Raw genomic sequence first — 72,089 nt, 5'->3', positions numbered from 1 at the left:
AAGTTAGACTACAAAAGAGAAAAAGATAAATTAATAGTAAAAGGACTGTTGGAGCTCAGAGATGTTACTCTAGGATTAAAGGAAAGTCTAAACTCAGTGAGCCTCACTTTGCTCATCTGTAAAATGATAATTAAAAATATATATTTTGCCTACCTTATAGGCTTGTTTTAAGGATGAAATAAACAGTATTTTGTAAGCTTGCTTAGTCATAAGAACTACCTGAACTGCTTATTTAAAAAAATAATAACAATTTACCCAGATTCCTATGTTTTCCAGAGAACTGAGAAATTCTTATCTCTAGATAGATTTGGAAAACAACAAGATAATAGGAAATGTAATTTGCCAGCTTGAGAAGCTTACAGAAATATAAGTTGCTTGCTTTACTGAACTGTACAAAAAATTCTTTTAAAATTTATTTTACATTTGTCCTTTATCTGCTCAGAGTAAAGATTGTTTTGCTATTGTTACTGTTGTCGCTTTTGTTGCTTAAGACCTAGGTTCTAGTCTCAACCCTGCTGCTAACTAGTTGGGTAATTTGGGTGATTTGTTTCATTGCTCTGGGTCTCACTTTCTTATCTACAAAGTGACTAGGTGGTATCTATGTCTGATATTCTATTTTCCCTTGATAAATTTCTTTCCAACTCCTAGATTCTAAGTGCCTAGTATTGTGAAGTATTTGATTATTCCAGAGTTTAACATACCATCATTATTAAGAAGTTGTCTTAATCCTTCAGACATGTACACACTTTTGCAAAGGAGAGTTCCAGATGGCTAACAGACACATGAGAAAATGCTCAATATCACTCATTATCAGGGAAATACAAATCAAAACCATGATGAGATACCACCTCACACCTGTCAGCATGGCTAAAATTAACAACACAAGAAACAACAGGTATTGGTGAGGATGTGGAGAAAGGGGGACCCTCTTACACTGTTGGTGAGAATGCAAACTAGTGCAGCCAATCTGGAGAACGGTATGGCGGTCCTTCAAAAAGTTAAAAATAGAACTACCCTACGATCCAGCAATTGCACTTCTAGGTATTTACCCAAAGGATACAAAAATACAGATTCAAAAGGCTGCATGAACCCCAATGTTTATGGCACATTATCAACAATAGCCAAACTATGGAGACAGCCCAAATGTCCATCGACTGATGAATGGATCAAGTTGATATCTATCTATCTATCTATATATATGTGTGTGTGTGTGTGTATGTATTTGTGTTTATACACACACATCTCTGTGTGTGTGTGTGTATAATTGAATATTATTCAGCCATCAAAAAGAATGAAATCTTGCCATTTGCACCAACGTGGATGGAGCTAGAGTATATTAGTTAAGTGAGATAAGTCAGTCAGAGAAAAACAAATACCAAATGATCTCACTCATATGTGAAACTTAGGAAAACAGATGAATATAAGAGAAGGGGGGAAGAAAGAGAGGTAAATAAACCTAAGTGACTCTTAACAATGGAGAACAAAATGAGAGTTGATGGAGGGAGAGTGGGTGGGGGGATGGGATAGATGGGTGATGGGTATTAAGGAGGGCATATTTCATGATGAGCACGGGGTGTTGAATGTAAGTGATGAATCTGATGAATTACTGAATTCTACTCCAGAAACCAATATTGCACTGTATGTTAACTAAGTAAAATAGAAAGAAGGAGGAGAAGGAGGAGGAGGAGAATGAGGGAGGAGGAGGAGGAGAAGGAGGAGAAGGAGGAGGAGGAGAAGGAGAAGAAGGAGGAGGAGGAAGAGGAGGGGAAAGAGAAGAAAAGAAGAAGGGGGAGAAAGAAAGAAAGAAAGAAAGAAAGAAAGAAAGAAAGAAAGAAAGAAAGAAAGAAAGAAAGAAAGAAAGAAATAAGGAAGGAAGGAAGGAAGGAAGGAAGGAAGGAAGGAAGGAAGGAAAGAAGGAAGGAAGGAAGGAAGGAAGGAGGTGCCCATTGGGGCTCCTGGGTTCCTTAGTTGGTTAAGCCTCTGACTCTTGATTTTGACTCAGTTCATGATTTTAGGGTCATGGATTGAGCCCCACATCTGGCTCTGTGTTCAGTGTGGAGTCTGCTTGGGATTCTCTCAATCACTCTTCCTCTGCCCCTCCTCCCACTCATTTGGCTCTCAAAATGAATGAATGAATGAATGAATGAATGAATAAATAAATAAATAAATAAAATCTTAAAAAAAAAAAGAAAGTGAGGATTTATTTTTTTCCAAATGGCTGGCTAGTTGTTGTCCCCAAACTATTTATTGAATAAATCATCAGTCCTCCAATGACTTGAAATACTTTTTAAATTATCTATTAAATTCTCTTCTGTTCAAAATTTTTCCAGGTATTCTCACTAGTTTATTTTCTGTATTAATATTTAAGAGAAGCTAGTCTAGAAGCTAAAAAACATTTATCTTGGTATTTTTACTGGGATCATACTAATCATATATAATTTTGAAGAGACCTGACCTCTTTACAATATTGAGGGTTTTTTAATCAAAAACAAATTATATCTTTCCACTTTTCAAATCTTCTTGGATAGTGGGAGCAGAGAGAAATGGAAATGCAAGGAAAAGACAGTAAGATTGAAAAGCTGTAAAAGAAACACTCTGGGAACCTGAGCAGATCTATTGTTTGGAGTTAAAAGGAGAGTAATAAGACTGGGTAGCATAGGAGTCAGGTTGTTGAAGAAACTTGAGTGCCAAGTTAAAGAATGTGGACTTCATTCAGGCTGTTAAAAGGCTTGCTTCAGGAAGATTCTTGTCAGTGGCTGTCAGTGGCTCTCAACCAGGGGTGATTTTGCACCCAGGGCACATTCGACAACTTCTGGAGACTTGTGTGTGTGAGTGGCACTGAGGTGCTACTGGCATCTAGAAATACTGGCCAGCAATGCTGCTAAGCACACTATAATGCAATGAACAGTCTGCCACAACAAGGAATGATCCAATGCAAAATGTCAATAGTGCCGAGGCTGAAAATCCCTTCACTAGAAGGATTAGAAGGCAAACAGATTCCAATCAGGGAAACAATTTAAGAGGCCAGTGCAGACACAGTGGGCTCTGACCTTGTCTTAATGTAGTTCCTATTGGCATCTGCCCTTCCAGCATCTACTATTTAAAAGCAGAATGGTACCAGTGAAGCCTAGACAGTCCTGGTGGACCCCACCCCTGCAAAGGAATTGTTATTAAGTGGTTTGCGTACTTCATACTTAGCTACATGAATTAAGACATTTTGAAACTCCACAGTTAAACGGCCATATGAAATGTGTACTCATAAGATTGAAACTCGTTATCACTTTAATGTGTAAAACACCAGCATCTTACATCTCTTGGTTGTGTGTTTTGAGGAAGTATCTTATTTGTCCCTATGCAGTGTGACAGCCAGGCCTGGCATTCATTGAGCAAGTGTTCAATAAATATTTGTTAATTGAAAAAAAAAAAGACATAGAAAAACCTCAATCCAGAAAATATTTTGAAAAATTCTTACTGTAAAACTTTCTTTCAAAATAAAAGCTTGTTTAGAGTTTAAATGCTCAGAATTACGGAAACCACACTAGGTTAATTTTAGAAATTTGAGTAATTATGGGTGGCTTTTCTGGTCTTGAGAGAAATGAACAGCATTTCCTGCTAAGGGACCACATCCCTGAAAATGTTATACCTCCCACTGTTCAAAGTGGGCTCAGTTTCTGGGCCTCTAGAACAACACTTAACGTAATACACGCAAATAGTAGGCACCAATAAATAAAAGTGAGTGAATACATAGTAAGGGGAAAGTAAACATATAACTATATTATTTTGCATTTAATATGTGCAAACACTCTGACTGACTTCTCCCAACAATGAAATGATGAGGTAAGTGTCATCATTACACATAAGAAAATATGGCCCAGAGGGTAAGTGGGTTGTCCATGGTCACCTCGTTAGTATGTAGAGAACAGGGATATAGGCAATCTGTCACTGGAATCCATCATGTTAAGCAGTAGGTTATAGTGCTACCTGGCCTCTGGCGTGCCGGGCAGAGCTGCACACAAGGAGGTGCCATGCCTCAGATCTCATTGCAGAGCTGCCCAAGGAGTTGCCAAAGAGAGGGACCCATCATTGGACCCTGCTACTCCTCTTACTACTGATACACAACTCCCACTCTTTATCTGATTTGACCTTAACAATGTCCTTGAGGGATAAGTATATAGGATTCCATTTTGTAATCATGGAATTTGAGGCTCAGAGTTGAACCTGCCTGAGGCCCTACATTCAGTGAGGCATAGTACCAGGTCTAGAGTAGCCTGATATTTCTTGTAATATGTCACAGTCTGTATCAGTTATCAATTTATTGCCTTTCAGCTCAAAATTCACCCTTCATCACTTTGTGTAAATGGAGCTGGATCTTGCAAATACATCGCCTTTGCCAGTCGGCACCAGTGTTAATTTTTGTTAGTAGAAAATGCTGGAGAGACGCTGCCAGAGGAAGGGGATTTTTTCTTCTTGGTTCCAGAGTGCTCCTTTCTTGAAGCTCTGGCAGTGCATGGTCTGTCAAATATCCAACTCCTGCAGTGAATGACCCCTTTAGCACCCAGCTCCTGCAGAGTCCAATGACTGGTCCCACTCCTTGGCAACTCCTTGGGAAGCTTTGCAATGAGATCTGAGGCATGGCATCTCCTTGTAAGCAGCTCTCCCTAGCACCCAGGGAGCAGGTTTCCAGCAAGTTCAACCAGCATGTTACCTGAGCAATGTCATGGCTGTGCCCTCTAGGAGGTCTCGATTTCAGCCTTAGGGAGAGTGACTGCTCTTGATATCTGCAATCCTGTATTCTTTAGGCCTCTTTTTCCTCCTCCTTAGTAACCAATTCCCCATAAATTCAATGTCCTGCTTTAGTTAATCACTCTTTATTTTAAACTTTCTCTATTCAAATGACTGTGTGGTCCATCTCCCGGTTGTTGCTTCCCTTCAGAACATCTTGTTAAGAGTAAGACCAGAAAATTACCTGGCACTCCATAACATTAGCGATAGAATCAAGAAGCCAGGAGCCAAGAGAAATTTGCTTTTATCTTCTTTTCTTGGTGTGATTTAAGTTTCAGGGAGTGCAGGAGAAAACGATAGACCATATTGTACTTTTTATAACTGATATCTATGAAATATACAAATATTAATTTTTAATATTCAAAAACAATTCAAAATCCTGTTTATTTCTAAACTTATGCTTCAAATATATTTCTAAGTACAATACCCAGCATCCAATTCTCCAACCATGGGCTATCAATGCTTTCCATTTTTTGTAATCTCAGTATGTCCCTTCTCCCAGGAACAAGTGCATTTGATCACCAGCTCTCATGAGAACAATGCCAACATGCACACAGCAACTTCACATATGTTAAGTCATTAAGTTATCAAAGAAGCTTCTGGGATGTCCACAGCAAGTTTCAAAGTCCCCTCTTTAGACAAGCAAAACCTGTCACTGGGAAAGTTAAACGACTCTCAAAAGGGCAAGTGATAATCATCCAAGCTGCAAGCTAGGACTAAAACCCAGAACTTGCAAGTTTATTGTTTTTTTCTATTCTCTCCCTGTTCCCCATCTCCCCGTTTCTTGGGCAGAAGCTTTATCTTCTATTAAGGAATTTAAAAGATAAGCATATGGGAGTGTGTGGAGGACTATTTGGGAGGCTGCAGGGTTCTTCTAGCACCCCTCATATCACTGTTGAGCAGAAGGCATCTCGTGTACTGGACCAGCTACACCCCCAGCCCAAAACAGGCAGAGACTGAGGGTATGCAAGGGCTGGTAGGAGTGGGGCCATGACAATGATATTGCAAAATCTGAATGGAACTTTAAGGTCCTTTCCCAGCAGAGTGCCAAGACTGCACAGAGAAAGAAGTGAGCGTGTGTGTAGGTTGGGGAGCGGGGGGTGGGGGCGGGATAAACAGCCATTTAGTCTGTTCTGCTTGGATGCCAGCAAGGCTTTGTGGAAGAAGTTGCCTGCCATCTGAAGGGGCATGCAGGCTGCCCCCACATGATGATTTAGGACTTGTACACTAGCAGAGAACTAGTATCACTTTTTAGTTAAGGTTTGGGTATATCATTTTTGCACCAGACTATCTTGGTTTACACCTACTCTAGACCAATTAATTTCTGCTAATTATTTTTGGTACCCTTTTCACTGTCAAAATTAAGTTACACAGTTACCCTGTTAGGTCCACCACAGACAGTGGATACTGGGATGCAGGACTAAGTGTTGTGTAATGATCCCACCACTTTGAATGTGAATGTTCATTCTCTCTAGAGAAACACTTTGGGTAGAATTGATGTTCTTTGAGGGTCCCTCATTTTTTGGAAAAATTCTCTCCTCTTTTCACTACTGATTTAGCTGTTTTTCTGCTTATCAGCTCCTCCCTCCAAGGTTTAGTAGAGTAAATTCAAATTCATTCTCTAATTCTGTATCTTGCAAAGTGGCTAAAGACACATAAATCAATTGATCAATCAATCAATCAATCAATCAGAGTCAAACTAAGAGAGAAATCTACATGATAAAAGGTATATGGAGGTGTGAAAATTTCCAAGTGAAATGTGTGTGTGTAACCAGAACACCTCTAGGTGTCACCAGCTTGTAACAACGATAGCAGCAATGAAGATGACATTAGCAGTGACTAGCATTTATTAAGCACTTACCATAGGCCATTGCTGTTCTATGCATTTTATATGCACTGTTCCTTTTACCCCCCAAATTGACATATAAACTATATATAAATTTGAAATGTTAGATTTAATACAATATCCAAAAGGTAATAGACACTTCTATCCTAGGACATCTTCACTCTCCCACACCCTACCAAAGACCTCCTAACCACACCCCCACCCCCCACCTCCGTTATTTCTGGAACTGTGGAAAGTTTCACAAGTACTTGTGTTTTTTCTTTTCTGTTTTACTTTTTCTAACTCCTCATTTTGAAATAATTTCAGACTTACATAGAAGTTGCAAAAATAGTACAAAGAATTCTAGTATATTTTCACTCATATTCCCCAAATGATAACATTTTATACAACCATAGTACAATGATCACAGTGAATAAATTAACATTGCATAAATAACACTATTATGTAGTCTATTAATAACTCACTAATGTAACTTTTTCTGCTCCACTATCTCATCCAGAATCACATATTGTGTTTTTATCGTCACTTCTTCTTAGTAACGTTGAATCTGGCACAGTTCTCCAGTCTTTCTTGACCCTGATACTTTCTCAAAGCACTGACTGTATACAGTATTGTTCAGTTTTGGGTTGTTTGATGAATCCTCATGATTTAAGTTTAAGTTATGCATTGGAAGCAAGATTATCATGGAGTGATATGTATCCTTTTCAGTGCGTATTAGGACACACATGATGTCATTTTCCCCTTTACAGATGATGTTGATTTTGACTGCTTATTCTTGTGCTGTCTGTTAAGTTTCTCCATAGTAAAGTTACTATTTTTTTTCCTTTTGTGATTAATAAGCATTTTGTGGGGAGATATTTTGAGAACACATAAACACCGTGTTTTCATCACACTGTCAATTAAGTTTAGTCTATATTGATGACTCTTGCCTGTAACAGTAATCACTGTTCTGTTCTGTTTGCCAAATGGTGATGTTTCATTTCTATCAGTCCCTTTGCATTTATTAGTTGGAATCCTACACTAAGAAAGAGCTTTCTCTTTTCCCCCATTTATTTAATGACTCTTTATTTATATGTCCATATATGAGTATGGACATCAGGATCCTTATTTTATTCCATGTGTTCTATAATCATTTCAGGTTTGACCACTGGGGATTCTTTCATGTTGGTGCCAATAGGACTCATGCTCTCTTGAGGCTATTTCCTTATGGAGGTCTTTGTCTGAGAAGCTACTTTTTGCAAAGGGTGCTGTGCCACCATCACTACCTGAAAAGAGTGCTTCCCTAACTCTGTATCCTGCTGGGTGCTCCTGCTGTTGATACTGTTCCTGCTTTGCTTCTCTTCTGAGGGCCCTGGCTGCACTGCGTTCCAGGGCAGGAAGGAGACATTGTTCAGCTCTATGTGCAGCCGTGTCACTGGGCCTCAAGCAGCACTGCCCATATCCCTCAGTCACACATCAAGTGTGTGTTTTCAGGAAGTGATTCAGCTTCTAAATTTTTATCTCATGCAGAGACTTTAAGGAGTCCTAACAGGAAAAAAAATGTGGTGAGTCTAAGCTTTGGAACAGCTGACTTCCACAGAAAAGAATCGAAAAGCGTCATGGAAAGTTGAACAATAAACTGTGAAGTGGAAAGATAGATAGTCTCCAAAACCAAATGTTGGGAACCCCCCTATTGGAGCAATAATCACTTTATCAATCACTTCCTATTAGAGTAATAGTGAGCATCCCTCATACCAAATGCAAATAGTTTTTGTTTTCCCCCTCAAATGGCTTCCATTATCTGTCTTGATCTTGATGCAAAACAAGGGTGTTGTTACTGTTTAAATCCATTCGGGGATGAAAAAACTGAGGTGCTTATAAGATCATACAGGCTAAAGTGAGTATCTGAACCTGATATAAGTGTCTGATTCTCTAGTTCAGCTCTCTCTTAGGTCACACTGCTGACTAAGTCACTTTCCTTTTCTTGGCCTGATTCCTCTGTTATACAAAGCTGTGGTTGAATTCAGATTATTTTTATTCTGAGAGGCAAATCAAAAATTGGTGGGGAAATGATATGAGATTTAAAAACAAAGCAGATTAATGGTGGGAATGCAAATTGGTGCAGCCACTCTGGAGAACAGTATGAAGTTTCCTCAAAAAGTTAAAAATAGAATTACCCTACAATCCAGCAGTTGCATTACTAGGTATTTACCGAAAGAATAAAAAAAATACTAATCCAAAGGGATGCATGCTTCCCAATATTTACAGCAGTATTATCAACAACAGCCAAATTATAGAAACAGCCCAAGTATACATCAACTAATGACTGAAAAAAGAAGGTGTGGTGTATGTTGGTGGGAATGAAAACTGGTGCAGCAGCTTTGGAAAACAGTATGGAGATTTTTCAAAAAGTTAAAAATAGAGCTACCCTGTGACCCAGCAATTGCACTACTAGGTATTTATCAAAAGAATACAAACATAGTGATTCGAAGGGTTATGTGCACCCCAATGTTTCTAGCAGCAATGTCCACAATAGTCAAACTATGAAAAGAGCCCAGATGTCCATGAACATATGAATGGATAAAGAAGATGTGATATATACATACATATATATATATATATATATATATATATATATATATATATCATATATAATGGAAGATTACCCAGCCATCAGAAAGGATGAAATCTTACCATTTACATCAACGTGGATGGAACTGGAGGTTACTATACTAAGCAAAATAAGTCAATCAGAGAATTGTCATATGGTTTCATAGAGAATCATAGGGGAAGGGAGGGAAAAATGGAATGGAAAGAAATCAGAGGGGAAGACAAACCATGAGAGACTCTTAACTCTGGGAAAGAAACTGAGGGTTGCTGGAGGGGAGGTGTGTGGGGGGGATGCGGTAACTGGGTGACAGGTATTAAGGAGGGCACATCATGTGATGCGCACTGGGTGTTGTATGAAACTGATGAATTACTGAACTCTACGTTGGAAACTAATGATGTTCTATGTGTTGGCTAATTGAATTTAAAAAAGTGTTGCTTTAAAAACAAATATAAATAAATAAATAAATGCAATAGGTCAAAACTCTGCTTTGTCTGTATTTTTGTTTGTTTTTATTTATTTTTATTTTTATGATAATATTTTTTATTATATTATATTAGTCACCATACAGTACATCCTTAGTTTTTGATGTAAAGTTCCATGATTCATTAGTTGCGTATAACACCCAGTGCACCATGTAATACGTGCCCTCCTTAATACTCATTGTTTGTTTTTAAAGGGTAGCTCTATTTTTAACTTCTTGAGGAACCTACATGCTGTTTTTCAGAGTGGCTGTACCAGCCTGGCATTCCCACCAATCGTGTAATTAATGGCAACACTTTTTAAATTTTGACTGACCTAGAAAGAGGCTATGAGATCTTTATATTTGCCAAAGGTCTGGACAGAAAACACTGCACAACACTGGGCTAAATGGTCTGCAAGCTCTTATCCAGTGCTTCTGATCACTGATTCTAATTCCATTTTACTTAGTGTCACCTAGAATTTCATTTGCATATTTTTTACTCTTTTTTTAATAATAATTTTTTATTATATTATGTTAGTGTACCATACAGTACATCCCTGGTTTTCGATGTAAAGTTCCATGATTCATTACTTGCATATAACACCCAGTGCACCATGCAATACATGCCCTCCTTAATACCCATCATCTGCCTATCCCATTCCCCCACCCCCGTCCCCTCTGAAGCCCTCAGTTTGTTTCCCATGAGAGACTATGGACTGTGGGAAACGTTTGCATATTTTGACACCAAACTCTCAGAAATATTTGTTAGGTTTGCTTTTTTTAAAATGTTATTTATGCATGTATGTACATATGTATACATTTATGCTAACATAACTCAAAAAGGAAGGTTACATGATTTAAGATAGAATCTAGACCAGAGGAAGGAGAATAATTTGAAGATTTTACAAGGATCTTCCAGTTGCAGATTCTAAAAAGAAATAGATACTACCCAAATAATATGTTATTGTGACAACCCAGAATGTCTATGATTTGTTTTGGAAGTTCGTTCTTAAGAATGTGTTGCTAGAACCATTTCCAGGCTAGAAATTAAGCAGAGCTTCTCTTCATAGAACTGGTAAAAGAAACAAATTCTGTGAACTCAGTAAGAGAAATGAAATGTATGGCTACATATTCTGCCTCCCCACCCCTTCTTTCTCCAAACTCTTGGATCTGGTGGGGGGCGGGGGGGGGGGTTGAGGGGTTGGCATGCGAATCAGCTTTCATTTATGTAAATGATCTAGAAATGGCTAGAGGTATGTTTTTGAACGTTTGTGGTAGAGAGGTAGGAGTGGAAAGATAATTTTTGTTAGAAAGTAGAACAGTAAATTTAGCTCAGAGCTTCTCTCCTTTCCTTCTTCTGCCAGGATTGGAAGGAACAGAAAATCAGGTGTTTTGTTACTTTAATCATAAATGATGATTATCAGCTGGTTAAAAATCAGGTCAAACATGTATTATAAATGACTATTGTAACCACCATTTTTACAGATCATTTACTCAGAAAAGGAAATAGGTTCACATTTTACAGAATCTTCTTTTAGTGTTCAGAAAGTACTGAGGTAAGGAGACCTGGATCTGCATTCTGACTCTGCCATCTACTAGTTAAGGGACCTGGGCATGACACTGAACCTCATGGAATGTCTGTGTCTTCATTTATGTGGTGGAGTAAATAATGCCTGCCCCATTCAATCTGGATCAAGTGAGAGGGTTTCTATATGTTGTAAAGTACCACAAAATTTAAGGTGGCATTATTATTATTTACCATCAGGGGCTTTCATCTGCATATCCTATACTAAATTTCCATCTCTCTCAGGACCAAAGGAGACCCTGTCTGTGGTTTTGTTTGTCCCAGACCCACAAGGAGATAGGAGGTTGCCAGAAGTGTTATTGTTCCCCTCCTCAGAACTGAATGCACTGTGTGGCTCAGAAACAGAACGCTCTGTCTTGATCTGAACACAATTTGACATATGATAAGACATGATACAATGTTACTGCTTCAACAGACCAAGTTTCAGGCCAGGCAGTTTTTCAGCCAACTTCCTGTCCTGGGGCTCCGCAGGGCAAGGGTGATTTGATCATGGACCACACTCCAGAAACCATTGGCTTTAGTGTCAGAAAGGACTACTTCTTGACCACATCTAGGGCACTGAAGTAGCAGACTTGTAGGAAAAATCAAGGCAGATACTGCTTGCCATTGGTTTGGATTTTTTTCTTGATTTGGGCTTACAGAACTGTGTGGAGAATTTGATCAGGTCCTCTTTCACCTAAAAGGACGTGTCTTTAGCTTTCTTTGCCAAACATAATGAAATGTCTTTACCACAGCTCTCAGGGGAAAAATGGTCATATATTTTAGGAAGATTTGGCTCAGCACTGTGAATTATGAAATGATTTTGAGAGAACTATCCAGTGATATCTTGTTTGGATAGAAAGAGAATGGGGGTTTTGTTGTTGTTTTGCTTTGTTTTTTAGTGGAAAAGTGAATCTTACAAAATCAGGCCAATTCCCTCTTCTTTCTCTAGCTCCCTTCCCCTGTATGTAGGAGAGGCAACATAGAAGTTGTCTTCTGTCAGTGTCTTCATGCTTCCTACCAAACAGAGAAAACAGATTTCAACCACTGACCACTTCAATCCCATAGTGATCTCTCAAATGCAGTGTATCTCCTCAAAATTGTATGCTTGAGATACACACATGCCAGCACCTTGAGATATCTGCTTAACGGTCTCTCTGGGCTGCCAGATGCTTCTTGGCTCTCCTCATGCTGTTCTCTCATTTCCTTGGTCCAAACAAGATAAAGATTTTGAAAGAGCCCCTTGGACTTCTGCACCCTACACCAGATTGTGCCATCTCCTCAATTCTAAGAGAAAACACAGTCAGGAATTAACAGCTATAATATGGCAACTGCAATGCAAGTCCTGAAGCCCTGGCTCAGGCTCTGCTTCTCCCAGGAGGGAGCACTGCTGCAGCCTCCTCCCCAGTCGGCCTGTCTCCCACTGCTCCCTCTCTGTCTTGCATAGCCCTGCCAACATCATCTTCCTGGACTATCATTGTCATGGAGCTCCTTTCCTACCATCAGTACGATAAAGGCCAACTTTCCCCAACCTTGGTTTCTTATGACCCAGAGTCAGCACACTGCTCCTTTTTTGGCTCCCATTTTGCTCAACACAAGACTTATTTCCTATCCCATTCCCTCCCTCTTACCACTGTCACTGGTGCTTTGTTCAAAGTATCTGTTTGCTTTCCTAAGATATATTTCCGAGCTTTTTTGGCCCAGCTGAAAATCAGCTTCTTTTTTCTTTTTTGGTGTCAAGTTTTTATTTAAATTCCAGTTAGTTATATATACAGTAATATTGGTTTCAGGAGTGGAACTTAGTGATTCATCACTTATGTAGGACATCTAATGCTCATCATAACAAGTGCCCACACATCCCCCATTTAGCCCATCCCCCACCCACCTCCCTCCATCAACCCTCAGCTTGATCTCTACCGTTAAGAGTTAAGAGTCTCTTATGGTTTGCTTCCCTCTCTTTTTATTTTTCCCTTCCCTTATTTTTATCTGTTTGTTTCTTAAATTCCATGTGAGTGAAATCATATGGTATTTGTCTTTCTCTGACTGGCTTATTTTGCACACCATAAAATCAGCTTCTTCTTGAGAGTGCAGTTCAAATCTTATAGCTTCAATAGTACCTTCCTTCACATGAAGTGATCTCTCCATCCTTTGAACTGTCTCAGAAATATTCTGTATATTTCATTTCAGTCAACCAGTCAACCTCCCACAATTGTACTCTTCAGTACTGCTATGGACTGAATGTCTGCTTTTCTCTAAAATTCATTTGTTGAAGTCCTACTCCTCAATGTGATGGTATTTAAAGAGGGGTCTTGGGGAAATAATTAAAGTTAGAAGAAGTCATGAAAGCAGGTGCCCTGGTCTGATGAAATCAGTGCTCTTATAAGATTATGAGTTCTCTCTATTCTCTCCCTCACTTTCCCTCCTTCCCTCCCTCCCTCTCTTTCCTCCCTGTAGGCAGGCACTAAGGAAAGGGCAAATGAGAACAAGGCAATGGTAGCCATCAGCAAGATAAAGGCCAACTTTCCCCAACCTTGGTTTCTTATGACCCAGAGTCAGCACACTGCTCCTTTTTTGGCTCCCATTTTGCTCAACACAAGACTTATTTCCTATCCCATTCCCTCCCTCTTTACCAGAGGGCCATTACCAGAACCTAACCATGCTGGCCCTTAATCTCCAGGTGAGAGGGCCATTACCAGAACCTAACCATGCTGGCCCTTAATCTCCAGGAGGACCTCCAGCCTCCAAAACTGGAAGAAAACAAATCTTTGTTGTTTAAGCTAGCTAGTTTATGGTATTTTGTTATGGCGGCCTGAGCTGACTCAGACAAATATTTTAAGTCTTTTGCTGGGTAACATTTTCTCTTGTTTTACTTCCCACCTTCCCAACAGTATAACTCACCCTCCTGGAGAGCAAGGCCTTAAACACCCTAGCATCCCCCACAGGACTTGATAATCAAGATATTAATTTGTCTCATTTGAATTCAACTTAGTCTTTCAGGCCAATTGAAGAAAGATATATCTATATTTATGGAAGTATGCTTTTTGAAAATAATTCAAGAGGTCCAGCTCTATATCCTCAAGATCATATCCTAAGTAGAATAATGTTTCTTAAAAAGATTATTCAAGAAAACTCCTTTTTGAGTCTTTAATGTATAAATAGAAATTATTTGCCAATTCCCTTAGTAATTGGATAATCATGTGTAGTCCTTTTCCTTTTTTTTTTTTTTTAAGATTTCATTCATTTATTTGAAAGAGAGATAACCAGCGAGAGAGGGAACACAAGCGGGGGTAGGGGGAGAGGCAGAAGCAGGCTTCCCAGTGGAGCAGGGAGCCCGATGCGGGGCTCGATCCTAGGACTCTGGGATCACGCCCTTGGCCTAAGGCACATGCTTAATGACTGAGCCACCCAGGCGCCCCATGTGTAGTCCTTATTCTTGACAAAATTTAAATTAGTTTTTCACCCTTCCAAAAGTTTGAAACTCCAACCTTCCATCCCGTTTACACAAGTTCTTCACAAAAGCCCTTTCTTCATAATCAGAAAGGTTAATGTCAGTTTATCCTCCATCCTGAACCACTGTGAATTTTCAGGAAGCTGAGTCAGAATTGGGAGGTTTAACAATATAAGCATTTTACAAACTAAGTTTTCTTTCTTAATCAGTCCACATTTTGCAAAAGCTTTATTTTTTCTTAGCATGTCTACTATTATGTGGGAAAGAAAAAAAAAAGCCCTCCAAAATGGTTGAGGGCTTGTTTCCCACTCCCTCTACATCTAAAGTGGGGTTCTAACTCTTTGAAATGTGTCCTGAAACAATTCCAAGAATAGCGGGAAGGAAGGGATTGACTTCTGGGAACTCATTGCACTTCTACCTAGAATTTGAGGAAGGCCAGGTGGCCCAGAGATGTCAGCAGCTGAGGAAAATAAGCGTGTGAGTATTAGACAAGTGACCTAATTCAGTGGGGCTACTGTTTCTGCATGGGGAAAGTCCACAATGCATTTTCTGTCCTCAAGTGAATGTTGGTTTGTTAGATGTTATCCATAGAAAGCATAGGATTAACAGCTCAGTCTATTAATCCTGAGGACCTAGGCTTGATATAGAGTGCACGCCCATTCAGCAGTGGCTGCTCTCTGGGATTCTGTTTCCTGCCTCTCTGACCACTGCTTTCTACTGCCCCTGCACTTACTGGCCCCAAGTGACTGTGCTCAGCATCCTTATTCAGAAACATTCTATGGTCTTTAAGAGTTTACAGCATTAACTCCAAACATCTTCAGAACACTTTTGAAAGCCCTCCACAATGTCTCTTCGTTAACCTGTTCAAGCTTCTCTCCTTACATCTCATACATGTTATCCATAACCCCAGTGGGCCTAGTCCTTCCTACCTTTGCTCAAGCTGTTCTCCTTCTATGTGTCTTTTCCCTCTTTACCAGCCTGGCCAGTGTTGTGCCAAGCTACATTGGAGGAAAAATATACACCCTCATAGACACTTATCAAAGTATGCTCTCATATTTGGAATCAAATGCAAAAGTTAATAAAAGCCCTATAATTAAAAAAATATGACTATGTATAAAGCTCTGTGTTTTCCTCTTTGTTTGCAGGTCATTGTCAATCCCCATTATTTATATGGTAAGGAACTAGGAACCCAGGAACTGATTGAAACTGACTGTTCCCATTATATAGGAATACAGTGCCTGGGTGGCTATTTGGTGCCTGGTGGCTCAGGAAATTAAGTGTCTGCCTTTGGCTCAGGTCATGATCCCAGGGTCCTGGGATTGAGTTCCGCATCAGGCTCCCTGCTCAGTGGGGAGCCTGCTTCTCCCTCTCCCTCTGCCCCCTGCTCATGATCTCTCTCTCTCTCTCTCATACTCTCTCTCAAATAAATAAAAAAAATCTTTTAAAAAAAGAATGAAGCACTATAAAACAAACAAACATCCTTTTTTGAAATTTTGATGCTCTGTTCATCGTGGGCTTTTTTGTGTTCAATTTTTTAAAAATATTTCATTAAAATACTATTTACCTTGATAACTGAGTTTTTTCTCCTGTTTTTTCATTTCTTTTTCTTGGAGTATAGTTGACACACATTACATTAGTTTCAAGTCTGCAACTTAGAGATTTGACTTTTTTTTTTAAGATTTTATTCATTTATTTGACAGAGATAGAGACAGCCAGCGAGAGAGGGAACACAAGCAGGGGGAGTGGAAGAGGAAGAAGCAGGCTCATAGCGGAGGAGCCCGATGTGGGGCTGGATCCTATAACGCCGGGATCACGCCCTGAGCCAAAGGCAGACGCTTAACCGCTGTGCCACCCAGGTGCCCCAGAGATTTGACAAGTTTATGCATTATGCTATGTTCACCACAAGTATAGCTACCATCTGTCACCATACAATGCTATTACGTTAACATTGACAGTATTCCTCACACTGTGCCTTTTATTCCCACTGTGCCATTTACTCATCCATAACTGGAGGCCTTTATCTCCCTCTTGCCTTCACCCATTTTGTCCAACTACCCACCTCCCTCCCCTCTGGCAACCATGAGTTTGTTCTCTGTATTTATAGGTCTGATTCTGCTTTTTGTTTATTCATTTGTTTTTGTTTTTGTTTTTAAATTCCACTAGTGAGTGGAATCATTTGGTATTTGTCTTAGTCTGACTTAATTCACTTGGTATAAAACCCTCTAGGCCAGCCATGTTGTGTCAAATGGCACAGTCTCATCTTTTTTTATGGATACTTAATGTTTCATTATATAGATACATACAATACGTTTTCCTTATTCTTTCATCTGATAACTGAGTTTTTTAGTAGCACTCTTTTATATCTTGCACCCTAGTCAAAGTGCCTTACTTGCCTTGCCCAAATCCCTGCCCTGAATCTGGCAAAACAGGGTTCTCACAGCCCTGTTTAGATGCTATTTCCTCTAAGTCTTAGTAGATCACATTTATTGGAATCAACCTCTCCAACATCATACTTCCACAGCATGCTGCTTGGGCCTGTATCTTGGTCTTAACTATGTTATTTTCCGGATTATTGGCATATGGATCTTGCTCACTTAGCAGCCGAGGGCTCCTGGAGAAGTAGGTTCACACCTTTTTCATCTCTGTATTCCTTGCTGTGATTAGCACAGCACTCTGCATGTGTAACTAACTATTCAATAAGTTTTGGTTTGATTAAATAAATTCTAATCCCCGACCGGAAATCCCACTCAGATGTTATTTGTTGTCAAATATGACTTAGTATAAGTTCTTTTATTGGGGCCCCTGGGTGGCTCAGTCGTTAAGCGTCTGCCTTCGGCTCAGGGCGTGATCCCGGTGTTCTGGGATCGAGCCCCACATCAGTCTCCTCCGCTGGGAGCCTGCTTCTTCCTCTCCCACTCCCCCTGCTTGTGTTCCCTCTCTCACTGGCTGTCTCTCTCTCTCTCTGTCAAATAAATAAATAAAATATTTTTTAAAAAAGTTCTTTTATTGCAACTGTAAGGAATTTGGTTCCCAAAGTTCTGAGGATACTAGTTAAAAAGTAGTCCCATTATATCCGGGCTGGAGTGTAAACATACAACACAGAAATACCTCAACATGGCTTCCTGCTCTTCTTGGCTGGTGTCTCTTTCCAATGAGCCTCTTCCCATTTCTCCCCATTATATCAGTGAGGGATTCCCCACAATGCAGGCTGCCCACATTCTTTATTCTCTTTGCTAAGAACTAGACCTGGGGGTCAATGCTTCCAGTGCTTCTCATATTTGTGCTTGTTCCTGATGCTCTCCACTGATCTCTCTCTTTCCAGGTAATATCTCTCACGTGGGACAGACCACTGTTTCCTTCAGATTACTGGGGAAGGAAGGAGCTCCTGCTCTTTCCTAGTGAGGCCCAAGGTGCAACTGTCCTTGATTTGAAAGCCCTTGGGTCTCCTGGTAATTCCCTAGGGAATTTGAAGACGTTTCTCCATACATTTAATGGCATGCCTTTGCATGCTTAAATTAAGATGCTATGTATAAGAATTAAAGTAACTCATAATAGTAGAAACAAATTTTTTAACCAAGAGAATAAATTAACAGCTGAACACCTATCTAAGTAAAGTGGTCTCAGCAACCTCTCTACCACACTTAAGGTGAAATATTCTTAGACTCTGGGGAAGAAGGAAGGAAAAATGGGCCCTTTTATTTATGGCAGGGTACAAGGTTTTATAGGCTACTTCTGAAAAATTTCAGTTAGGGCCACAGAGGAATAAAACTGAGGATAAATTCCCCAAAATCAAGGACTTTGACTGACCTGATGCTTCTAGGCCCAAGAAGCATTGAGGCACCTTTTAAACTCTGTTACAGTGTTGCTGCCTGCTGTGGACACCTACCACAGACTCTCTTGGCTGTGTGACATAGCTTCCTGGTGGCCGCTGCTGATATAGCCAAAGCATTCAGCCCAACTCACTGAGCTAAGCCTGGAAATTCCTCAAGAGAAACAAACCACAATGCCATAAATGAATTACAATAGCCTTTAATTTAGGCTTACCCTGTACTTGCTCTATTCAACCTTTGCATCAGTCAATCCACAGATTCCCAGAGCACATCACCAGGATACTCTTATTCTCAATCTTAAGTTTGACAAGCTGCATTTACATGTCCCAAGTGAAAATGTATGGTGGGTGGTTTTGTGACAATAACTCCCTACATGGTCTCTCCAAGCCAGAGATAAGCCCTGAGAAGTCTCTTTAGGAAAGATTTTCTCTATATTCTAAATTCCACTTTCCCTACATCACATCAGTGGCTGTGAAATGCAAGTGACACAGGCATTTGGAACTCTGTGAGACTGAGCACACCAAATTCCAAGGCTGATGGGCTTTAGGCACACACTGAAACATACATGGTAGCCCACATAGTCACCCTGCTCTGTCCCCAGTACTATGATCTATCAGTGTATCTCCTTCCAAGTCCATTTTCATTGCTATTCCATGTTGGTCTTTGTCTCTTGAGTAAATGAGTCAAATTCAAATTTATTAATTCATGCCCTCATGTATTCATTCCCTCATCAACATGTCTTGAATAACTTCTATATCCAAAGCACTGTCCAGGTGCTTGAAGGGGCTCAGAGATGACTCCCAGAGCTCCTGAGAGCCCTGCCAGCTGCCACTCTCTTCTCCCTGTCATCCCCTCTCTCTGTCAGCACCCTTTAGTTCAAATCTCCTATTAGCCTTACCTCTATCCATAATTCCCTGTCTTAAGGTTAAGTCTTCAATAGGAAAAGTTTTGGAGACCTACCCTTACAGGAAAGGGAAAAACAAGATTCCTAAAACTAGCAGACAGGTTTTTCAATTTGCAGAATAGAAGTTTAGGTTTGCTAAATACTGCTGGACACCAAGAACTGTGTGCAAGCAGAGAAATTGTCTGCAGGGCCTGTGCCAGGAGAATCTGCTGCTTAGCTCCTGTGGGAGTTCAATACAGTCCAATGTACTGACTCACCAGAGAGGGCTTTCTAAGAAAGATGGCAGGACCAGTATTTTTCTAATGGTAAACATACTGTTTTTCTTGTGGCTGGTCCACTCAACTCCCTCCCTAAGCCTACCAAATAAGACAGTTCATTAGCTGGGTTTTCGAGCACTCAACCTGCCTAGCTCTCTACTAAGTATCAAGCACACTGATGTAACCAGGAGTTCCATGTCCTGGCTAGTAAGAGCCCAAACATTGATGTATGTAGAGAAGATCTGCAGATACATATAAACACAGAAATGAGCAGACACCATCAGGACTGCATGCAACACTTGAGAAGGAAGAAATCTTATTGTCAGGAACACCTTGTTAAGAATAAGTATGAAAATAAGAAACTTAGAATTTCCTTGCCACATCTGAGGGCAACGTTTCAGGTGCAATGCTGCTAAGCCTCACCACAGCCCCTGAAAAAGAAATGTTAATCTCATTTTCCCATAGGAGAAAACTGAGGCACAGAGGTGACCTAGCTTGCCTAGTGTGACTGTAGACAGGGACAGTGACCCAAGACTGTCTGGCTCCACTTCTCTCTCAAATCTTTCCCAGAAATCAAAAACTTCATACAATCCCTTCCCCTGGGACATGGAAGAGCCAGGCTGCCCATTCAGGCAAGGAGGAGACCATGGCCCTGTTGGTAGGGTTTGAGGGGTGCTATGACTGAAAACTTTCCTTCAACAGCTTGCCAGCAAGGACTGCTGGTAATCATATCATAATTGTTTCTTTGGTTGTTTACATTGTATTGACTACATTCACTCTCTTCCTATTTGTTGGCTTCTTGCCCTCAGCCCCCACAAAGTATTCAACTCTCTCCATTCTAAAAACAATAAAAATTTTTAAAAAGCCAACTTTCTGCACCTCGCCTATCCCCCTATTTATAGCCTCCTTTTTGGTGTTCCAACTCTGGAAAAGTAGTATCACAGTGTTGCTGAATTTCTTTATCCTCCCATGTCCAGTTCTTACGTCCTTTAACCCAAGTCCTCCTAGGGGACTCTTAGTTGTCATCTATAATGGTATCTTTTCAGCCTCTTTCCTTCTTGGCCTTTCCTTGGCATTCAATGCTACTGATCACCACGTCGTTACACTGTCTTCTCTCTCAACTTAGGCAAACTCATTTTTTTCCCAGATTTGTTGGTGCTGCTCTATTTCTTCCCATTCTTTTCCTGTGTGTCTCACTGGCTCTAATATAAAGCCTATCCCCTTGCTGTTTCTTCATCTTTATTCAAGCTCTTGGCCAAAGGCATCACCATAGAAATCATACCATAAACTGGAGTCAGGAAGCCATATTTTTTGACACCTCCTTCTATTCCTCAGTCTCCACATTCACTCACAGAAAGTTTTATAAATTCTACTTTCTTTTATTTATCCTGTGTCCTCTGTTATCTCAGCTGCTGCCCCTTTTGAGTTCTTCTCTTTTCTCACTTGTAATAAAGAGACACCCAGTGGATGTTCGTGCTCATAATATATCCCCACCTCAGTGGGAACTCTACATGACTGACAAAGAGATCCCTTGACAGTACAAACAGGGCCATATCAGGATATGACTGAAAATCTTAAATAACCCTGATTCACTATAATTTAAGGTCAGAATTCCATGGATTGGCTTTTAAGCCTCTTTACAGAGTTCTTTACTGGATGGCCTACAACCACTTCCACCATTCACATAGCTCTCCAAGCCCTCAAAAGGACCCATCACTCCTGAAAAGCCATGCCTCCTCATCTGTGCTGCTCACTTCCCCTTGTGAGAAGCACACCCTTATTCATCCCTCAAGGTCCAACCCAAATATCACCTCCTCTGGCCAAGTCCCTCTCCTCTCTTCCAACTCCTTCCCCAAAAAATGGTTGAACTGAGGTGCCCTTTGTGCATCTGTAGCACTTTCATCTTTCTGTGAATAAAGCCTCAGCCCCAAGACCTTCTTTAATGAGTTGCTGGGCTCTTAAGAGCTAGGTTTTGTCTAACTTTGTTTTTCTAGTACAGTAACTGATACATATTGGAGCCAAATAAATGATAATGATGGTCGTGAAAATACATGACTGAATGAATGAACCAATACATTTAAATTCTTCTTTTAAGGGCTTTCAGGAAGGAGGGGAAAAGAGAGATGGAGATAGATAAAAGGGGAAGCAGCAGCAATGAACAGGGTAGCATAACCTAGCTTTCCAGATCACCAGCTGTACTGAAATGATAGGGCTAATTAAGTTTTATTTCACAGAAAGCCAGTTGGCAGTTTAATACTGGGGAGCTGCCTCAGGAACCCCAGGCCAGGTAAGAATCAACATTTGCTGCAGCATGCACGGGACTGGAGGAGATAATGCTAAGCGAAATTAGTCAAGTAGAGAAAGACAATTATCATATGGTTTCACTCATTTATGGAACATAAGAAGTAGGAAGATCGGTAGGGGAAGAAAGGGAAGAAGAAAGGGGGGTAAACAGAAGGGGGAATGAAGTATGAGAGACTATGGACTCTGAGAAACAAACTGAGGGCTTCAGAGGGGAGGCGGGTGGGGGAATGGGATAGGCCGGCGATGGGTAGTAAGAAGGGCACGTACTGCATGGTGCACTGGGTGTTATATGCAAGTAATGAATCATGGAACTTTACATCAAAAACTAGGGATGTACTGTATGGTGACTAACATAATATAATAAAAAATATTATTAAAAAAAAAAAAGAATCAGCAGAGAGCTGATCCCAGTCCTAAAATTGGGAGAGGCTATACGCAGTCTCTGGATGCCTGTGCATTCTGAATTGAAAGAAGATTTAAAAAATGATGAAAACAAACATTTCACAATTTTCCCTTGAGCCTTTTTGTGGAGTAACAGTTTTTAATGCCTGAAGAAAACTCCCTAAAACTGAAAGAGCTGGATGCTTCCAAGGAAGGTTTCTAGTGTGGTTGGGGCTCCTCCTGGTGGATCTCTATAAAATGAATCTTTCCTAATCCCATCCTCTTACCCATTTATTCAACATTCTCTTTCTTCATCAACTATTATATATATACATATATATATATTAGTTTTATATTGCTACTGTAACAATCACAAATGTAGTGACTTAAAACAATATAAATCTATTATCTTACAGTTTTATAGTGGCCAAAGGCCCAAAGATGGGCCACTTTACAGGAAAATTATTTTGAGCTGAAAACAATTGAGACTCTGCAGGTTGTTGGGAAGGAGGAATACCTGTCTTCTCAAAGGTCCTTCTAGCTGAACTAAGAATCAAGTTGACATGATACAGATTAACAGGAAAAAATCAAATTTAACAGGCATATGTTTTGGGAATCCACATAGACATGGAAATACCAAAGACAATCAGGCAAAATAAGGTATATATATATATATCATTCTGAACTAAAGAGAAGGGGATAGGGTCTGGGATTTCAGGGGAAAAGAATGCACATGACAGGATGAAAAGAAGTGCAGATATTTGGTAATTAGGTGTCTGCCCTAACATACAGCTGGGCCACTCAAAAAATTTATCTCTGTGAATAACACTTATTCTGGGAAAGACCCCCAATTTATTAATTTTTTAATTTAAACTCAATTAGCCAACACATAGTACACCATTGGTTTCAGATGTAGTGTTCAACAGTTCATCAGTATAACAAGAAACACTGCGTATAACACCCAGTGCTCATCACGTCATGGGCCCTCCTTCATGCCCATCACCCAGTTACCGCATCCCCCCACCCACCTCCCCGTCAGCCACCCTCAGCTTGTTTCCCGTAGTTAAGAGTCTCTCATGGTTTGGAAAGAGGGACAGAAGTTTTTTTTGAGTCCACAGGTGTCAGGTGACTTCAGCTCAAAATAATCCACATGCCAAAGTGGCACATTCGTGGTTGCGGAGGGGGTAGCTGTCCTGATCCCCTTCAGTCCCCCATCTGAAACTTCCATGGGAGTATCACATATTAAAAGTTGAGCTGGTAGGTTGTTTCATCTCATTGATCCAGTTGCTTTGTTCTGACAATAAGTCAGTTTAGTTAAAGTCATTTCAGAAAAGAGTGATGCAGGTGTATTCTCAAAGCTAGGCCTATGGCTCAAGTAATCAGGTATTAAATGAAAGGCATTTCTATGGAAATAAAGGAAAAACAATAGTCGATAATTGGATTAAATGTTAAGCCAGTGTCTGGGTTCTAACGGTAGCCAGTTGAGAAGATTTCTAGATGTCAGACTTTAAGAATCTTCATATAGAGTGAGGGCAGGTAGAGGCAATCTGACAGATGTTCCCGATTTGTAGTTCAAATGCTTCTGGTGATCTTGTCAGTAGCCCATAAAGCAGCAAGCACAAAGATTGTCTATGAATGAGTTATTATGGTGATTTCTTTACTTCAAGTTATTGATATTTAGTTTGCAGGTCTTCAGAAAAAAAAGGCAGTTTTAGTTCCCAAATGATTCCAAGTTAGAAAGTTGGGAGAACTGGAGGACACTAGAGGAAATCAGGATCTAGTTAAGTTTATAATAGATAGTATTAAAATCTAATACCTACAAAGATGTGTTAGTGAGATATGCTTTCTCTCTGTAACCACCCTCATTCTTACCAAAGATAGTCAAATTGACACTAATGTCAATAAATCTGGTCTCAAAAAAACTTGGTTTGATTATTTACATAAGTGCAGTAAGAATAGCGATTGACCATATACACTTTAAAACATGTTTGCTGAGGGAAACAAAAGCAAAAATAAACTATTGGGACTTCATCAAGATAAAAAACTTCCAGGACACTAACTGAGGGTTGCAGAAAAGGAGGTTGGTGGGGGGCTGGGGTAACTGGGTGATAGGCATTAAGGAGGGCACGTGATGTGATGAGCACTGGGTGTTTTACACAACTAATGAATCATTGAACATTATATCAAAAACTAATGATGTACTATACATTGGCTCATTGAATTTAAATTTAAAAAAAAGAAAAAGAAAAGGTGAAAAGCTTCTACACAGTGAAGGGAACAACCAACAAAATAAAAGGCAACCTTGGAAATGGAAGAAGATATTTATAAATGACATATCTGATAAAGGGTTAATATCCAAAATCCATAAAGAGTTTATCAAATGCAACACCAAAAAAACCCCCAAACAATCCAGTTAAAAAATGGCCAGAAGACATGAATAAACATTTTTCCAAAGAAGACATTCAGATGGCTAACAGACACATGAAAATATGCTCAACATGTACTCAACAACACGGAAATACCAATCAAAACCACAATGAGATATTACCTCACATGGATCAGAATGGTTAAAATTAACAACTCAGGAAACAACAGATGTTGGCAAGGATTTGGAGAAAAGGGAACCCTCTTACACTGTTCATGGGAATGAAAACTGGTGCAGCCACTCTGGAAAACAGTATAGAGGTTCCTCAAAAAGTTAAAAATAGAACTACTCTATGACTCAGCAATCATATTACTAAGTGTTTACCCAAAGGATACAAAAATTTGAATTCAAAAGGATACATGAACTCCAATGTTTACAGCAGCATTATCAACAATAGCCAAATTATAGAAATAGTCCAAGTGTGTCCATTAACTGATGAATGGATAAAAAAGAGTGGTACACACACACACACACACACACACATATTACTCAGCAAAAAAAAAAATGAAATCTTGCCATTTGCAAAAACAACATGGAATAATCTTGAGAGTATAATGCTAATAGAAATGAGCCAATCAGAGAAAGACAAATACCATATGATTTCACTTATATTTAGAATTAAAGAAAAAAAAATGAAGATAGTGGGGGAAAAAAGACAGTAAAATCAAGAAACAGACTCAACTACAGAGAACAAACTGAGTGTTGCTGGAGGGGAGGTGGGCAAGGGGATGGGTTAAATAGGTGATGGGTATTAAGGAGTGCACTTGTGGTGAGCCCTGGATGTTGTATGTAGGTAATGAATCACTAAATTCTATACCTGAAACTAATGTTACACTGTTTATTAAGTGACTGGAATTGAAGAAAAACTTTGAAAGAAAATAAATAAATAAATAAATAAATAAATAAATAAATAAAACTTGTTTGCTGGAACTTTTCATAAGGAATCTCTAGATTGAACTTTAATAGCCTCTGGAGGTCAGAAACCAAGCCAAATACTTGCCATAAGACTTTGCCTGTAATACCTATCGATTTGGGTGAATTACTCTCTTCTCAAGGTCCCCAAATATATCATGAGATTTCTACACCTATCAAGAAATGACCTTCTTTACTCACCTGGTAAGTATGTTGGGAACTCTGTAAGCAAGGCATCAGGCTAATATTTCCAAGGGGGCTTTATTGGCTCCATAAAGTCAACCTTAGATCCTTAGAACTGTCTGATCATATCTGAGTCTATGCAGGTCTTTCTGAAATATGACATTCTGGACAAAGCCTTGGTAATATAACCAATGTTTCCAATTGTGTCTTGTCAGAAAGAGAACAAATTCTAATTGAACTTATGCAAATAAATATATTGCCATAAGAAATAAGAATATTTGCTGAGAGTTTCTGAATTCTGGAGATTCATGTAGGAAGAAAAAAATAAATGTTGCAATTTGTTCACAAAGGTGTATTGTCAAATTGCTGTCAGTTCATTTAAGGGAAAATGTTTTCTATTCCCCACAAAAACCAAGCAAGAACTTTGTAGAGGAAGGACCAGTGGGAAAGAGCAGCCAAAACACAACAGCAGAGTGTACACGGCATACACCAGAAAGACCTCTTGAAGTTTTTGTTGTTGTTGTTGTTGTTGTTGTGTGTTTTTTTCTTTTCCTTTCCTCCTTTCTTTTCTGGACACAGTGACGAGACAGGGAAATTCACCCTAAAAGAAAGAACAGTAGGTAGTCCTCAGTGCCAAGGACTTAATCAATATGGGTATAAGTAAGATGTTGGAAATAAAATTTAAAACAATGATTACATGGAAACTAGCTGGGTTTGAAAAAGCATAGAAGACACTAGAGAATCCCTTACTATAAATCCAGCAGGAAAAGAGAAATAATAAAGATTAGAGCAGAAATCAATGATATAGAAATAAAAAAAAAAAAGCCCAGTAGAACAGACCAACAAAACTAGGAGCTGGTTCTTTGAAAGAATCAATAAGATTGATAAACCCCTGGCCAGTCTTATTAAAAATAAAAGAGAAAGGACCCAAATTAATAAAATCACGAAGGAAAGAGGAGAGATCACAGCCAACTCCACAGAAATACAAATAATTCTAAGAGAATATTATGAGAATTATACACCAACAAATTAAGCAATCTGGAAGAAATGGATGCATTCCTAGAAACATATCAACTACCAAAACTGAAACAGGAAGAAATAGAAAACCTGAACAGACTCATAACCATCAAAAAACTGAAACATTAATAAAAAAAAACTCCTAACAAAAAGAGTCCAGAGCCAGATGGCCTCCTGGAAGTATTCTACCAAACATTAAAGAAGAATTAATACCTATTCTTCTGAAACTGTTACAAAAAATAGAAATGGAAGGCAAACTTCTAAACTCGTTCTATGAGACCAGCATTACCTTGATCCCAAAACCGGGCAATGACCAAATTCACCAAAAAGGAGAATCCAATATCCCTGATGAACGTGGATGCAAAAATTCTCACCAAGGTACTAGCCAATAGGATCTAAAAGTACATTAAAAGGATTATTCACCATGACCAAGCAGGACTTTTTTCCCTGTGCTGCAAGGGTGTTCAACATCCACAAATCAGTCAATATGATACACCACATTAATGAAAGAAAGGACAAGAAGAACCATATGATCCTCTTAAAGAGATGAAGAAAAATAATTTGACAAAACACATTGTCCTTTCTTGATAAAAACTCTCTGCTGAACCATGAGAGACTATGGACTCTGGGAAACAAACAGGGCTTCAGAGGGGAGGGGGTGGGGGAATGGGATAGGCTGGTGATGGGTAGTAAGGAGGGCACATATTGCATGGGTGCACTGGGTGTTATATGCAAGTAATGAATCATGGAACTTTACATCAAAAACTAGGGATGTACTGTATGGTGACTAACATAATAATAAAATATAATTATTAAAAAAACTCTCTGCAGTGCAGGGATAGAAGGAACATACCTCAATATCATAAAACCATATATGAAAAACCAACGGTGGATATCATGCTAAACAGGGAAAAACTGAGAACTTTTCCCTTAAGGTCAGGAACTCGATTAGGGATGTCTACTCATCACTGTTCAACATGGTACTGGAAGTCCTAGCCTCAGCAATCAGACAACAAAAAGAAATAAAAGACATTCAAATTGGCAAAGAAGAAGTCAAACTCTCGTTCTTCACAAATGACATGATACTCTATGTATAAAACCCAAAAGACTCCAGCAAAAAATTTTAGATCTGATACAGGAATTTAGCAAAGTGGCAGGACATAAAACCAATGCACAGAGGTTCAGTTGCATTTCAGTTACACTAACAATGAAACAGAAAAAAGAGAAATCAAGGAATCGAGCCCATTTACAATTGCACCCAAAACATAAGATACCTGGCAATAAAGCTAATCAAAAAGGTAAAGGATCTGTACTCTGAAAACTAGAGAACACTTATGAAAGAAATTGAGGAGGACACAAAGACCTGGAAAAACATTCCATACTCATGGATTGGAAGAACAAATATTGTTAAAATGTGTATGCTACCCAAAGGAATCTACACATTCAAAGCAATCCCTATCAAAATACCATCAGCATTTTCATAGAGCTGGAACAAACAATCCTAAAATTTGAATGGAACAAGAAAAGACCCTGAATAACCAAAGGAATGTTGAAAAAGATGACCAAAGCTGGATGCATCACAATTCTGGACTTCAAGCTGTATTGCAAAGCTGCAAGCATTAAGACACATGGTACTGGCACTAGAATAGACACATAGATCAATGGAACAGAATAGAGAACCCAGAAATGGACCCTTAACTCTATGGTCAACTAATCTTTGACAAAGCAGGAAAGAATAGCCAATGGAACAAAGACAGTCTCTTCAACAAATGCTGTTGGAAAAATTGGACAGCCACATGCAGAACAATGAAACTGGACCACTTTCTTACTCCATACCCAAAAATAAACTCAAAATGGATGAATGACCTAAATGTGAGACAAGAATCCATCAAAATCCTAGAGGACAACACAGGCAGCAATCTCTTTGACCTTGGGCACAGCGACTTTTTGCGAGACAACTCTCCTGAGGCAAGGGTAACAAAAGCAAAATGAACTATTGGGACTCCATCAATATAAAAAGCTTTAGCACAGCAAAGGAAACAGTCAACAAAATTAAAAGGTAACCTACAGAATGGGAGAAGATATTTGCAAATGACATATCAGATAAAGGGCTAGTACCCCCAATCCATAAAGAACTTATCACCCAAACCCCAACACCCAAAAAAACAAAAAATCCAGTCAAGGAATGGGCAGAAGACATGAACAGACATTTCTCCAAAGAAGACATACAAATGGCCAACAGACACACGAAAAAATGCTCACCATCATTTGGCATCAGAGAAATCCGAATCAAAACCACAGTTAGATCCCACCTCACACTGGTCAGGATGGCTAAAATTAACAACTCAGAAAACAACAGATGTTGGTGAGGCCCTCTTACATTGTTGGTGGGAATGCACACTGGTGCAGCTGCTCTGGAAAACAGTATGGAGTTTCCTCAAAAAGTTAAAAATAGAACTACCCTATGAACCAACAATTGCACTGCTAAGTATTTACCCAAAGGATACAAACATAGTGTTTTGAAAGGGCACATGCACCGCAGTGTTTATGCAGCAATGTCCATATAGTCAAACTATGGAAAGAGCCCAGATGTCCATTGACAGATGAATGGATAAAGAAGATGTGGTACACACACACACACACACACACACACACACACACACACAATGGAATATTACTCAGCCATCAGAAAGGATGAAATATTACCATTTATATGGACTTGGATGGAACTGGAGGGTATTATGCTGACAGAAATAAGCCAGAGAACGACAAATATCAGATGATTTCACTCATATGTGGAATTTAAGAAACAAAACAGATGAACATAGGGGAAGAGAAGGAAAAATAAAATAAGACAAAATCAGAGAGGGAGACAAACCATAAGAGAGTCTTAACTCTAGGAAACAAACTGATGGTTGCTGGAGATGAGGTGGGTGGGGGAATGAGGTAATTTGCTGTTGAGCATTAAGGAGGGCACTTGAGGGGCGCCTGGGTGGCTCAGTAGTTAAGCATCTGTCTTCGGCTCAGGGCATGATCCCAGGGTCCTGGGATCGAGCCCCATGTCAGGCTCCTCCGCTGGGAGCCCACTTCTTCCTCTCCCACTCCCCCTGCTTGTGTTCCCTCTCTCACTGGCTGTCTCTCTCTCTCTGTCAAATAAATAAATAAAATCTTAAAAAAAAAAAGAAGGGCACTTGATGTAATGAGCACTGTGTGTATACGCAATTGATGAATCACTCCCTCTGAAGCTAATAATACATTATATGTTAATTAATTGATTTTAAATAAAAAATATGTGGTATACACACACACAGAGACACTCAGACAGACACACACAGTGGAATATTATTCAGCCTTAAAAAGTAATGAAATCTCGCCATTTGCAACAACAGGGATGGAGCTAAAAAGTATAATGGTAAGCAAAATAACTCAGAGAAAGACAAATACCATATGATTTCTCCCCTATTTGGAATTTAAGAAACAAAACAAATGAGTAAAGGAATAAAAAGAGAGAGAGAAAGAAAGAAAAACCAAAGAACAGACTCTTAATTATAGAGAACAAACTGATGGTTACCAGAGGGGTGGACCATGGGTGAAGTAGGTGATGGGGATTAAAGTGTACACTTATCATCAAGAGCACTGAATAATGTATAGAATTTTATCACCATATTGTACACACAAAACTAATATAACACTGTATGTTAACTACACTGGAATTAAAATTTAAAAACAATTAAAAATAATTTTAGAAAGATATTAAATCAAGAAAGAGCTGGATAAGTAAGTTTCTTAGATATAAAGAAAAAAAGACAAAAGAAGAAAGCCAACTAACTAAATATATAAATAAATTACCTAAAATTTGAAACTGGAGTATAGGATTCAAGGGTGAGGAAGCAGGAAGCAAAAGACTTCTGTTTTTATTGTTATTATTATTATTATTATTATGCACTTGAATTACTTATTTTTTCATTTTAACTATCTGATTTATCAAGACAGGATACATTAATCAAGACAGAGAGATGCTGGCATAGAGATTACATTACATTAATCGAGTTATTTTAATCAAGACAGGGAGATACTGGCTTATGGAATGGAATAGAATTGTATCTCAGAAATAAATCCTGACATGTGAAGTCAATTGACTTTCAAAAAGTGTTCTGAGACAATTCAATGGTAGAAAAAATAGTATTTTCAACAGATCCTGCTAGGACAACTGGATATCCACATATAAAAGAATGAAGTGAGATCCCGCCATCAGACCATATACAAAAACGAATGCAAAATGGATTGTATCTAAATGTAAGAGCTAAACTTAAAAACTGTTAAGAGAAAATACGGATATGAGTCTTTTTTTTCTTTTCTTTTCTTTTCTGTTTTTTTGGGGTTTTTTTTTGGTTGTTTTTTAAATTTTTTGTTTAAATTTAATTAGCCAACTTATAGTACACCATTCGTTTCAGATGTAGTGTTCAATAATTTATCAGTTGCGTATAACAGCCAGTGCTTATCATCATGTGCCCTACAGATATAAGTCGTCATGACCGTAAAATAGGCAATGATTTGCTAGCTTTGATTGCAAAGCACAAGCAACAAAGAAAAAAACTGATACATGGAATTCATCAAAATTACAACCATTTGTGCTCCAAAGGACACTATCAAGAGAATGAAAAGACAACCCACAGAATGGGAGAAAATATTTGCCAATCATGTATCTGTAAGGGATTTGGATAAGCCTCGTTCTAGTTGGGTGATCTTAGGCAGCTCGTTCTCCCTTATTGGACCTCAATTTCCTCTACTGTGAAATAAGAGTTGGAATAACTGGTAATAGAAAGTAGCACTTAAATAGGACTTCACTGTTTATAAAGCATGTTTTTATTAATTTATTATCTTATTTAATCGTCATTACAACTCTGTTATGAAGGCATTACTATTATTCTCACCTTACAAATAAGGAAGTTTCTATTGTGACATTGCTTTTATGTAGTGGAGTTGTACCACTGCTTTGCTTTGTAAGACTGCTTTCCTCTCCCCAGGTCCCTGACATGCCATGTCATGATTCCATGGTAGATCCCGGTTGAGCACCATACCACCTGCACACTTTCATGCAGTATACCTTACTTTCCTTTTTTTCTTGTGAAGATTTGCTAAGCTACCTACTGTGTCATCTACCCTGTCTGCTGACCCACTGCATACTTAGGACCTTGCAACCCCTTCCTTTAGGTTGCCAGTTACTGAACTGGGCCAAGAGTCTGAGGAACCAAAACAAGCAAGATTCGATCCAACTTTACTCTTCTCCCTTGTGATTTCAGGAGACTGCATGAGGACTCACTATGCAGGATAAATGCAAATAGTCCTTGCTCATTCCTCCTGCCTCTCCTAACACTGTGCTCTTCACTCTCCAGAGGAAGAACAAAGACAAAAATGGGAAGGAGAAGGAGAAAGAAGAAGCACATTTTATTTCCGGTAATTTCCTGAAAGCAGAAATTAAAACTTCGAGTAACATTTGTATTTCTGAGGTGATGTGGAACACTGAACTGACCTCTCAGCTTTGACTCAGGCTCCTCCCAAGGCCCTGCCCCTGGCCCTCACTGAATATGCCCCCAAATGAGCCAGTGGTGGGAAGGAAACACAGAAAGATCTGCAAATGGTGATGCGAAAGCCCAGAGATATGAAATGATCTATACCAGGCCACACAGCTAGAACATGGGAGAGCTAGGCAAAAACATGAGGATTAGGCCTGTCTGCTCCTGACTTGAAACTCTTTCTATCACCTTACACCCATGATCATTCCTCTCTTAAGACCCTTAAGACTGTGGAGAGTGCTGTGTTCCAAAGCTACTTTGTTCCAGTCCTCCCTTGTTCCAAAAAAAGTTTTTCTCCCACAGACAAGACGGCAGGGATGAGCTGTGCAACAGTGGCTCTGGAGTACTGCCCAGGAAGCTCAGCCTGTGGGGGGGACAGACAGCTGTTAGAGACAACACAGTACTTGGCCACGTCCCATCCAGGGGCACCCAGAAATGCTAGGTGGAAGGACTGCATTGTCCTCTCTTCGTGTCAGCCTCAGAGGACAGACGTTTTTGTTTTAAAGATTTTATTTATTTATTTGACAGAGAGAGAGAGAGAGACAGCCAGCAAGAGAGAGAACACAAGCAGGGGGAGTGGGAGAGGAAGAAGTGGGCTTCCTGCGGAGCAGGGAATCCGAGGTGGGGCTCGATCCCAGGACCCTGGGATCACGCCCTGAGCTGAAGGCAGACGCTTAATGACTGAGCCACCCAGGCACCCCTCAGAGGACAGACTTAAGCATTTTAGAGTTGCCTCCAGGATTGGAGTTAAGTCAGTCTGGGCTATATCTTGGAATAATGAATTCCATAAGTAAGATAATACAATGGGAGATAGTATTCCCTAATATTAACTCTCATCCTAGCTCTCTAGTGCTTTTGGAGTGGCCCTTTGTGGAAGTGTTCTAAGACTCTGGTCACCAAGACTGGAACTTTCTTAAATATTTTAGCTACTTTAATCATATCCCCTCAGATTTGGGTCCCTCCCTGTAAGAATTTTCCTGTCTCTCTAGATTACTCTCCCGGCCACTGATTCATCACCTCCTGTGCCTCCTCTGCATTTCCTCCATCTCCACAGTCATTGCCTTAATTTGTGGTGCTGTGGCTTCCACCCAGGTTTTGTACTTTGGAAACAAAATGTCTTCTGGTTTGTTTCCAATACTCCCTCTGAGAATGCCCAGTATTTCTCTGGCCTATTGAACACAATGTCTCATTAGTCCCACTATCTTCTCCGTTACATCATAATTGATAATTCAGAGCCTATCATCCTATAAACATGTTTATGGTCTCTTCAATTTCTCTCTTTCCAAAGGGGAAAATGCATTTCTTTATCCTTTCCACATGGGAGGTCATCTGATGTCTTATGCTACTTCAAAACAAAACAAAACAAAACACTGTGGCTCATTTTTGCTGGACTGATATTTTCATGTTTAGAAGAATTTAGTTGCACCTGTGAATGTGAGTAGTTTATAATACATTCTTTTCTTCATATCATTTATAAAGCCACTAATAAAGACCAATCCAATTTTCTATTTTTATGGGATCCTCCTTTTTATACTCTTCCACACATAGATTGTGTTTATGATCTATTTGTGATCTAAAATTTTAAAAAAAGTTCCTTGACTTACTTTGTAGTATGTGGTCTTGACTTTTCTACAATAAATTATGATTTTAATTATAATTTATAACCATTGTTTTCCCCAAATATATGTTTTATGTTGCTTAAGCAATGTTAACTGGCAAGTCAGGGATGATTTGCTCTTTTAAAAATTCTTCCTATTTTGTAAATGTGTTAACAGTTTTGTGGTGAGTCCATTCTTTATTACAAATCCTCCTCCCCATGTGAGAGTAAGCAGTGCACCATTGTCAGTGCCCTGGCTCCTCTGCATCCTAATTCCCACTTTGTAGAGGGGTCCAGTGGCCATTCACTCAGTCTACAATTAGTTACAGCTTACATATTTTGACAAAGGATTTTCTAATTTTACCTCTGGATTCTTCAAATTCTGAGATAAATAATATCTTGACTAAATGACAACATAAACACACCCGGTTTTGAAAATCAGGTAAGCCTAGTTAATACTAACACTCTAAAAACATAATCATAAATCAGATATCCATTGTCCAAGTGATAAGGATTCATTGAGGTTCAGCTTGAAAGGGTTCTGGTGATTTGAGGCTTGCGCTGAGCCCACCAAACTCCCGCGTAAGAGTACGATGATCAGACCCAGATATCATTTCAGAGTAAAGTTTGAACATCTCAATCTGATATCCAGGTATCCCCACAGCCTATACTTGTGGGTCTTTCCATTCCTAGCTCTGCCTCCACCTCCACCATTATTCCCACCCAGACTATGAGTATCCCTGCCTCTTTGTGCTTGAACAGACAGCATATATTAACAGAGTGTATTGACCAATTTTATACTGTGTATATCTTGTTTGCTCAAATAGATGGGAAGCTACTTATAAGTGGGTGCCATATCTCTCATCTCTTTGAAACCCCACATTTAATAAATGTTTCAAAAAGTAACAAAATGTCAAAATATTTATAGTATCTATGTATTTGCCTATACATTCTCTTTTGCTATAAAAGAGCATTTAGTCTACCATGTCTGAATTAGGTAGTAACTTATTCATTAACAAGTGAGAACAATTCCTCATTATAATCCTTAGAGTAGGAAATCCACTGTGGGAAGGGATTTCAGGGCAGTTGCTTTTCACTTCCTCCAATAAAATCTTGGAGTTAATAATTTTTTTTTCTGTCCTCCTGCTTTTAATTCTGAGTCAAAGAGGTTTAGGAAAGGTGTAACCCCAGCCCTCCATTTGCTGAGGGCAGAATCACTTCAGCAGCTATAGGTTTAGCCACAGAAAAACCACTCAGCTTCTAAAAACCAGGCAAACGATTTCCCAAATTGGCAATCTGGCAGCAGTATAACATTGAGGACACTTTCTCAACTCCGCTGAGAAAACTCAGGAAAGACCACATGGAAGAACAGAGGACAACAGTTTTATGGTCTGTTGGGAATGAGCCAAAGAAAATCAGATAACAGTTGAAATGAGGTTTGTCAATCATCCCACTGATTTCAGGGGCACACTGTGCTCACTGCTGTTCCCGTGGAATAAGTGACTCTTGCAGAACCCACCAGCTCAAGTTTAATCAGCCTCACAACAGCTTAGGAGAAAGCATCACTATGCCCTCCCATGAAAGATGGGCACCTGAGGCAAGAAAGCTTAGAGGAAGAGCTATGGGTTACACCGGTAAGGAATGGCACTTGTGGAGGGGAGGACAGGAGATACAAAGGGAAAAGGGACGTGAAGCTTATTGAGCTGCCCGTGGTGATCTGGTGATCAGGGAAAGAGGTGGTCACTTTGGTCACTAAAGTCCAAGGCTGATGGATCCACATGTGACAAGGTTCAGAGACCACCTCTTCCTACTACTCTTCACTGCCGGGCTCCTCATCGCTGTCCTCCCCCAGAGGAAATTCCCTTGTGGGTTTCTGAGTTGCACACATTCGAGTCTCCATGGCGCAGTCCTGGCTCAGAATTGCCTGAAGCGAGACACAGGATATTTTTTTACCATTCTCCCTGTTCCCTTCCCTCACTAGCTCATCCAAGTCTAGTATTGCTCAGAAAAGATTCAAGAAACAAGCATAGGATTCTTTTCCTGCTTCATTTACAGGCACAGGCCTCCCAAGGCACCTAGGTGTAACAACCCCGGTCAAGACAAATATCTGGTATGTTTTTGATTGAATTCTAACAGTGGTAGTATAAGCTACAGCTGGGAGCCAGCTGAAACTGGTACTTTCCCTATGAGACCTCCCTGTCTTCTTTCCATCCCTATGATCAGCCCCTACATCCATCATTAAGCCACCTAGACCCTTAGGGTCCTCATGTTGCAATAAAAGTAAAGTATGTTATTAACTAAAATCACAATTATGGTTCTCTTCCCTAGGCTTTTGTACTTTAAATGATGACCTGGTAAGGATAATGGCAGACATGAATGAATGAATGAATGAATGAATGAATGAATGAATCAGTGGAATTTTGCCCACCTTGGGGAGATAATTTGTTGACTCACATGTTGCCGGTAACTAAAGTATAGGATGCCTTTGATGGCCCCTGCCCCCAACTCTTTATAAGCTTCTCATTTTTATTCTTTACTTAGGGCTCTTCTTAACCATCTAGTATAAGAGGAGAAGTGGTTAGTAAAGAAGGGAAAATAAGAAGAACAAAGGAAAAATAAAGGTGAAAATGGGATCAGAAAATATGGTGAAGCAAAAAAGACTTCCAAAGAGGGAGGAAATAGCATACGATGAAAAGCAATGAGAGAGAGATGAAAAACAAAAACAAACAGAAGATTATTGTTCTTTTAGCAACAGTCAGAGCCTCTTACAAGATTTTCCTCCTTGGCTGGGGGGCTTCTCAGGTAGTAGCAGAGAGGAGCATAGATGATGTTGATGACCCCAATGATGACCATAAGCCAGGGGAAGCCAATGGCATGCACAATGGCGCCCCCAGTGGATGGACCTGTGAGGAGTAAACCAAATTTGCAAGTGTTTATTGACCCTTAATCACACAGAAAATACTGTGCAAGGGGCAATGGGTGGCCCAGAGGATGTCCCAAAGTCAAATATCTCCAGAACCCAAGGAGAATCAACCTCCTGGCTTTACTCCCAGCTGGTAAACAGATAAGAGAAAATGGGACACCAAGTCCTGGGTGCTCCCCTCTCCCCTGCCATCATACCTATAGCAAAGCCCATACAAAAAGCCACATCAGCTATGGCATAGACACTCCCATACACTGAGGTGTGACGCAGGTCCACCAAGTGTCCCATGATGGGCATCATAGAGGAATCAACCATGCCTGTGGCCAAAGGAAACAGGACACTGTCAGCTCTACCCACAGTCCCTTCCCTTTTTTGTGGTACCCTTCCTTCTTCTCCTTCCTTTGTCTCTTTTTGTCTGCTATCCTCCCAAGCAGCACTAACACCTATTCCTGGTAGGAGCTAGGAGTGCACACCATTGCCAGCCACCCTCCTGCTCATTCTGCCTTTCCATACACCTCCTCTGATCTGACCCAAAACCAAAATTCAGGGGCTTTTTGTCTCCTTTAAAAGTATTCTTACCTATGGAAAAGCCAAGACCTGCATTGGGGCCAATAAGACCAAAGATATTGTGAGCCAGAGGAACCTGCAGCAGGGAAGGAGGAAGAGTTTATCAGGAGTCCCATTAGTCACCGCAAAAGCGAAGGATTTTCACATGATATGCATTTATTAACCACATGCTAACCACATGTGTTATCTATCTGGATTATCACTTCCCCTTATGAAGAAGAATCTTTACCTTTATTTTAAGGATATGAAAGCTAGATTGGTGCCATTTGGGTTAAATGCCTTGTCCAAAGTTAAAAAGCTAGTAAGTGGCAAGATTAAGTCTAAATCTCATATTTGATTCCATTATACATAATAATGGGCCTCCTCTATTGCATGACTTCTTCCTCCACTTCCTTTAACCCCCCTCCCAGACACACACTTCTGTCCTCACTCTTCACTGAATGGAGTTTCCTCTCTTCTCTATAGCGACACTCAAAGATTTTAATTAAATCCTACTTTGGTAGCTACTTGGGCAAGAAGACAAAGACAGCAACAACTAATTACCCATAGTCTAGAGGGACAGGTGGCATGTTTTGAGGTGCTGCATCAGCAAGCTTGTGAAACTCATTCTTTTGCCTTCCCAGTCATCCACTGAAAGACTTCCTTTCCTCTTTCACTGCTTCCTTAGGTCCCTCATTGACCACCTGTTACCTAAACCTGCCACCCCAGTACATTTAACCCTCAGAGGTCTAACATACCATCTAGATGTTAGTGGCTAATAACAATGTTAGGGATTATTCCTAAGAGATAATTATAGTTTAAGGTTTAATTATAGGTTAAGATTTACTGTAGGCCCACTGTGGGCTGTAGTTTATATGGACAGTCCTATGAGAGGCTATCAGAAAGAGGCTAAACAAAAAGAGGTGACATATCTAGCTCAAAATTGCACAAGCAGCAAGCAGCAAAGCTGGGAATGAAGTGGAACTCATGCTCCTGATCAAGACCTCCAGCCTTTCTTGAACACTGTACTCAGTCCTTTCGGCTCTAGTCTCATCTCCTTCAAGCCTAGGAGGCAAGTGTGCTTATGATCCCCATTATGGGGAGGAGAAAATGAAGGCTTGGAGAGTTTGAACGGGGCTCTTGAAAATAGAAAAGCTCTTCATTTTTTTCTTTTTCTACCAAACATTATGGCACCAGAGACTGCAACTCATATGATGGTTCCCCTGTTGGCTTATGAGGTCCTGTTAGGGTGGGACAAGTAAATTAAGTCATAAAATGAACCACTTCAATAGCCCCAGAAATAGATACCAACATGAATTGTTTCATGTGCCCATACATAGGGCCTCAGACCTCTGGCTACAGCTGCTTCATTGCCCTTCTTCCCTCCTTCCCCACCTCCTTTAATGGGATGCCTGGTGGCATCTCTCCCAGAGCTAAATTCTTACCCATGCAGAAACAGTCTTTCCAACAGTCATTGCCAAGTCAATCCTCTGATCATTTTAGAAGAAAACGGTCTTTAAATGTCTGGGGTTCTCTCTTTCTCTCTCTCCCTCTCTCCTAGACCTTATTGTACTTACACAAAGCAAGCTGGTGCCTACTACAATCATCCCAATCAGGGAGCACAGCCACCTGGAAGAAAAGAGCCATCAGCAAACTGTGCTAAAGGGAGAAATCCTTTTCACCTGCCACCCTATCTCCACTACACCAGCCAGTCCTACACCCCTAATTCCAGGAACCCCTTAGGATGTAAGAAGATGAAGACATCTCTACATGATCAGTTTGTAACAAGGTGAGTCCTTTCCCTGCCCTCCTCCTTGCCTGGCTCTATATCTCTTTCCATAGTAGAAGCAGAGGAGGTGCAATGGGACATATTCTTTCTTCCTCTAGCAGAGGAATTAGCTTACTCAGAAGGTACTTGCCCCTTGGGAGTAACCCTCAAACTTAATTCATGCTGTTTCCCAATTCATACTACCTCTTTCCTATTCATATTTTATCTGGTCTTCAAGGTACATCTCAAAACCCACAAAAAATACCAAACTTCTTTCCTTTTCTGATTTCCTACAGCAGGGGTTTTTAAGCTTATTTTAAAAATCTGTATGCTGAGCTTCAAAGATAAAATTAAAGCTGTTCTCACTGTAGTGGAATAAGATTCAGACTCATACTTTTTAGCCCTCAAACCCTTTCCACTTGGTGGTCTCTGAGGTACCTCTTTAGAACTCTCTGGGGCTCCAGGGAACACAGTTTCACAACCGCTACCCCCAAAGTACTGAACTTTTTCATAGCTGTTCTCTGTGGGGTTATTTTAGCTTGTCAACTAGACAACAAACATCTGGAAAGTAAAGGTTATCTCTCATATATTCACAACCAACTCAGGGCCATCCTTTATCCATATACCCCTCACCACCTACCCACTCATATCCTCCCTGTAGGCAGCTTTTATGCATGTATACTTGTCCTACACTTTCAACCTCAGAGAAGCTGTTCATTATCCTAGGTGCAGGGACAACTTCAAAAGGCTCTCCCATCTTAAATTCCTGTTACTCTCCACAGATTCCCAGGCTACATACCGACCCATCTTGTTGGCCAAAACACCAAAGAGGTTGGTACCAATGAGGTAGGACACACTGGCAGGCAAGAAAGCAAGACCTGAAGAAAGACACAGTTCTAAGATGAGGACATGCCCAGTTTACTATAAAATACTTTATTTACTGAAAGACAGTGAAGTCTCTCTGTTACCTTCAAGGATTCCAAACCACTTTGTTTTGTGTGTTGGGGATCCTTGTGCAAACCCAGAAGAGTTGACGTGAGGCTCTACATTTCCATTTTCCTCAGGAGCAGGGCTTTGTTTAGCTTTAATACAATGTACTCCCAGCTCTCCACTTAGATTTCCTAAAGAATGGCCCTAATGAGCCGTTCTCATGTATAAAATCCTTCTAATTATCAGCATAAAAACATCATCAGCCTTAGGGAAAGAAATAATATTTCCTGGGAAGTGTAAATCCTGCCTTGCTATTCACCTTTCTTTCCATTGCTCTGGTAGTGATCCTGGACACGTCACTAAACCTTTCTGAGCTTTAACATCCACATCTGGCAAAAACAAAGCTCTGATTCTGTCATACCAATTTACACTGAGGAGCAAACTGGCAGATTTACAAGTATTCTGTCAACTGAAGCAGTGGTCACACTGTGTTCTCTGACAGTAGAGTCAAGTGCTCTAGAGCATGGGCTTTGAAGCCACAGTTCTGGGTTGAAACTGTGCCTTGGCTACTCTTTAACTCTGTGACTTTGGGCACCTTACCTTCCCTGAGTCTCATTCATCATTCATTCATTCATTCATTCATTCATTCATTCCTTTTAATGAGCTTTTACTATGTGTCAGGTGTTCTAAGATTAGATTAGACAAAATATTAGCTTTTAGGGAGTTTATATTCCAAGGGAGGGAACCAGACAATAAACAAGTGAACAAATGAAAGAAAAAGGTAATTTTGAAAAATAATAAGTTGTGTGAAAAACATTTAATGTTGTGGCATGGAACTATGACCAGGAATGGAGCTAACTTCAATTTGGGGCTGGTAAGGATTTTTTGAGGAGACATGACATTTATTTATTTGGGGGGGTAGAATAACCATTTATTATTTCCTATTATTCTTTGGATCAGAGAGATGATTCTTCTGGGCTGAGCCAGCCAGATAGTTGCGGATAGCTTCATGCTTGACGTTGGCCAGGGGTATGGAGATGTTGCCACACATCGCTCCTCAGCCAGCGGGCTGGCCCACTCAGTCACAGGGCCCCCAAGAGAAGCAAGGACTGGCAAATCCTGCCTCATGAGCCCATTTCAAGCCTCTGCTTCTGTCACATTTGTTAAAGTCACATTGGACAGAGCAAGTCACATGGCTGGGCCTGGACTCAAGGGGAGGAGAGACTCTACCACTTAATAGAAAAAATATTGTCAGTTCTACAATCTAACCACATCTAACTTCTAGTTCATATAAACAGTCTGGAGAGGAACAAGTTAAATTATATCATAAGGAAATAATTAGTCAAATCTAAAATGTGAAACATTCTATAGACAACCTGCCAGTGTTTTCAAAAAGTTAGTGCTACCGGGGGAAAAAAAAGATGTGATGCGTGGCAAGGCAAAGTAGACTATTCTAGATTTTTTTTCAAGATTCTATCCATTTGAGAGAGAGAGAAAGCACAAGCAGGAAGGAAGGGCAGAGGGAGAGGGAGAAGCAGGCTCCCCACCGAGTGGGATGCTGGGATCATGACCTGAGCCAAAGGCAGACACCCACCCAACTGAGCCACCCAGGCGCCCCAAGACTATTCAAGATCTTAAAAGACTAAAGGACATAAAAACCAAATTCAAGTATGAATCTTATTGGATCATTATCCAGGAAAATAAAAAACAGTCATAAAAAATTCTCTGGATAATTGGGGGAAATTGAATATGAATTAAATACACAGAATATTTTAAATTTTCTCAAATGTGATAATGGTATTAAGGTTACATAAGAGAACATTCGTATTCTCAAGAGATGCAATGTGATGTATTTAAGGGGTGCCTGGTGGGCGCAGCCAGTGGAACGTCCAACTCTTGGTTTCAACTCCAGTTGTGATCTCAGGGTCATGAGATCGAGCCCCTTGTCTGGCTCCAAGTTCCTCAGCACAGAGTCTGCTTAGTATCCTCGCTCCCTCTGCCCCTCTCCCCCCCACTCAAGTAAATAAATCTTTTTTTAAAAAGTGATGTATTTAGGACTGAGATGTCATAATGTCTGTTACAGATTTCAAGTGGATCATCAAATCAATACATCTATAGAGAAAAAAAATACATCTATAGAGAGATGACATTTAAACTAAGATCTGAATAACCAAAACAGAGCATTCCAAGCAGAAACAAACAAATAAATAAAAACATCTAATGCAAATACAAAGATGTTAAAGAAGAAACTAGTTGTCTGTTACAGGAATAGAAAGGAGGTGTGTGTGGCTAAAGCACAACAAGACAAGTGAAGAGTCATAGAAAACGTAGGCCTAGAATTTGGAATTTATTGCAAGTGGAATGGGAAACCTTGGAGGGGAATGACATATTATAATTTACATTTTTTTCAAGTCCTCTGGTTGTGGTTAGAAGAATGGGTTCACAGGACAAGAGTAAAAGCCAGAAGACTATCTGCAGAACCAGGAAGAAAGAGATGATGCACCGTCTTAGCTGTCGTGATGGAAAGAAGGGAATAAAACAAGAGGTATTATTATGGCGGTAGAGTCTGTGGAATTTTTGGTTGGATTGGGTGGGAGTGAGAGAAAGAGAGAAATCAAGGATCACTCATTTTGTCTTAATTACTGGAGATGGAGGAAGAGCTTGAGGGAAACATTAAAGGTTTGAAATGCATATTAGATATCCAACTGGAGATGTCAGGCAGTGGGTGTACAAGTCTAGACTTCCAAGGACAGATCATAAGCACAGATATAAATGTTTGACTCACTGATTTATACATGCTTCTTAAAAGCCATAGGAAGGGCTGGGATCACCTCTGAAACATCAGATAGAGAAAAACAGAAATCCAAGGTCTGAGCCTTCAAGGACTCCTACCTTTAAAAGTTAGCAAGGAAGAGGAGATAACAAAGGTGATAAGAAATAGCCAATAAAATAGTTGATAGGGGATGGAATGAAGGAGGAGGAGAAGGAGGAGGAAAAGAAGAAAAGAAGAAGAAGAACAACAACAATAATAACAGCAATAACAACAACAACAAGAGGAAGACGTGGTGGAGGAAGAAGGGGAGGAGAAGGAGGGAGAGGAGGAGAAGGAGAAGAAGTAATGGTGGTGGTGGTGGTGGTGGTGGTAGTAGTAGTTTGGCCTCTGAAGGAGTTGGAATGTTTCAACCATAAAAAGAAGGCAGTGAATGTTGGTACAAGTGCAGGAAAAGGAGTATACTTAGTGATGGGAACATGTGAGTTCCCATCTCATTGCTTCTAACTTCTCAATGACTAGGAGTTGAGAATGATGAAGGTAAAGGGATGAGAGTGTGGAAGAGGTTTGAATAGATAAGTATAAAATAGTAATTTCAGAAAGTGGGAAAGAGAACATAACTGGGGACTTAGAGAAAGATAGTTGGGCAATGTGAAAACCTACTTTAGATTTGTAGCCGTAAATGTAAGGTGAGACCAATAGCCTCTCTCTGTGTTTTCCCACAGGCCCAGTGTGCTGCTCATGCATAGGCAAGGAGTAGGCAACCAGCTTGGCTTAACCAGAATCAATGCTGTGCTGGCTGACAACCCCAGAGGGAGAGCAGGGCAAAGGAATTAACTTTCAAAAGAGCCTCTGAGAAACAAACTGAGGGCTTCAGAGGGGAGGGGGGGGGAATGGGATAGACTGGTGATGGGTAGTAAGGAGGGCATGTATTGCATGGGGCACTGGGTGTTATACGCAACTAATGAATCATCGAACTTTACGTCAGAAACCAGGGATGTACTGTATGGTGACTAACATAATATAATAAAAAAATTATTAAAAAAAACAGAAACAAAAGAGTAACATCATGATGGAATTCAAGCTGAGTAAATAAAAATTGAGGACATGAGAAGTGATGGAAATAGAAAATGAATTGAGGCCAACGGACTGGAGACCTCCGAGTAGCCAAAATTTGTTGATATGGGGATATTAAAATACCTGAACAGGGATATGTGAGTTGATAATTGGACTGCTTAGAATTAAATTTCAGAGATGATAGAATTAATGCCAAGGTCAAAATTATATGAAGGTTTGATTGGTTAAGGTGGAAAGGAGAAAAAGATCATTGCAAAAGATTATTTCAAGAAGGTAGGTTAAATAATAGGCCACGATGTTGGTAATGTTATCCACCTGGATATTGAAGCCACCAAAAGTGGTAACAGGAATAAAGGAGAAAAGAATATGAACCAGGTGTCAACAATTTAATGAATGAGAAGGGGTAACTAAGACCTCAATAGGTGATTGCAATGAAGAGAGGTAGAGAGGGGGTATAATGTAATGACATGATCTTCAAGGGAGTTGGGATCTTTGAAGGAGAATTAAGAAGAAATGATTCTGGGGTGCCTGGGTGGCTCAGTTGATTAAATATCTGCCTTCAGCTTAGGTCATGATCCCAGCATCCTTGGATTGAGCCCAGAGTCAGTGTCCCTGGTCAGCAGGGAGTCTGCTTCTTCCTCTCCCGTTGCCCCTTTCCCTGCTCATGCTCGCTTTGTCTCTCTCCCAAATAAATAAATAATATCTTTAAAAAGAATAACAAGAAGAAATGACTCAGAAGCAGCAAAGGTGAGCAAAGCCAAGAGGAACGTGGATTTCCATTAAGACAGCAGGGAAACTGTTCTCAGGAAACGTTCAGCTCTCAGGGCAAGAAGATGATGGAAGTGTTTAAAAAAGAGGCTGAGGACATGGGGACAATTGTCAATGACAGGAGGTTCTACAAGGCCCAGGACTTTTTGGAGGGGAAATTGGAAATTGGGTCAGATTAAGAAACTTCTGAAATATGGGGATAATAATAATTCCTACCAGATGGGCTGGTTGTGAGCCTTAAATGAGATGATGTATGTCACCCATTTTGCACAGTGTCTGGCACAGAATAAGTGCCCTCTGAGCATCAGCCTTAACCGTTACTGTCGTAACTGGCAAGTAACAATGTCTGGACTTGAACCCAGGCCTTCTCCTTCCAACTTCGTATATTTCCAATACCCACACAAGCAGCATGACAACACAGATGGCTCTGGCATAAGGGACTGCACAGAATCAGCAGTGAGAGTTTCTTCAGGTCTCACCAGCTTCTCTACGCCTTTCTGTACCTACAGGAGAAAGCACTGCCTAATGGAAACTGTCATGATGATTACAATTAAACCCAAAGTCAACAATTCACCAGTTACTAGTTGATAGCTTGTTTGATTTTAATATTCTCTTTGATGGGGTGGAAATGAAGCGTATCTTAGTGTATTTGTCTATTTGTACAGGGCTGCAATATGTTTCAAACTGTACCCACTTGTTATGTTTAATTATTTTTAAAAGTTTAGAACTATAACTACTCCATTGTTTACCTGAGATCTGGAGATAGGCACCTCTAGGAAGCTCACTATCTTCTTAGATACATTTCCTTACTATTGTTTTAAATAATGTGGAATTTCCTAAATGAGATTTTCTCAACCAATGTGACTTGTTCTTTACGACCTGGGTATAGCTTGCAGCTCAGTAGCATTTTGTGCAAAATAGGTATTCCAAACTGTATGTCTACAGACAAGGATATATTTTTCACAGCATATCTTCCAAGGAGCAGGGAATTACACATAGCTGTGACTGTCAAAATAATGTGAACAAAAACAATGATGAAAATAGTAATTTTTATTTACATAGTATATCTGTCCTGTATTCCGTCCACTGTGCTAATCCCTTTATTTATTTATTTTTAAAGATTTTATGTATTTATTTGAGAGAGAGGGAGAGAGAGGTGGGGGGGAGGAGAAGAAGGAGAGGGACAAACAGACTCCATGCTGAGCACGGAGCCCGACGCAGGGCTTGATGTCGAGACCCTGACATTATGGCCTGAGCCCAAATCAAGAGTTGGATGTTCAACCGACTGAGCCACCCAGGTGCCCCTGTGTTAATTCCCTTAGAATACATAGATGTATTTAATCCTGAAAAAAAACCCTGAAAGCATCTCCATGTCTTCAAATGAAAAAAAAAAGGTGGTGTTTGAAGAGGTTAAATAACTCATCCAAGGTCACAACCAGTAAGTAAGTGGTCAGGATTCAAACCCAGGTGGGCCTGTTTCCTCCCCTCAGGGAGAGTACAGGCATAAAATGGGTCACGTAGAGGTACTCAGTCACAGACTACAAATCACTCTCAAAAGTGCGGTCTCTTCTCCAAACAGCTTTCACAGGTTGTCTGCATTTAGTACAATATTTTTCAGTAGGGTCCCTGATACCATATCAGCATCACCAGGAAACTTAAGAAAATGCAAATTTGATTCTATTGAATTTCTGGGTGGGGCCCAGCACTCTGAGTTTTAACAAGCTCTCCAGATCATGTGAGAGCCTTTGAAGCTAGACTTAGAGATGCAGATAGCATGGAGGAAAGTTGTAAAGGACGGTGGGAGGACTGCATAGAATAAGCCCAGGAGTTTCTCTGGGTTTCACTAGCCTCTTGATGCCTCTCTGTACCTAAAGGAAACAGTGCTGCCTAATAGAAATTGTCATGACAATTTTAATTAAACCCAAAGTCAACAATTCACCAGTTATTGAATGCTGGTTTCCTTTTAATATTCTCTCCTGTGTGATGAAGAAGAGCTGGGGAGGAGCTGTTCTGAGCTGTGTTTGCCCACCTGCACCAAGAGCCTGAGCTGTCATAGCCTTGAGGCAGAGGATGCTTTTCTGCATTAAGCACCAACTAACTCAATTAATTGTCATGGTCAGAGGCATTTGCATCCCAGAAAAATTCAATTTGAGGCTAGGAGTACAGCTTGGAGCCTTGCTTAGAACTGTCCCCTAAAAAATTAAATTTAGTGCTTTTCTTTGCATGCTGAGCTGTATCAGGTCCTTATCAACTTCCCCTCTGGCCCCATCAGCCTCTCCTCCCTACAGCTACTGAATGGCAGGTAGCCTTCTCTGTTCCCTTTCCTCAGGCTTCCTGGGAAGGGGCAGAGCCTCCTCTCTCAACCCAGATGAGTCACAAGGACATCTCTCCATGAAACAGAGGAGGCTGGAGGCCTCCATAAGCACCTTGTTAGAGGTAAAAGGATAGCAAAAGGGTAATCTGGAGGAAAGGGAGTTGAAGACGGAAAAGTGTGGTTGGTAATGGTGGTGCATATTAATATTCTACAGGTGTAAAGCATTTCCACATATTATGACATTTATTTCTCAAATTACTGTTTGAACTAGACAGTATTCCAATGCCCATTTCAGAGATGAGAAAGTTGGTGTTCAGAAAATTGATGTGGTTTGCACAAGTTTACTTAGTCAATCAATGGAGCTGAAATGAAAACCTCGACCTTTCGACTAAAAGTCATTCATCACTGTACTACATAGCTAGGTATGTTGTCACTCCATAGCCCCTCTAAAACCCTCCCACCCTGCCGTTCTTGCCGTTCTTGGTCTGCTTCTTGGAAGTGCTGCCTGCCCACCCAGGTTCGATTTACAGGTGTGGACAGAGACTCTAATTCTACAAAGGAAGCCCATTGTGCCTCTGTGACCCTGAAGACCTGGGCCTCATAGTGCATCTCAATTACCCGAGATAGGGCCCATGACGCACACCTCTGCCCAAGCCCAAGTTGGGGAACATGGTCACTTACCTAACTGCCACTCAGGTGAGCACATGGTCTGCATCATCCAGATGGGCAATGTGGGCTCCAGCATGGCCACTCCCATGTTAGCAAAGCAGAGGGAGCCTGGAGAGACAGTTCTGTCAGCCACCAGGCCTACCCAGAAGCCCAGACTCTCCCAGCCCAAAGAGGCATTTTCAGCTTACCTGCAGCTACCAGGATATAAGGGTCTCTGAGAAGTGTAAGGAGAGGAGTCCCCCTGGCACTCTGAGAACATGGACAACAAAAAAACTTCCATTTGTACAGTGTACATCTCTCCTATTGTCATAGAATCTGAGAATATGCAGACAGGACCTTAGAGATCATGTATGTCAGCTCCTTTACTGAAGAGACCAGACACCCAGTCAAAGGAGATAAAGTGACTTTCCCAATGTCACAGCGTCACCTGGCAGTGCACCTCCTGTGTGCAAGGCAAACACCGGGAGTCACAAAGAGTAGGACAACACATTCCAGACATGATTCCTGCTTTCAAATGATCACCAACCAGATGAGAGTGCATTGTCAGCAAGGCCAGCAATGGACGATGGGCATCTGGACTCCTGGTCTGGGGCCTCACCACTCGATCTTGCAGGCACTAATGTTTGCCCTGAGAGAACCACAGGTAGAGTGCTGATTCCCAAAGGTGAGCACAGAAGGCTCCTCAAGCATTCTGAAGGCTTCATTCTGACCATTTTGAGCCATATTGGCAAGTCTAGTTGAAGGTGTTTGAAGATCTAGATTAAAATGCAAGCCTAAATGTTCAGTTCTATTTCCCCCTTCCCTCAGAAAATCTTTATTACGATTAAACTCAATCACTCCACCTTCCTCCCATGCATTCCAGCAGGTTATTTTTGCCTCAACCATGTTCATGGTTGGTTATTTTTACATAAACTACCTTCCTTCTCTCTATAGCTCCAACTCCTACCCATTCTTCAAAGTCAGTCTTAAATGGCTCCTTCTTTTCCACTGTATTCCCTGACTCAGTAGCTGAAACTTCTCCCTCTAACAAACTTCCTGAGCACTGTGCCCTAATATGTGGTGCTAACTACATTCTATCTGATAGTAGATTTAGTAGTTTTAATATAATAAACCTCTCTGCATACTTACAGGAGTGGATTAAAATTCAGAGATACTAAAACTAAATATATAATTCCCAATAAAGAGACAGATCGAAATCACAAAATACACATAAAGAAGTCCACTAAGCTCTTTTGCCTAACAATTCCACTTCTAGGAATTTATTCTATAGATTACCTCCAATGTTATAAAAATGCATATAGGTAAGGTTATTAATTGTAGCACTATTTATAACTGCAAAATACTGGAAATTACCTAAATGTTCAAACATAGGGGATTGAATAAAATATGGTACACACACAGTGGTGTTTTATACAGGCAGAAAAATAATAATTGAATTTTTTGAATATGTAGAACATTACCATCTAAGTCAAAACTATTCAGAAAGATACTAAAGGAAAATAATTTCTCCTCTTACTTTTGGTACCAAATGTGGGGGCTTTCCCACCAAACAATTCTTCCGTTCTCTATGGGCACTGACTGGGTGTCTTATAATGTAATACAATTCTGACACTGACTACTTGGAGTTAGCACAGACTCCTCAGGTAAAAGGCTCAGTCCCACAAGACTGCTTCCTTTCAGATCCCAATTGCAAATAGTGGGTTCCCAGGTTACCCACACTTCTGTCTGACTTGGCTACAAAATCAGGGTTTTTAGATCAAACTTTCCCATATTTTCTGTACTTCTTTGTGGTTTGATATGGATTTCCCAAAGCCATCTTTGGGTTGGAATCAGACAAATACCAGCTCTGATATTTAACCATGATAGAATGATAATCTGCAAAGATGTTCTCAGGGGAGAGATTATCTAAGCAGCCTCCAAGGTCTTCTCTAGCTCTGAGGTGTTCTAACTATGAACACACAGGTCCCAATGTCATTGTCTCCTGGTTCTGTGTTTATATATATAAATTTTGTAATGTTTCCTTGGTTCTTCATAAGGCCTTTCTTCCATCTTTGTCCAACATCAGATCAGACTCCCCCACCATCCCCAATGCTACCCTAAATATGACACTATCTGTGAATCCAAGTATAGTTCTTACTTTCCTTGACTCCACTCCTCTTCACCTTTCTTCTTATAGTTTAACAGGGATGATCTAGGGGTCTTAGCACATAGCCATTCTGTATATCCCTTGGCAATGGAGCTTAGTGTCTACTTACTTCAGCAGAGACTTTGGAAGGCTGTAGGATACACAGCTGGAGTGCTAAGAAAGAAAGTGAGAGAGAAAGAGACAGTTTATTTTGTTCACTGATTAGTTGGAGGCTCCAATAACAGCCACATTGATATCACCCTATCATGTACAGATCTAACTCCCTGAGTTTCTTCCTTCTTTCTGAAAATGGAGCAGTCCTTGATCTTTCAAGCATGTCAAGACTGACACCACAGCATGTGCATTCCCAACCTGACTTAAGCTATTATCTGGCTGGTGACCTCTTATGATGACTTACCTCCATCCAGTAGTGCCAGGAAGGCCAATATGAGGAAGGGTGAAGACCGCCCAACAAACACATACATTACACTTCCAAAAGGAGCTCCCACTGGAAAGGCAAAGCAGGCACAGATTTCAGAAGTAAGGACCAATTCCTAGTTGGTGTGACTTGTCCATATTTACCCAATGAACCTCCATGTAAGATTCTGGGGATTCAGAAATGAAGAAGACCTGGTTCTCAGGAATTCATTTTCTAGTAGAGAAAATGCATGTGGTGGGGGTGGTGTAGTGGGACACAAATAATTAGAACATGGTAAAGAGTAGAGTTCAGCAGTAAAGGTGCAATCTACAAGGTGCTGTACAAACACCATGCAATGAGTTCAGGTGGCCACAAGGGCTTTGTCAAGTGGCTAATACAGGTGGGGAAGAAGTATAAGTGAAGAGCATTGAGGTGTCATAAAAGAGAGTGTGGTTGCAGTATGGAGGTTCCTCAAAATGTTAAAAATACAGCTATCCTACAACCCAGGAATTGCACTACTAGGTATTTATCCAAGGATACAAACATAGTGATTCGAAGGGACACTTGCACCTCAATGTTGATAGCAGCAATGTCCACAATAGCCAAAATACAGAAAGAGCCCAGATGTCCATTAACAGATGAATGGATAAAGATATATATATGGGTGTGTGTGTATATACACACACAATGGAATATTAGCCATCAAAAAATGAAACCTTGCCGTTTGCAATGACATGGATGGAACTAGAGTGTGTTATGCTAAGTGAAGTAAATCAAGTCAGAGAACGACAAATACCATATTTTACTCATATGTGGAATTTAAGAAACAACAGATGAACATAGGGGAAGGGAAGGAAAAATAAATAAGAGGAAAACAGAGAGGGAGGCAAACCATAAGAGACTCAGCTATAGGGAACAAACTGAAGATTGCTGGAGGGGAGGTGGATAGGTGGATGGGGTAGCTGGGTGATGGGCATTAAGGAGGGCACTTGAAGTAATGAGTACTGGGTGCTGTATGCAACTGATGAATCACGGAATTCTACCTCTGAAACTAATAATACACAATATGTTAATTAAAGTGAATTTAAATAAAATTTTTTAAAGTGTGGTTGGATAACAAATAGAAGAAAATCAGTATTCGGTGTTCAGTCACTAGAATATGAGTATTTGGGAGAGGAAGAGTAAAGGTGGGGAATGTTGAGACCAAGTAGTCAAAGGCCCTGTATATCCAGATAAAGCATCTGCTTGGTTTTGTGGGCAATGGGGAAATATGTTTTTTAGCAGGAGAGAAATATCACCAGCTCTGGGCATAGGAAGCTTCTTCTGGTGGCACCCTGGGGGAAGGAGGAAAGGCACAAAAGATCAGTCAGTAGGCTGGTTCCAACTGAGATGTGATGAGGAACTGACCTTGGGGAAGTGGCTTTAGAGAATATTAATGGGCTTATCCATTTGGGAGTGAGAAGTGAAAAAGGAGACCAGGATGAACCAAAGTTTTAACTTGGGTGTTTGGGAAAATGGATATTAACAAAGAGCAGGGTTTTTGTTGCCTCTTCTCCCATGGTTGTGTGTGTGTGTTGGGGTTGGGGGGGAGATATGGACTAGGAAGAGACCTCTGGTGTTTTCTCCTCAACTAGTTTCTGAGCTCCTAGAGGGAAGGAACCATGTGTGAGGCTTCTTACCTATGTCCCCTGTGTGCTAGCATTCTCCTTGGCATATAGTAAGTGCTCCATAAAATATGTGACTTGTTGGAATAGTCAATCAATCTATATGAGGGATGAACCTCAAAGAAAGTATGTTATGGCTCAGAGTTTGAGGTTTGAGTCCAGAAAATCTGAGTCTATACCCTGGCTCTGGCATTTTCTAACTATGTAAACTTGTATGGCTGTTTAACCTCTTTTAGTCCTCATCTCTATAATGGAGACAGTCATTCTTCCTTCATAGTGGTGTGAGGATTAAAAGAGATTGTGTCTGCAATGTATTTAGCACAAAATCTGACACAGAGCTCCTCTCATTTTGAAAGTACTGGCCCTGTGTGGAAGCAGAGGTAAGGCAGCAGCTGCTAACATGGGGATATTTGCTCACTGGAATAGACTAGGTTTCTTCCATTCCTAGGACCTCATGGGCTATTAAGCTTCTTAACGGGAAAGAGATTTTGCCTTTCCTGAGAAAAATTTCAGAAGGACTCAAAACATGATTGGACAGAAAGGGAAAGAAAATCCTGTCTTTCATGACCTTTAGGAACACTTTCCTTCTGGAACCATCTTCTAAAAGTATGCAGTAGCCTACCCTTTGAACCTAGATTTGGGACCAGGTGCCACTTACCCAGCACTCCCAAAGCCAGACCCCCCAAGGCAATTCCCATGGCACGCCCTCTCTCATAGTCATCAGTGTAGACACTTGCCAACATCCCAAGACCTGAAAGGAGAGTGACATATGGAGTTAGCATATAGGAGCCCTCTGTCTTCCTCTCTCACTGAATCCTTGGTCAGTTAGTTCTTAGTCCTCTATCCCTATTATATCTTCAGGGATCATCTTATGTACAGTTGCAGTTTGAGGGGTTTTGTAAAACTTAGCCCATAGTATTTTACAAATACTGTCCCCACTGGTCGCCCAAACTCCCACATTGCCCACTCCTTATGTTCATAATATTGTTGGAAATGCAAAAGTAAGGGTAATACAGAATACCACTGTCCATTGATACAGCATTTCATTGCATTTTATCATTTCCTAGCATGTTTCCTTGAATGAATGGATATGGAGTAGGCCAAAGGAAAATCTATAAACACAGAACACTATTATATTCAACAGAGGTGCCCAAGGAAGAGGAAAGTACAGAAGATATGTGGAAGACAGCATGGGCTGGGCTCTCCTATCATTTACTCATGTGTAAAATGGCATAAAATAGCTACTTCATAGGATTACATTAAATATTGTATTTGATGATACTTTGCAAAGTGGTAGTGTTACTGGTAGTATTAGCATTACTTTTCTTATAAAATGTTAAGAGGGGGTCAGAGAAAAGACCATAGAGGGGCATTAAATAAAAGCCTGGCTTACTTCATCATTTTACCTTGGGCTTGCTTTGACCTGAGCTGGCTGTACCTAAATATTATCAGATGAAGCTATGTCAGGCTTGGGGATTTAGAACACTGATAATAACTCTACAATTATCTTGGTTTTTTTGCCCACTAGGATACTTTCCTATCTATTCATATAAATCTTATAGGGTCTGAAGGTAGTAAGAGATGGTAAGAGATGTATATGTGTGGGTATGCGTGTGTGTGTGTGTGTGTGTGTGTGTGTAAGATGTCAGCATTACCTGCAACAGATGAGAATGAAGATCCAATGCCTTGAAGGGTTCGGGCCACAAACAGTAGGGTATAGGTGCCAGAAAAAGCAAACACTGTGTGTAGAAAATAGCAAGAATGCTCCAGTTAGCAAATTGTCTTTGTTTCCTCACCACCAGAAAATGTGCCCATGAGATTGTAGATATAAGCCACTATGTATAGGTTTTAATAAAGGATGATCATTGCCCCCTGTTTTTGCAGTTGTCTTTCTAATCTCCCACACCTTAATCAGGATTGCGTTTTAATTGACATGAAGACTGAGAAACCACAGAAACACAAACCAATTCACCACACAGTGGGTTAAGTCTGGATTTTCACATTTCAGGCCCAAAGCTCAATACCCCGTCCACTGGAATCATGGCTGTCCAAAAGTACAATGCCCTTAGACCCTACTTCTCAATCCTTCATATTCAACACCTAGATTTGACCTTTGACATTTTTGGGCCCCATTGGGTCATCTACAGCGAGGGAATAAAAGTTATGTGTAATTGAAGGACCATAGGGATTGGGTAGAAAATAGTATCTTGTGATTCAATTAGATATTTCCTCTTATCTAGTACTGGAAAATATTTTAGCCAAATCAAATCAGTGTGTATGTATTAAGTAATATCAAACATACACTAGAAGATGTGAAATAAAGAGAACACCCAGTTCATGCCCTTTAAGAGGCATCTTAAGGCATCTTCCATCTACTCAAGACTAGCATACACAAAACTGAGTACCAAACAGGAATATGTTATCAAAAACTAAATTACAGGGTGCTGGTGGTAAGCTTGGTAAAACCAGACATGTCTCACCTCCATTTTAAGACAATGCCCTTGAAAGAAAGAATTCCTCCCAAAGTATCTGAATCAGCAGAATTTGAATCCCTTAGCCCTTTCATTACATTTGGTTGTTGGCTGTCTTATAATCTTCTCCCATTACTTCCAGATGTGATTACACTGTTTCCCAAACATGCATGTGCTTGGTCTCTCCTTGCTGGGCTTCCAATGCCTTCTCCTAGGCCTTCTGATTTTCAGTCTGTTCAAGGTTAACTATTCCTACATCCTTTATTACAGTATTTTTTTAAAAGATTTTATTTATTTATTTATTTATTTATTTATTTATTTATTTATTTGACAGAGAGAGAGAGAGAGAGAACACAAGCAGGGGGAGCAGCAGGCAGAGGGAGTAGCGGGCTCCTGAGCTGAAGGCAGACACTTAATTGATTGAGCCACCCAGGCACCCCTATACCTATGTCGTTTGAGAATAGTGACCAACTTGTGTCAGTTTGCCAAGGATTTTGCATTCTGGGAGGCCCCTGAATCCCAGACAAAGTAGGATGTTTGGTCACCCTATTTAGGAAAACCAAAACGATTTCCTTCTCTCTTCACCCCCTAATATGGGTTACCAATTCGCTCCTAATTACATTAAGCATGGGCCTCAGCTAGGGGCCCTTAATGGTGGTAAGGGGCATCAGCAACCTCTTTTTAGTATTTAAAAAACCCTAAAGAGATGCCCCATAAGATTCCCTAAAGACCAAACATTTGCTAGAATTAGGCCAACTCAGTATAGCAACACTGGTTATGGCATGGAAATAATAATTATTATTTAATAGCAGAGAATCAAGCAAGGACCATATGCTAAAGAGTTTGTGATACTCTAGCATTATCCTATTTTGCAGGGTGTTTGTTATATCTCCCCAGACATGTATCATAAACTCCTAGGCTGGAACCATGTCATTTTATTCTTTATCTTCCCCCAGTGGCTTTTGCCATCAAGACATAATATATGTGCTCCGTAAAGTTTTTGGAGAAAATTATGAGTCTCATTTGATGAAACAGAATCCTATTAGTTTTTAATTCACTATTTGGCATAGGCTGAGATTTTAGAAGTTCAATAAACATTTCTAACCTGAACTTCCTCATTTTCTTTGATTTAGCTAAAATTTTCACAAGTAAGCTGCAGTTCTCAGAACTTTACACATCAAGCTTCTGTTCTTTGCAACCCTCCAGCCTTGACTGCAACAAACTCCTGTTAAGCATTGGTTGATAAGAGTCAAGCCATATGCTGAAAGGGAAGAAAACTTGAGGAGGAGCTAACAGAGAAAGCGGAAAAGTAACAGAAAGTTGATAAGAAAAACAGGAGGAAGGAGATGTGTTACTGGAAGAAGAGTCAGCAGAGGCATCAGGGAGCCACCAACAGTTCCAGAGGCTGCCTTCCCTTCAGTTAACCTCCCCACCACCATCATTCCTTCTTATTTTAATTCTTGGGGTCAATTTCCAGACATAATTTGTTTATTTACTGTTCTTACTCCATGTCTATTTATTAGAACATTCATCTGATACTGGATAGACTATTTGTCTTTCTCTTTCTTGTTTTTTTAGCAAATTTATTTCTCTAAGCTATTAGCTTTAATGTCCTTGAAGGTAGTAGACTTTTTGGTATTATCTAGTTGCTATTGTTCAGTTTAGATTCTTGGCTGGTGGCCTTTCACCTTTGTGTATCAAAATAATACAACCTCTTCCCAAAGATGGGGTATTTGGACTAACCTCATTCGAGGGACTACTGACACACACACACATATATATCTGCATATCTATTAAAACAACCTTTACAATATTCCTCAGCTGAAGGAAGTAAATTATCTGTTCTTCTATAGCAGAATATACAAACTCCAGACTGATTTGTCAATACTGCTCTAACGCCCGTATCCAAAACTGCAAAGGATTTAAATCACTGTCATAGGCCATTTAGTCAAATGCCTAATTAGCTAACTTGACCCTACTCTCTGCATTGTAGTGCATGTGATAAAAATCTAAGGTAATCAGTGAAAGAAATAAAAGAGGAAGCAAATCACTTACTAACTGTGGAGAGAAACAGGATAACAAACCCAGCAAACATGGGGATGTGATATCCAATCCTAAAAGAGAATTAAAAAGAAAAAAGATACAGTCCCAATAGGAATCCATATACTTGGACTATATTTTTTCATGTAATCGGGAACAGAAATGCAGTTATTTGAGTACATGGAAATGCACGTCTCTGAATGCAAGTGTACAGATAGGATATGACATATTAATGTGTATAAGTAAACAAACAAACATGCAAATTTACCCGTAGACCAAGGCCAAAATCCTCTTTTCCAGAAAGGCTGGCCTACTCAGAGTGTATATCCCTTTGAAACATCAGGATAATCCCAAGCACTGCTAATAAGCCAGTGCTCTAGATTGCAGTAGTCCTGCCTTGGAGCCGTGTTCCAGGGTACCGAAATAACATCAGCAGTATACTTCTGATCACCGGTTCTTTTTTTGGTGCTCAATAGTCATTACATCACTAAGAAAATTTGATATTGATGAAATGTGTTCATCAATATCATGTTATCCTTTGGGTAACCAGGTTTCCAAACAGTTGGTTGCCCTGGAGACTGACAAGCGAGTTTTCCTTCCTTTTCCCTTCTAACTGCCTTTATGATACCTCAGCCTATCATCCTCTTACTCCTGAGCCAGTGAGTACCATGTAGAGCACTGCACCCATTGAGATACCTGTTGGTGAGAGGTCCCACAAATGGGTTGACCAGAAGTTGCATCAAAGCCTTTGAAGCAAACAGAACCCCAACCCGTAAGTTCTCTTCCTCCAGAAACTCTGTGCCTTGCAAGCAGTTGTTTCGTTGTGCTGGGATGGCTCCAGTGACTGGAGGGGGGATGGTGCCAGTATTGTCATCTGTCCACGCTGTGCCACTGAGTGCACTTTCTTCGAGAGCCATGGTGTTGTTATCAAAGGAGAAGATGGTGGAAAAGGCAGGAGAAGTAAGGACATGCTGAGAAATTGTGGTGGGGCCAAGGTACAGAGGAGCACTGGTTTCTTTGAACTCTGTGGCATATAGGAAGTTGGGTATAATGGGCACTGAAAATCAAGAAGGACAAGTGATGAGAGCTAAGAACACTTTTTAACACTAATTGGTTCAGGGGCATTACTATGAGCTTTATATTCATATTCAAGGAAGGTATCTAAGTGACATGATTTGAAGCCTACTAAAAGACTGTACCTGCCCAAATTATCCTATTAGATTAAGTACCTAAATTCCAACCCACATACAATTGGTCCTCATTACTCCTGAATTCTGTATTAGCCAATCATCTACTTGCTAACATTTAGTAGTAATCACAATATCAATACCCATGGAGTTTTCACAATTTTTCTTGGACATGCATGCTGAGAGTGGGGAAAATTTCAAGTTACCAGATGCTTACTTTCACAGCTGAGGTTGAAGAAGGTAGGCTCTGTCTTATTGTTTCAGCTCTTATATAGAGATGGCAGAGCATGGAAATGGTAGGGGCAGGGAAGGATACTGCAAGAAGCTCCAGCTCTGGGGTCAGTTGGACAGAGCTTGAACCCCACCTTGGCACCTAAGACAAGTCCATTAACACTTCTCAACTTCATTTTCTATTTTGTGTTTTCTAAGCATAAAAAGAAAAATTCTCAAGTCCACTCACTGCTGAATTTTGGCAGGGTGTATGCTACCTGCTGGGGCCCAAAGAAATTAACCCCCAGCATAAAGACACCCAAACATACCCACTACAGTAAGCAGCATGTTGTCCAGAAGCAGAGCAACAAACACCACCACCAGTACCAGCTTCCGTGACTCTCTCCCCTCCTTTAGCAACCGCTGAGGAGTATCCAAAAACACCCTGGGCATGGTGATGGCTGGGCTGGGAGCGTCTTCTCCAGTTTCTTATGAAAGGTCCTGTTACAGCTATAGGTCTTCTGTAGCCTTTATAGAAGAGGGGAGAATTTCTGCCCAGACAAGTGAAACTCACTATTAAAATGAAAAGTGCAAGTAGTTGCAAATACTAGGATGGTATTTGAACCATTTCCTTGCCTGTGTCTCTGCTCACTTCCTATACATCTCAATAATTCCACCTGGTTCTCAGATTGCCTTTTAAGAAATCACTGCTTACTGGCTTTTTACATCTGGAATTCTACCTAACACATTAAGCAGATTCTAGCTCTGTTCACTTAGCTCTGTGTCTCAAATGCCTATCACGCCAATGGTTTATGTCAATATCTGAGGCCTACTTGTATTATTATTTGTTCAATCTTTTCCTCTAAATCCACTCTTTTTAAAAACCAAAATACTATTGTTTTAAAAAAATAAGTGTGCCGTACAAAACAAATTATGGTTCACGTGTATGCACCAATCCAAAATTATAGCCTATGGTCTGTACCACCCCAAAATATGTCATGTGCCATAAGTGCTGCTTGTACTTCCCACAGAGAAACACTGACCTAGACCAACACTGTCAGTTCACAGATGAGAAATATGAGACTCTGGAGGCTAGGAGATCTGTTTCAGACAATTAGTATCAAACTGGAATGAAACTCCAAGTTTTTTAACCTGCAGGATTATAGTCCACCATCTTCCCTTGTTCTGTTGTACTTGAAGGACTTCTATGTTGTTTGAGCTATAAATCCCTGCTCTGTAAGGTGTGTTACTGTGTGTAAATAAAATACTGTCATGATTAGTTCTCTACTTAGGATTTCATGTGATTAGTCAGCATTAAGTCATAGTATTTTGTTAAACTCCAGGGAATAGCAGTTTCAGGGAAGAATTTGTGTGTGTGTGTATGTCTTCTGTTGTGATATCAACAATGCCAATCATACACATTTTAATATTACTGTCATGAAATGCATCAGGCTCTAAAATTTATGTAACCTTTGATTCAGTAACTCTACTTCTAAGAACGTATCTTAAGGAAAAGATCAGAAGTGTGGCCAAAGATTTATGTTTAAAGTTACAAATTGCTGCATTATTTATGTTAGTGAAAAAATCAAATATTTTAATGGTGGAATATAAACAGTTCTTAAAAATCATTTCTCAAATAATTTCAATGACTTAGAAATACCCAATATAGTGTTAAATTAAAAAGGATATTAAACTGTATTTGCAGCTTGACCTCAATTATATAAAAAATTATGTATTTTAAAAGATTAGAAAGAGACACACTTAAGTGTCAGCTATTATAATCACAGATTTACATTATTTTCTTTTTGTTTTTCTGTAATTTCTAAATATTTTTAATTAACTCCTTTCATAATTAACATACTTTACAAGAAGTAAATAATTTTAAATGATTATCACTGGAGTTCAATAGTGAATGCTAAATGTTGGGAGTATTGCAAGCCCTGAGCTACTCTGTTCTATTCTAAGACCAGAGCTGGGATAAAAACATCACCCATACCACGGTTCTAAGTGACCAAGAGGTCCCCACTGAACGAAATTCCCAGATAAGTTTTAACCAGAAAATGCATGCAATCATTTAATCTTTTATTTCTCTATGTAAATAAGGTGTGTCTAAATACAAATTTACCTAGGATACGTAAGGAAAAAAACAAGGTACTTAAAAAAAAAAAGCAATAGAAAACTAGAAGATGTAAAATGGAATAAGTACTGTAAAGACAGATCAAAAAAACACAACTAAACCAAACCAAACCAAGAATTTGCCAACAAATCAGTAGGAAACTTTACCTTAGAATTAAAATTCTCTGTTGAGAGACAAATTATAAGGAAGGATTAAATGTGTCCAGGGAAAGAAAAACCGTACCTTAGAGCCCGTGTTGTGTGAGGCATCAGTGAGGCATTGGCAGTTGTTAGCAGTTCAGAAGGGACTCCGATCTCTGAGTGGAAGTTCTGCTGGATTTATTGCCACTGTTATCTGAGGAGGTCATGTGTGCACTGTGTCCACAAAGATTTAATTGGAACTTCCAGCAGGTTTCATTCAGAGCTTTAGTTCTCTGCATCAGAGGCAGGAAAGCAGGACTGGAGAGGATAAAGAGAGGGGAAATTATCCTAAGCAAAGATGGACCGGGCTGTGCTGTTTTCCATCTGTGCTTATCTATCATTGAATTCATTAACTCTTGCCTAGGTCTGAATATAAATTGGAAGATAGAATGAAGCCAGAGAATAGTTCCTGTCCCTTGTTACTTAGTGAAAGAGACTCCACGTATCCCAATTGCTTTCCAGAAAGAAACAAATCTTAGAACATCCACCAGACCAAAACAAAAAACAAAAACAAAAAACAAATCTACACACGTTGTTCTCAAATCATAAAAATCCAACCTCTATTTCCTCTGTAAGGCATAGACTGTACTGCCATCTCTGCATCTCAATGCTAGTTCACTGCTTGGCATATAGTGGCCTCCAATAAATACTTCTTGTATGGACGACTGAATTAATGGCTACAGGAGAGAGTGTGGCTCCTTGTGGGGTCTTGGAGTACGACTATAGATCTATGTTTTTCTGACATTAAGAGTCGTCAGTGGGGTAAAGAACATAAACAATTCACAAAAGAACAAGAGAAGCAGCAGAGGTTTCCAACTGTGGTCCCTCCTAATTGTTTTAAATAACTTGGGGACTTTCAATTTAGGGTCAAAAAAGAAGGAAAATGTTTTTTAAAGGAAACCTGGAAAGAGAAATAAGGGGAAGAGGCAGGGACATTAAGGGAGCATATGAGTTTCCTGTTGCTGCTGTAACAAATCACCACAAATTTAATGGCTTAAAGCAACACAAGTTTAGGGGCGCCTGGGTGGCTCAGTCATTAAGCGTCTGCCTTCGGCTCAGGGCGTGATCCCAGGGTCCTGGGATCAAGTCCCACATCGGGCTCCTCTGCTGGGGGCCTGCTTCTTCCTCTTCCACTCCCCCTGCTTGTGTTCCCTCTCTCGCTGGCTGTCTCTCTCTCTCTGTCAAATAAATAAGTAAAATCTTTTTTACAAATTTTTTAAAAATTTAAAAAAACCACAACACAAATTTATTATCTTAGAGATCTGGAGGTCAGAACTCCAAAATATGTTGTATTGAGTTAAAAATCAAGGTGTTTGCAGAACTGCAATTCTTCTAGAGGCTCTAGGAAAGAATCTATTTCCTTGTCTTTTTAGCTTCTAGAAGTGGCCTGTGTTTCTTTTTTTTTATAGTAATATTTTTTATTATATTATGTTAGTCACCATACAGTACATCCCTGGTTTCTGATGTAAAGTTCCATGATTCATTACTTGCGTATAACACCCAGTGCACCATGCAATACGTGCCCTCCTTATAGGCTGGTGATGGGTAGTATGGCCTGTGTTTCTTGGCTTGCAGCTCCCTTCCACCTTCAAGTCAGCAGCAAAGCAGTAATTCATTTAACACATACTCTCTATCTCCCTGATTCTTAGCTTCCTATCTACTCCCTTTACTTATAAGAATTCATGTAATTGCACTGAGCCCATCTGGATAATCCAAAATAATCTCCCCCCCATCTCAAAATCCTGAACTTAATCACATCCACAAGGCTCTTTATCATGTAAGGTAACATACTCACAGGTTCTGGGATTTGAATGTGGACATCTCCGGGACCATTGCTCTGCCTACTGCAGGGAGCATGGCATACTGTCCCCTTGCATACCCTGTGGCCTGAGCCTTTATGAAGAGACGGGGTTGTGGCCAAAAGATGCAGAAGCCATATTAATAAAGACATTTACAAGACTCTAGGCATAAGGTAGTGTCCTACGTGAAGCCCAGGTGACACTTCTGCCACTGTGCTATCCACCCTAAGTGCTGTTCTGGAACCCTGGTGGCTTAGGAAAGCTACCAGCAAAGCAAAGCTATGACTAAGAGGGAACACCAGCAGCAGAGGGCTTGAGTGGAGCACCTCCACAGTGAAGAAAACTGTTCTGAGATACCACTAAACTGGGGATGCCCCACATAACTGGAAAGCCAACTGAGGGCTTGAAAGAACAGGTACAGGCTAAAAATAATCATACTTTATACATTAACAGAACAATGGCAACAGTAATAATAGCTATCATTTATTGAGCACCCACTATGTAAGGTATGCTTCTAATAGATATATATAATTATACTTATATAGGTCTACTGTGACCATGTTAGTACTCACAGGCTAGCCAGGCCTGGGTGCTCACAAATGCTCATCACTGTTAATAATCAGAGTGTTGTCTATTAAATAGAAATGAGTTTTTATCCTCCTCCTATTTAATTTTTTTAAATTTTAATTCCAGTGTAGATAACATACAGTGTTATATTAGTTCCAGGTGTGCAATATAGTGATTCAACAGTTCCGCATGTTATTCAGTGTTCATCAATATAAGTATACTCTTAATCCCCTTCATTATTTCACCCATTTCCTACCCATCTCCCCTTCGGTAGCCATCAGTTTGTTCTCTGTAGTTAAGAGTCTATTTCTTCCTTTGTCTCTTTTTTTCCCTTTGTTCATTTGTTTTGCTTCTTAAATTCCACATATGAGTAAAATCATATAGCATTTGTCTTTCTCTGACTGGCTTATTTCTATTAGCGTTATACTCTAAGTCCATCCATATTGTGGCAAACAGCAAGATTTCATTTTTTATGGCTGAATAATATTCAGTTCTAGTGTGTGTGTGTGTGTGTGTGTGTGTGTGTATGCCACATTTTCTTTATCTATTCATCTGCTGGTGAACACTTGGGCTGCTTCCATGGTTTGGCTACTATACATAATGCTGCAATAAACATAGGGATGTGTATATCTTTTTGAATTAGTGTTTTCATATTCCTTGGGTAAATACCCAGTAGTGCAATTACTGAATAGTAGAGCAGTTCTATTTTTAACTTTTTGAGGAAATTCCATACTGTTTTCCACAGAGGCTGCACCAGTTTGCATTCCCATCAACAGTGAACGAGGGTCATTTTTCTCTACATCCACACCAATACTTGTTGTTTCTTGAGTTTTTGATTTTAGCCATTCTGACAGGTATAAGGTGATATCTTTGTGGTTTTGATTTGCATTTCTGTTTTTTTAAAATATTTTTTATTATATTATGTTAGTCACCATACAGTACATCCCTGGTTTTTGATGTAAAGTTCGATGATTCATTAGTTGCGTATAACACCCAGTGCACCATGCAATACGTGCCCTCCCCACCACCCATCACCAGCCTATTCCACTCCCCCACCCCCCTCCCCTCTGAAGCCCTCAGTTTGTTTCTCAGAGTCCATAGTTTCTCATGCTTCATTCCCCCTTCTGATTACCCCCCTTTCTTTATCCCTTTCTTCTCCTATTGATCTTCCTAGTTCTTATGTTCCATAGATGAGAGAAACCATATGATAATTGTCTTTCTCTGCTTGACTTATTTCATGTAGCATTATCTCCTCCAGTGCCGTCCATGTTGCAGCAAATGTTGAGAAATCGTTCTTTTTGATAGCTGAGTAATATTCCATTGTATATATGGACCACAACTTCTTAATCCAGTCATCTGTTGAAAGGCATCTCGGTTCCTTCCACGATTTAGCTATTGTGGACAATGCTGCTATGAACGTTGGGGTGCATATGGCCCTTCTCTTCACTCCGTCTGTATCTTTGGGGTAAACACCCAGTAGTGCAATGGCTGGATCATAGGGTAGCTCAATTTTTAACTTTTTAAGGGACCTCCACACTGTTTTCCAGAGTGGCTGTACCAACCAACTTGCATTCAACAATGTAGGAGGTATCCTCTTTCTCCACATCCTCTCCAACAATTGTTGTTTCTTGCCTTGCCAATTGTTGCCATTCTAACTGGCGTAAGGTGGTATCTTAGTGTGGTTTTGATTTGAATTTCCCTGATGGCTAATGATTTTGAACATTTTCTCATGTGTCTGTTAGCCATTTGTATGTCTTCATTGGAAAAGTGTCTGTTCATATCTTCTGCCCATTTTATGATTTGTTTATTTGTTTCTCGTGTATTGAGTTTGAGAAGTTCTTTGTAGATCTTGGATGCCAGTCCTTTATCTGTAGTGTCATTTGCAAATATCTTCTCCCATTCCGTGGGCTGCCTCTTAGTTTTTTTGACTGTTTCCTTGGCTGTGCAGAAGCTTTTTATCTTGATGAAGTCCCACAAGTTCATTTTATCTTTTGTTTCTCTTGCCTTTGGAGATGTGTGATTATCAGTGATGTTGAGCATCTTTTTATATGTCTGTTGGCCATGCTGATGTCTTCTTTGGAAAAAATGTCTGTTCATGTCTTCTGTCCATTTTTTAATTGAATTATTTGGGGTTTTTTTTTTTAAAGATTTTATTCATCTATTTGACAGAGAGACAGAGCATGAGCACACAAGCAGGCAGAACAGCAGGCAGAAGGAGAGGGAGAAGCAGGCTCCCTGCTCAGCAGAGAGCCCGATGCAGGGCTTGATCCCAGGACCCTGGGATCATGACCTGAGCTGAAGGCAGATGCTTAACTGACTGAGCCACCCAGGTGCCCCAATTATTTGGGTTTTGTATAAGTTCTTTCTATATTTTGAATACTAGCCCTCTATTGGATATATCATTTGCAAATATCTTGTCTCATTCTGTTTGTTGCCTTTTAGTCTTGTTGCTGGTTTTCTTTCACTATGAAGAAGCTTTTTATTTTGATGTAGTCCCAATAGTGTATTTTTGCTTTTGTTTCCCTTGCCTCAAGAGACACATCTAGAAGGATGTTGCTATGGCCAATGTCAGAGAATTTACCGTCTGGGCTCTCTTCTAGGATTTTTATGGTTTCAGGCCTCACATTTAGATCCTTAAACCATTTTGAGTTTATTTTTGTGTATGGTATAAGAAAGTGGTCCAGTTTTTTTCTTTTGCATGTAGCTGTCCAGTTTTCCCACCACCATTTGTTGAAGAGACTGTCTTTTTTCCATTGCATATTCTTGCCTCCTTTGTCAGAGATTAATTGGCCATATAATTGTGGGCTTATTTCTGGGCTTTCTGTTCTGCTGTTCTATATGTCTACTTTTGTGCCAGTACCGTATTACTTTGATTACTGCAGTTTTGTAATATAACTTGAAGTCTGGAATTGTGATACTTCCAGTTTTGCTTTTCTGTTTCAAGGTTACTTTGGCAATTCAGGGTCTTTTGTGGTTGCATACAAATTTTAGAATTGTTTGTTTTAGTATTGTGAAAACTGCTGTTGGTATTTTGATAGGGATTGGATTATGTGTAGATTGCTTTGTGTAGTATAGACATTTCAACAATATTTGTTTTTCTAATCCATGAGCATGGAATGGCTTTCCATTTTTCTGTGTTATCCTCGATTTCTTTCATCAGTGCTTTATAGTTTTCAAAACACAGGTCTTTCACATTTTTGTAAGTTTATTCCTAGACATATTATTATTTTTGGTGCAATTATAAATGGAATTGTTTTCTTCACTTCTCTTTCTGCTGCTTCATTGTTAGCATATAGAAATGGAATAGATTTCTGTACATTGATTTTGTATCTTGCAACTTTACTGAATTCATTTTCAGTTTTTTCATCCTCCTGTTTAATTTCTTAATGAAAAAAAAATGAAGGTGATACGTATATAATGAAATGCAAATTCATGCACTATTAATACACTATTAGTAGCTATGCAAACAGATACAATTCTTTCAGAAAGGAATTTGAGTTTCTATCTTTTGTCTTGTAAGTCATAAAATGTTCATACCTTTTGACCTAGTAATTTCACTTCTTAGGAATCTATTCTAAGAAAATAAGCTAAAATATGTGGGGAATATGTTAAGTACAAGATTTTTATTATAGCATTTAGGGAAAATTGAAAATTTCAAACATCAAATATCCAACTATAAAAAAAATGTGTAAGTACATGGGCTTAAGAACTATCATGTTTCTGTTAAAACAAAGAAGAAAAGATTATTATGAAGACTATATATCAGCCTGGAAAAACTTCCTCTATGCATATACATAGTTATTATAATGGGAAGTGAAATGTAGGAAGTAACATTTTGTGTATATTCATGGCAGAATTATGCACAATTGCCAAGTGCTAGAGGTAGCCCCAAATATTCATTAATGTATGAATGGATAAACAAAATGTGGTATATCCATACAGTGGGCTATTAAAAGTGGGGTATATCCATATAGTGCTTCCTTTAAAAGAAAGGGAATTCTGGGGCACCTGGGTGGTACAGTTGGTTGAGCGACCGAGTATTGGTTTCATCTCAGGTCAAGATCTCTGGTCGGTGGGGAGATTGAGCCCTGAATCAGGCTCTGCCCTCTGCGACAAGTCTGCTTGAGACTTTACAGGGCAGAGTCTGCTTGAGACTTTCTCTCCCTTTCTTTCTGCCCCTTCCTTCTCAATTAAATAAATGAATCTTTAGGGGGAAAAAAAGGTAATTTTGACACATGCTAATCTTGAAGATGACTCTTGAGGACATTGTGTTAAGTAAGATAAGCCAGTCACAAAAATACAAATACTGTGTGATCCCACTTATAGGAGGTATCTAGAGTAGTGAAATTCATAGAAACAGAAAGTAGAATGGTGGTTTCCAGGGTCTGGGGGAAGAGGAGGAAATGAGTAATTGTTGTTTAACTAATAGACTAAACTAATCGAATTTCAGTTTTGCAAGATGGAAAACTGGAGATTGGTTGGTTGCACAACAGTGTGAATGTACTTAATACTACTGAACTGTATACCTAACAAAATTTTAAGACAATAAATTTTATGTATATTTGAGCACAACTAAAAAATGTTTAAAAGTTCATGTTTATTGTAATTATATGCTTATGAAAACCATATAAATAGGATAAACACACTTAAATTTTACTAGTGGTTATGCTAAATGGCAAATTATGGGAGATTCTTTATTTATTATCTAAATTATAGTAGAAAATGTAAAAATAAAGAGTCACCGTAAAAAGGAGTAGCTCAGTCTATATGTTTTTGGACTAGTGAACTCTGAGTCCTTGATATAGACTAATGATTTCTAGCCAGAACAGCCTATTGAGAGCAATTTGGGACTGAAATGGAAGTTTGAGGCTCTTTGATAGTGGTTCTGTTATCACTCCAGTTAAAGTGGCTGGCGCACAGCATCATCAGACAGACAGCTTTTTCTCCAGACCAAATAACATGTATAACATAATTACACTTACCTTTGCTTGTGACTGACATGGCCTGCCAGAGCAGATGGTCCTGTAGCTCAGACCTAGAGGGTGCTTTTGTTTCTCATTGCTTCCTGTTTTTCTTGCTGTTGAAATATTGAACAATCAGTTTAGACTTCCTCTTATATACAAGTGTGTATGTCAGTGTTCCAGCCCCAGACTAGGGGGGTTTGGTTCCTGTCACAAGCTTCTGAAAAGAAAACCAGGAAGATGTTACTTTATGGCTATGATTTATGGCATCGTAAACCCTGTAGGGGTGGATTTGTGTCCAAAAAGGCATAGAATTGCTATGCCTGGTAAAGTAAGGAAAGAGCTCATTTCAGATCAAAGGAAATGAGGTGGTTTAAAACCAAACTCAAAATAAGCTGTAACTTCATAGAATAATTGCATTGTAGAGACCCTGGAGGCAAACTGGATAATAAATGAAAAAGCAGACTGGAGATTAGGGAAATTCAGCACTCCCCCATTCCCAACCAACATCTCTTGATCCTCAGTGCTCTTGAGGATATAGTCCTGCCTATGGAGATAGCAGACTCGGGAATGTTTAAAACCAAAGAAGATATAAAATTTGGCCCTGTGATACAGCTTCCTCATCCCTGGAGCTGGGTCCCTTCAAATTCAGTCTGGATTTCCTTTAGCCAGGCCTACCGGAGGAGCCTGCTGATGTCCCAGGACAGTAGTAGAGTACCTTTGTAGAATTAGGGGGCTTTTCTAGCTGTTGCTTCTCACCTGCTCTCTCAGTTATTTCCTTTGTTTCCTCAGTATAGACCTAAGACTCATATCTGCACGCCTGCCTATCTTGTACTTTTTACCTGCTTTTAACCTAACCTGGTAAAGTCCCTCCCTTCTTTCTAGTTTCTTATTGCCTCTCAGTATGTCATTTCAAAAATCCTCCCTTGCTATCAAGTTTCTGCCTGCTGTCTTTCCCTGATTATTAGGGTGCATCATCTCTGCCTAGTGTGACTCAAACCCACTATGCTTAGGAAATGCAGCCCCAGCTACATTTCCCAGTCAGTGCTTCCATCTCCTTTCTTTAGTGCCCACCTTGGAGCTATGCAGGAGTTGGTTAAGAACAAGACTGTCCAAAAGCCAGAAGCAGAGATATGATACTTTATTACACTTGTGGCATTTTGCTTTGAATTGCAGTTATCTGCTTCTAGACTGTACACTACTTAAGGGCAGGGTTTTATCTTCCTCATCTTTGTATTCCACATAGTACCCGGCATCTTGCCCATTAGAAGTACTTGATAACCAGTTGTAGTTGTTGTTATTATTGTTGGTAATGATGATGAACTGTCTTGCCTCTTTGAGCATCACATAAGACTGGTGAAGTATTAGTTGCCTTGAAGGAGACTTGCACTTTCCAGACCCTCACTGCTTAAGAATGGGAATAAGGAAATTCGACCTTCCATATGGAATTCAGCTCCCACTCCCACCCACTTTGATGTATGAGCAGAATTCCACAAGCAGAGTTGAGAATTTTGAAATCCACCACTGGCCCTTGGGATCTTAACGTCAGCCATGGCTCCTTACTAACCTTAATTCATAGACCAGGGATGGAAAATCTACCATCTCATGCACCACTGCACTGGATCAGAGAGTATATAGAAATATCCATGACTTCAGTAGGCTATGAGAGGCCAGCGGTATTGTCTCTTAAAAACAAGGGCCATGTTTTCTATAAATATATTTCTATAAACACCAGGAAACAGAAAAGAAGCACCTGAATTAGCAGAGTTTGGGTCCTGGTTCCTCTATTCACTAGCTATGAAAATTTGGATAAACTACTTGATTTCTTTGTGCCTCAGTTTGCTAACTTCTAGAGTCCATGTGGAGTAGATTAACCCACTGCAGTGAGTAGATTAACAATGAATACCTGTAAGAGTGTCTGGCACATAGTAGACATATAATATTAGATTCTAATTTATTCATCAGAAAAACAGTAAAATGTTGACTCTGCTCCAACTGAACTCTATTTTGGAGTGGAATTTACAAACACTAAGTTCCCTAAAATAAATTCCTCTTCTAAATGGAGCATCCACCATGAACTGCTTCAGAGCTATTACTTCTTGTTTACCAATGAGAATTTACATGCCTTGCTCGACTCCCATCAGACACCCAATTAATGTTCCTCTAATCCAAATTCTTTCCAGATCCTGTCTAACTGAAAAGATCTGCCTTTCCATGGATACCAACCTAATCTAAGTAAAGCTTAGCTGACTTTTCCCTTACCAGTTAGACAATCAGCATATCATTTCACGCTGTTTTGCATGTCCTTTTCGTCAAATCAAGTGTGTTAATCTTGTCACCACAATATAATCTTTAGCTTCTTAGAAATAACATTTTACAGATATGTCACCTTTACTTTAAAGATGTAACGTAGGACCAAAGAAACTGTCTGCCTGAAAGCACAAAGCTCAGTCCAAAGTAGTCCAGTCTGCTTACCACTTAGGAGCAGAAGCATGTACTCTAGTTCTCCGAAGGCTTTCTAGTGCCTAGCACCATGCTGCGTTAATTATCAGTACTCGTTCATTATGCACTTGTTGATAGAAAATGTCATTTAAGCTTTAACTGTACTTCTTTAATGAAGTTGTAAGTAAGCCAGGACTTAAGGCCTTTCCTAGTGATGGTCATTTTCAGGCATTGAGATAGTATAGGCATGTTGTCATGACACCTAGTGGGAAAACAGAGATAATCCAGATCAGAATAAATCCCTAGATTTTTTTCCTGAGAATCCTAGATGTTCTAAGTCTAGCTTGTCCCTAGGTCATCTTTATAACCAAAGGAGGAGTTTCAGGCAGACACCAGGTCAGTGCCTGGGTCTTAGATTCTCATTTCAGAGAATCAGAATCTCCCACGTCTCTGAGAATTAATTTAGTCTTAATTACTCTGCATCAGAGGGAATCTCCCAGACTTAAAGAAATGTATACATAGGTGACAGAGCAAGAACTGGGCAGCCGTGGAACAACAACAACAAAAAAGCATGGTCTAAGGTTAAGGACAGTTAGATTCTCTTCTTAGCCCCGCTACTATCTTGCTTCTGGAATTTGCGGAAATCACTTTACTTCCCTGAGCTTCAGTTTCCTCACCTGTATATTGTCAAGTTAAGTCTAGTTGATTCTTAAGGTCTAATCCAAGTCAAATAATCATAAACTGATCTTAGAGGTAAAACAATGAGTTCTCATCAAATGCTGACTCTGTGTCATCTGTCACAACTTCCTTTGACCCAGATTCCTTCCAGGTCTCTGTTATAACGAACTTTTCATTTGCCTAACTGTATACCTATTTTACCACTAGTCAAACCCTCTACCTATTAAAACGATAACTACCATTTTAAAAAAAGCATCTTAACATTCTTAATTTTATTGCTGATTAAAAAGTGTAATGGAGTCTCATGCAAAAAAAAAATATTAACAGATAGAATACAAAACCTCCCATAACTCAGAGACCACCACTGATAACATGTATATATATTCCTTTCCAATATTTTCTCTGAGGGTATGTGTACCATACAGATAATAGAGATTATACTGTGTATGCCATTTCATATAGAATTTCAACTTAAGACTATATTGTGAAAGATATTTTTTTCTGTCTGTCTTAATGTCTGAATAATAGTCCATCAAATAGACACATCAGCATTTATCCAAATGATTTCCTTTTTTTTTGGAATATTTTGGATGAGAAAAGTCTATTTCAGTCTGGCAAATAAAATAAAATAAAAAAAGAAAGGCTTTGACAAAGGGCACCTGGAGTTTCAAACTTTTTCCCACTTCACACTACTAGGGATGAAACAGCCAGCACCTGGTAAAGGAACTTCCAACCATTGTCTTTTTCTTGGATTTACATGTCTAGACATTTGTACCATTTGCTCAGTAGCGATTGCTCTGATAATAGGGGGCCCTCTATTGTTCCCTCTCTTTCTACAACACATCAGTGACCCCAGTGACAATGAAAATAATATAGAATAAAACCAAAGATCTGTTTTCAGGAGGAAATACAGTTTTCAGCCTATAAAGCTCACTTTCCGTCTGATGGTCAGAAATTCAAGATAACCAACATAAAAAACAACAACAAAGAGAAAATTCACACACACACACACACACACACACACACACACACACACACACCATGGGAATTAATTAGTCTCCTTTCCAATCTGATATCAACAATTTTGTATCGATGATTTCATACTGGTTTTTGCCTTGTTACATGGAAATGTACAGCTCTGTTCATCTAATCTGCTGTGGTTTGTCTTCATAATGCTTTTTCCTTGATCAAAATTTTCCAGCAAGTGGAGAGAGAGACACTGTATATGGGGAAAATTAGATCACTGGCATGAGCTTTTCTTTCACTTCCCTTCTCTGATTTTCTTCCCCAATAATCATTTGTAATAAAAGAATAAGGTTTTTCATGTCTTTCTGAGATGTTGATTTCTAGAAGCCTTCTTTTAGATTCTT

The 72,089-nt window shown here is 39.8% G+C and overlaps 1 protein-coding gene across 2 annotated transcripts; it reads right to left on the bottom strand.

Annotated features, from left to right (window-relative positions):
• Nucleotides 1-35,886: 35,886 nt before the first annotated feature.
• SLC18A1 (solute carrier family 18 member A1) lies at nucleotides 35,887-58,443 on the bottom strand. Of its 2 annotated transcripts, XM_026519100.4 has the most exons (15): nucleotides 58,286-58,443; nucleotides 57,256-57,616; nucleotides 56,575-56,633; nucleotides 53,704-53,787; nucleotides 52,707-52,799; nucleotides 50,385-50,474; nucleotides 50,097-50,140; nucleotides 48,030-48,090; nucleotides 47,854-47,949; nucleotides 40,113-40,191; nucleotides 39,123-39,174; nucleotides 37,579-37,642; nucleotides 37,197-37,316; nucleotides 36,846-36,979; nucleotides 35,887-36,000 (listed from the first exon to the last, which is right to left on the bottom strand). In XM_026519100.4, exons 1-15 carry the CDS (start codon nucleotides 58,407-58,409, stop codon nucleotides 35,887-35,889), a joined length of 1,575 nt encoding a protein of 524 aa, XP_026374885.2. In that variant the 5' UTR covers nucleotides 58,410-58,443. The 2 variants fall into 2 exon arrangements, with proteins under 2 accessions (XP_026374885.2, XP_026374886.2); XM_026519101.4 differs by lacking the exon at nucleotides 47,854-47,949.
• Between the last annotated feature and the right edge of the window lie 13,646 nt (nucleotides 58,444-72,089).

Source organism: Ursus arctos, unplaced genomic scaffold, assembly GCF_023065955.2.
Source record: "Ursus arctos isolate Adak ecotype North America unplaced genomic scaffold, UrsArc2.0 scaffold_11, whole genome shotgun sequence".
In the NCBI taxonomy this organism is placed as follows: Eukaryota; Metazoa; Chordata; class Mammalia; order Carnivora; family Ursidae; genus Ursus; species Ursus arctos.
This window is presented reverse-complemented; position numbering and strand designations above follow the sequence as displayed.

Bases quoted from the DNA above. Each gene is read 5' to 3' on its own strand.
- SLC18A1 (XM_026519100.4), bottom strand. From the start codon at position 58,409: ATGCCCAGGGTGTTTTTGGATACTCCTCAGCGGTTGCTAAAGGAGGGG. The intron at 56,634-57,255 runs GTATCTCAATGG...ATTCTCTTTTAG, and splicing joins GTGGGACCTCTCACCAACAG to GATTGGATATCACATCCCCA. The intron at 40,192-47,853 runs GTAAGTGACCAT...GTCTTTCTTCAG, and splicing joins CTCACCTGAGTGGCAGTTAG to GTCTTGCTTTCTTGCCTGCC.